This window comes from Mobula hypostoma, unplaced genomic scaffold (genome assembly GCF_963921235.1).
Source record: "Mobula hypostoma unplaced genomic scaffold, sMobHyp1.1 scaffold_116, whole genome shotgun sequence".
Taxonomy (NCBI): Eukaryota; Metazoa; Chordata; class Chondrichthyes; order Myliobatiformes; family Myliobatidae; genus Mobula; species Mobula hypostoma.
The window spans coordinates 180461-252549 of NW_026948192.1; the positions used below are offsets into that span (position 1 = coordinate 180461).

The window sequence follows — 72089 nt, forward strand, 5'->3', positions numbered from 1 at the left end:
AAGGTAGGACAAGATGGTTGTGTAAAATAGGGCTAGAGAGAGAGAAACCATGAAGGTCATTATATTTTCTGAACTGAGCCCATTTTCTCAGAGTACGTCTAATAAGAGGATTAACAATTAGTACAGGCAAATGACGAGGAAGTGCGGATCCAAGAAGTGCAGTAATAGAAAGATCTTTAATGGAATTCAACTCCATTACCATCCACTTTGGACCGTCAGACTGATTATGGAAGAAAGACCAAAAATTAAGACAGCGAATATTGGCTGCTAATAATATAAATGAAAAGTAGGCAGGGTCATGCCACCTTCCTTTTTAGATTTTTGAGGAGAGTTTTATTAAGTCTGGAACGTTTACCCTTCCGTAGATATGACGAAATAATAGAATCTAACGCATCAAAAAAAAGCTTCAGAAATAAAAAAAAAGGTAAAGATTGAAATAAATGCAACAATTTAGGAAGGATATACATTTCAATAACATTAATTCAATCTGTCAGAGACATGGACAAGGATGACCACTGTGTCAGATTCTGTATTGTAGAATGTAGAAGATTGGCAAAATTTTCTGGAAAAAGATTTTTAAAGTTCCTTGTTACTCTAATACCAAGGTAAATGAATTGATTATTAACTACTTTAAAAGGGAGGTCATGAAATACTAATGATTGTGCTTCTCTATTAATTGGAAATAGTTTGTTCTTATGTGTGTAGCCGGCTGGTAAACCTTAGGCTCGCTCAGCTCGCTTTCGTCTGGGGGGAGCAGCCTTCGGCCCCGCCAGACTAGGTAACAAAGTTTGTGTAGATGCTGTGTGATGTACCCCACACGCCAAATAACAGACAGTACACCATATGCGATTAAATGATTACATTTTATACGTATTTCTTGGTGATGGGTTAGTAGAAACAAATACAGTAAAGGCGCCAAGTCAGTAACTCTATCAGTTCTGTGCATAAATAATTCGTTGGAGCTCTTATAGAACAAGGTCTCCCTTTCTTCCAGTCGATATCCTCCCAATTCCGCCTACCCTCGAATGGGACCACCCTTGGTGGTCGACCAAACGCTCCACACGAGTCTGTCCTCGTCTCCTCTCCTCGCCGAAGACTCTGGGCCTCCAACTCCGACTCAGGGTCCGCTCCGTCGCCCAGTTTACAGCATCTCTCTCATCACATCTCCTCTCTCTGTTCCCATCGCGCCTTTTCCCCAAAGCCCGCGAAAACAATAGCATACAGATACACGAGAAAGAATAACATCTATCCCATTTGGTCAGCAAATGAATATAATTCTCGTTATCAGTAATTATAACCCAAATAAGCTGCTCAGCAGTTAACATTACAGAAAAGCCATTTTATTATAACGTAACAAAGAAGCCATTTAATTAGCCTTAGCAGTAACATAAAAGAAGAAACCCCTTACGTGTAAATTAAGTTTATCACTGAAAAATTGACTATATTTATAAAGAAGGTTAACCATTGGTGGTAAGGAAGTGGTCGGGTTTGATATAAAAAGTAACAGATCTTCGGCATAAAGGGAAACTTGATGCTCAACACTTCCCCTCCAAATCCCCATCAATTCAGTGCAACTATGAAACGCAATTGCCAGTGGTCCTAGAGCCAAATCGAAAAAGTAAGGGACTTAAAGGGCATCCTCGACGGGTGCCACGTTAAGGCTGAAAGACTGTGATTGCTGAGTGTTGGTCAAAACAGAAGAGGGTGGGACATGATTATAACAATTTAATCCATGTAATAAAACTTTGACCAAAATCAAATTGAGGGTGAAAATAAGATTTTAAATAAGCGCCGTATATTTAAAAAGGGACGGCGATTAGTTTAGATTATGAGAACACTCAGTCCTCTTTTATTGTCATTTAGAAATGCATACATGCATTAAGAAATGATATAATGTTTCTCTGGAGTGATAAGACCATAAGACAAAGGAGCAGAAGTAGGTCATTCGGCCCATGGAGTCTGCTCCGCCATTTTATATTGAGCTGATCCATTCTCCCATTTAGTCCCACTCCCCCGCCTTTTCACCATAACCTTTGATGCCCTGGCTACTCAGATACTTATCAATCTCTGCCTTAAATACACCCAATGACTTGGCTTCCACTGCCGCCCGTGGCAACAAATTCCATAGATTCACCACCTTCTGGCTTAAAAAAAATTCTTCACATCTCTGTTCGGAATGGGCGGGTTTCGATCCTTAAGTCATGCCCTCTCGTACTAGACTCCCCCATCATGGGAAACAACTTTACCACATCCACTCTGTCCATGCATTTCAACATTCGAAATGTTTCTATCAGGTCTCCCCTCATTCTTCTAAACTCCAAAGAATACAGACCAAGAGCGGACAAACGTTCCTCATATGCTAACCCTCTCATTCCCGGAATCATTCTAGTGAATCTTCTCTGTACGCTCTCCAACGTCAGCACATCATTTCTTAAATAAGGAGACAAAAACTGCCCACAGTACTCCAAGTGAGGTCTCACCAGCGCCTTATAGAGCCTCAACATCACATCCCTGCTCCTATATTCTATTTCTATAGAAATGAATGCCAACATTGCATTCGCCTTCTTCACCACCGACTCAACCTGGAGATTAACCTCAAGGGTATCCTGTACGAGGACTCCCAAGTCCCGTTGCATCTCAGAACTTGAATTCTCTCGCCATTTAAATAACAGTCTGCCAGTTTGTTTCTTCTGCCAAAGTGCAGAACCATACACTTTCCAACATTGTATTTCATTTGCCACTTCTTTGCCCATACTTCCAATCTATTCAAGTCTCTCTGCAGACTCTCTGTTTCCTCAGCACTACTGGCCCCTCCACCTATTTTCGTGTCATCAGCAAACTTAGCTACAAAACCATCTATTCCATAATCCAAATCTTTGATGTACAATGTAAAAAGATGCGGTCCCAACACGTCCCCTGTGGAACACCACTGGTAACCGGCTGCCAACCAAAATAGGATCCATTTATTCCCACTCTCTGTTTCCTGCCAATCAGGCAACGCTCTATCCACGTATGTAACTTTCCCGTAATTCCATGGTCTCTTATCATGTTAAGTAGCCTCATGTGTGGCACCTTGTCAAAGGCCTTCTGAAAATACAAATATACAACATCCACTGCATCCCCCTTGTCTAGCCCAATTGTAATTTCCTCAAAAACTGTGATAGGTGTCTCAGGTTCGATTTCCCTTGAAGGAATCTATGCTGAGTTCTACCTATCTTGTCATATGCCTCCAGGTACTCCCTAACCTCATCCTTGACAATCGACTCCAACAACTTCCCAAACACCGATGTCAAGCTAAAAAGTCTATAATTTCCTTTTTGCTTCCGTGCCCCCTTCTTAAATAGCGGAGTGACATTTGCAATCTTCCAGTCCTCCGGAACCATGCCAGAATCTATCGACTTTTGAAAGATCATCGCTAATGCCTCCGCAATCTCCACAGCTACTTCGTTCAGAACACGCGGGTGCATTCCATCTGATCCGGGAGATTTATCTACCTTTAGACTACTCAGCTTCCTGTGTACTTTCTCTGTCGTAATTGTGACTGCGAACACTTCTCTTCCTTGCCACCCTTGAGTGTCCGGTATACTGCTGATGTCTTCCTCAGTGAAGACTGATGCAAAATTCTCCTTCAGTTCCTCCGCCATATCTTTATCTCTCATTACAATTTCTCCAGCATCATTTTCTATTGGTCCTATATCTACTCTCCCCTGTCTTTTATTCTTTATATACTTGAAAAGGCTTTTGTATCCTCTTAGATATTATTTGCTTGCTTCCTTTCATAGTTAATCTTTTCCCTCTTAATGACCTTCTTGGTTTCCTTTTGTAAGCTTTTAAAAGTTTCCCAATCCTCTGTCTTCCCACAAATTACTGCTTCCTTGTATTCCCTCTCTTTTGCTTTAACTTTGGCTTTAACTTCTCTTGTCAGCCATGATTGCATCCTTTTTCCATTCAAAATTTCTTCTTTTTTTGAATATACCTGTCTTGCACCTTCCTCACTTCTCGCATAAACTCCAGCCACTGCTGCTCTGCCGCCCTTCCCGCCACTGTCCTTTTCCAGTCAACTTTGGCCAGTTCCTCTCTCATGCCACGGTAATTTCCTTTACTCCACTGAAAAACCGACACATCAGATTTCGGCTTCTCTTTTACAAATTTCGCAGTGAACTCAATCATGTTATGATCACTGCCTCCTGAGGGTTTCTTCATCTCAATCTCTCTAATCACCTCCGGTTCATTACACAATACCCAATCCAGTACAGCCTATCCCCTAATGGGCTCAACAACAAGCTGTTCTAAAAAGCCATCTCACGGAATTCTACAAATTCTCTCTCTTGAGATCCAGTGCCGACCTGATTTTCCCAATCCACTCGCATGTTAAAAACCCCACAATTATCATAACACTGCACTTCTGAAAAGCCTTTTCTATTTCCTGTTGTAATTTGTAGTCCACATCACTGCGGCTGTTTGGAGGTCGGTATATAACTGCCATCAGGGTCCTATTACCCCTGCGATTTCTTAGCTCAACCCATAAAGATTCCGCACCTCCCGATCCTACGTCACCTCTTTCCAATGATTTAATATCATTCCTTACCAATAAAGCCTCGCCATCCCCTCTTCCTACCTTCCTATCCTTCCGATACACCGTGTATCCTTGGACGTTCAGCGCCTGGATTGTAGCTGTACAACAAGATCATCCACTTTATTCCTTATGCTGCGTTCATTTAAGTATAATGCCTTAAGACCAGTATTTGGTACTGCAACTTTATTGCACGGCAACTCATCCAAATGGCTACAAAATTGCCCCATCACGTTCCTCTCTTTCCTGACATCTTTACTGTTCACTATCTTAGATTTATTTATGTTTTCCCCTTCTTCTGCTCTATCATTCTGGTTCCCATTCCCCTGCCAAATTAGTTTAAACGCTCCCTAATAGCTCTATTAAACCTTCCCGCCAGGATATTGGTCCCCTTCGGGTTCAGGTGTAACCTGTCCATTTTGAACAGGTCATACTTCCCCCAGAAGAGATCCCAATGATCCAAGAATCTGAAGCCCTGCCCCTTACACCAGTCTTTCAGCCACTCATTCATCTGCCTGATCCTACTATTCTTGCCCTCGCTAGAATGTGTCACAGGTAGCAATCCCGAGATTACTACCCTGAAGGTCCTGCTTCTCAACTTCCTTCCTAACTCCTGGAAGTCTCTCTTCAGGACCTCCTCCATTGTCCTATCTATGTCATTCGTACCAACATCTACCAAGATAACTGGCTGCTCACCCTCCCCCTTCAGAATATTCTGGACCCGATCCGAGACATCCCGAACCCTGGCAACTGTGAGGCAACACACCATGCGGGTATCATGGTGTGTTCACAGAATCTCCTGTCTGTTCCCCTAACTATGGAATCCACTATGACCACCTCATTCCTCTTCTGCCTCCTTCCCTCCGGGGTATTAAACCTGGAGCGCGGCCATCAAAAGCGTATATGGCCTTTAAAGGGGATGGCGGGAGAGTCCACACTTTCAGAAGTTCACACGATCACTGTCAATCCGGATCTGCGTTCCTGCAGACACCACAGTTTCTTCTCCCCGGTCCGACTGAATTGATTCCCCTTCAGCCTGAAACAGATGGACGAATAAAGAGGAAATAACTCGATTACACAACGGTGTCAGTTACTGGGGAGCAAGGTTAATGTTTCAACAACACTCGCAGACAAGTATCACCAGAAATCGCGCGGATCCGCTGATATTTTATTATAGTGAATATTAAGACAAGAATCTTACCTGATCCGCTCCAGACTCGGATGGGTCAGTATTTGGTGGCAGAGAGCGGGGACAGATCCATCTGTGAGCGAGTTTAATGTCACATCCAGCTGCGTCAGTGATCGGTTTGTACTGAGAGCAGACACGAGATCTTCGGCTCCGGAATCTGTGAGAGCGACGTTGTACAGCCTGAAAATACGACACAGTCAGAGTGCAGCACACAGAGTAGAGACAAGAAACGGTACCAATTCCCAGTGTTTATTAATAACACAATTTCTGATCACGTTAATGTTCAGTGTCAGACACCCAGTGATTTAACACAATCTCCCACAGTCTGGTACTCACCACAGTTTCTGTATTTTACACTCCGTGTTCATCAGCGCCGCAGACACAATCTTCACTCCTGAATCTCCCAGATAGTTCTCTCCAAGCCTAGAAATAGTTTTGTTGAAAAATGTTGTTCAAACAGTGGCACTAAGAAAATTACCCACCCTCGGAAATTTCAGGACCCATTAAAATTTCAATAGATCACTGATCGGAGTCGCCATCATTGTTAATGTCCCTCTCTGGCCAGCTTCAGAGCTTTAATGGATGAACAGTAATTTGGTCAGTCGTTATAAACCTATAAACTCCCCTATGCTAAAATATTATCTGTCTACTACGTTCCCTTCATCCTGTCGAATTTCTCTTCCCAATATCCGTTATTTGAGAGCTTCAAAAGGGGCAGGGGTGAAGCATTTGAAAATGTCCCTGGGAGATGCAGAAGAGAACCCGATCAAAGGTACAGGGATAGGAAGAGAGAACCCCACAGGAAGAAGCGGACGGATAAGAGAGATCCCACACGAGCAAGAGGGACGGGAAAGAGAAATCCTCAGATGGACAGGAGATGGATATGATATGGGAGGAAGGGGGGTTGAGGAGGGAGTTTGGACAGGAAGAAGGAGAATGATGAAGAGATCCCATTGGAAGTTTGGGAATGGGAGACAGACACTGCTACAGGAGGGAAATGGGAGGCAGAGATTCCTACAGGAGGGGAATGGAGAATGCAGAAAGAATGTAGATGGATGGGGAAGATAAATACCACATAAGAAAGGGTGAGGTAAGAGAGACCCGACAGGAGGATGGGGAATGAGGAAGGTAGATCTCACATGATGAAACAGGAATGGGAAAATATTTCGTTCAGAGGACGGGGAATAGCGTAAGAGAGATTCCACAGGATGAAAGGTTACGTGGAAGAGAGATCCAGCAAGAGGAATGGTGAATACCAAATAGAGATTCCACAGGAAGAAGTTCATAGGGAAGAGAGATCCCACAAAATAGAGGGGAATAGGGAATAGACACCACAGAGGAGGAATGTAGATAGGAAAATGAAATCCCATAGGAGGAAAGACGAAATGTAAAAAATATTCGCCACGAAAATTCTGAATCGACTTAAAGAGATCCCCAAAGAAGAAAGGCTTATGTGGGAGGGAGATCCCACAAGAGAAATGCAAATGGGGAAGACAGTTCCCACCAAGAGGAAGGCAGATGTACAATTCAGATCCCACATGAGTTTGGGGATAAGGAAAACAGATCTCACAGGAGGATTGGGGATACGGAAGTGAGATCCAACAGAGGATAGGGAACAGGCATCACATTAGGAGGAAGGGGAAGGGGAAAATTGGATGCTGCAGGAAGAATGAAACAGAGATACCGCAGAAACAAGGGGGAATAGGAAACAGATAGTACACAGGATGTTGTAGGATGGAAAAAAAATCCTCCAAGATGAAGAGAGATGGGGAAGAGTGATCCTACAAGAGGAAGGGTATTGGGATGACCGATACCACATGAGGATGAGGATATGTGATGGGGAAGAAAGCTTGCTACTGGAGTAAGGGGGATGTGGAAGACTGATCTGACAGAAGGATAGGGATTAGCAACCGATTTTCCTGGAGAATTAGGGATGGGGAATTGAGATCGCAAAGGAGCACAGAGGATGGTGAGGAGATCATCTAAGGGAATTTTTTTTTTTTTTTGGAAGGAGTAAGGAGGTCACACACGATGCAAGGGAGCTGGGAACAGAGATCCCACATGATGAAGTGGGTATATGGATTTAAAATCTAGCAGGGTGAAGGAACAATACGGAAGAGAGATCCCACATGGGCAACGTCGATGGGGAAGAGAGTTCCCACACGACAAGTGGGATGGCAATAGTGATCACATAGGAGGAAGCGAGGAAGCGGGATGGGGAGAAATGATCATTGAGAAGAAAGGGGCTGGGGAAAACAAATCTCACCTAGTAAGGGGAATTGAGAGGAGAGATCTCCACAAGAGGAAGGTCGATGGGAAGGGAGATATCCACAGTAGTAATGGCTGTGTTAGACTAATTCAACAGTAGGAAGGGAGATGGGAAGAGCGATCCGACTAGTGCAAGGGGGACAGAGAAGGGACATCCGACATGTAGATGGTGAATGAGGAAGAACAATCATATAAGCGGAAGGGGTATAGGAATGAGGAATCCCACACGATGTAGGGGATGGGGAAGATTGATTCTACAGGTTTAACGGGAATGGTTAGAGCAATCTCACATGAGGGGATGGGGAACGGATATCCCACATGAGCGAGGGATAAGGAGGAGAGATCATTGCAGAAGGAAGTGGAATGTGGAAGACAGATTCCACAAGAAGATGTGGACTTCGGATAAGGGATTCTACAGTAGGACGGGAGATATGGGAATAGAGATCTGTACAGGTATAAGGGCACAGGGGGAGCGGGGGAAGGGCAGGGGCAGTATGAAGAGATTGATTTCTTCCCTCTCACTGGGGCAATCTGCTGACCCTCTGCCTGTCATCGGAAAGTGGGTGAGGAGCTCCGATCCACTTGATGCAGTCAGTGTGGATATGGATGTCAGTAAGCGTAGGAAATGATTTTGTCACTATAGGCGATGAGAAACATGGACATTCTTGTGATTTACTACCATTAAAACAATGGCTATTGTTTACTGATGCGATGAAGTTTCCAAAATCCCTTCGCAAGGAACCAGAAATCTCCCCAACTTTACCTTCATCCTAGGGGAATTACTAACCGATCCCCTAGTAATATTTCACAATTCTGCACAATCTGACTCACTGGTTTTACACAATTACCGTTACATTGATGCAACACAATAGAATAGTTTGACATTTCAGAGTGAAAGACAAATCAAGTTACCCCAACTCCAGGCACTTGTGTAGCCCGGGTCCCAGCCTCTGGAGTCCTTCACACTGAATGTAGCAGCGAGAGACGTCGAGGTGTTGTATTGAATCACAGGTATTGATTAGATGAGAGAGGACAGCGCAGTCAATCGGGGTCAGTCGCATTCCACTGAATGAACATTTTTGTACTGCTCCCAGAGCTGCTTGAGCCAACCCATGATTCTGACACTCAAACAGGTAGTGCAATGTGTTCAGGAGGTTCTTTTTACCAGCTTCATTCCACGTGTTTCCACTCTGGCGTACAACTTCCTCCTTCACCCAGTCAATCACCCGGCATGTTGTTTGATGAGGAAATGGACCCAGAAACTCCTCCAGGCCCCGAGCAGTCATTGGGGAGGAGAGACCAGCAACAAAACGGAGAAATACTTCAAACCGTCCATCTGTTGTGTTGTGGGCTTCAGTGAGGAATTTCAGGATATCCCCTGGATGAGGATTCAGGAATTGTACGACTGCAGCTACAAACTCTTGGATGGTGAGGTGTGGGAATGTGTACACCACACACCGAGCAGAATCCTCTCTCTCCAAAAGCTCCATCAGGAACCCGGACAGGAACTGGGAAGGCTGCAGATTGTACTTGATCAAATCTTCATCTGTAAACACGATCTTCTTCTGGCACACTCCTGTGAAGGCCATTTGACCAAGCTTGAGTAACACATCTCTGGGGCTCTCAATCTCACGGCCGTGGTTTTTCAGGATATTGTAAATATAGTAAGAATAGAGGTGGGTGATTGTCTTGGGAACTCGCTGCAGGTCCCTGTCTCTTTTTGTGAAGAAGGGGCCCAGTGCCAGAGCGAGGATCCAGCAATAGGAGGGGTTGTAGCTCATGGTGTATAGGATCTCGTTCTCCTCCACGTGTTTAAGAACAGCTGTTGCTACCGTCTGATTTTCAAAATGCCTGATGAAATATTCCTTCCGTTCTTCACCAACAAATCCCAAGATTTCAGCCCAGATACTGATCTCCGCCTTTTCCAATAAATGTAACGCAGTGGGACGGGTGGTCACCAGCACTGAACACCCTGGGAGCAGCTTGTGCTGGATTAAACTGTACACAATGTCAGAAACTTCACACCACCACTCGGGATCTTGACACTGGTGCTGAGGTTCTGTATCTCTCCGACTGTCAGCAAAATCGATTCTGTGCTTGAATTCATCCAAACCATCGAATAGAAACAGCAATCCCTCTGGATTCTTCCAGACCTCTCTCAGGAAATTCCCAAAGTAGGGATATTGATCCAGAATCAGTTCCCTCAGGTTTATTCTGCAGTTAATGGAGTTTAAATCTCGGAATTTGAAACTGAAGACGAACTGGAACTGTTGGTATATTTTCCCTGTGGCCCAGTCATAAACAATCTTTTGTACCATTGTGGTTTTCCCAATCCCCGGGACTCCAGCCACTGCTGCCGAACTCCCAGATTTGGATTTACTCCGGGAAAAGCTGCTCTGGAACAACTGCTCAGTCCGGATTTTCTCCAGCTCTCCACTGAGATGTTTATCTCGCCACTCCTCGTGGTCTCTGCCTCTCGCCAGCAGCTCATGTTCCACCAGTCTCCGATCTCGGACAGTAGAAATGACCGTGAGCTCAGCGTATCGATCAACCAGCTGGAAAACCTTCACCTTCTCCCTCATCAGGATCGTGTTCACTCTCAGTGTCTCAGTTTGTGCCCGCAGAGTCTCCTTGTGTTTCTGTTGAACATCTGCCATGGGAACAGAAACATAGTCAAATGTTAAATGGCTGAACTGACAAAGATCTTTATAACTGCGTTTCAACATTCACTGCTTGAGATTACCGCACTTAATCCAATGCTTTCATGCTATTAGTAAAAAGACACAAAGTAAAATTCTATTCATACACAAACACGAGGAAATCTGCAGATGTTGGAGTTTCAAGTCAACACACACAAAATGCTGGTGGAACGCAACAGGCCAGGGAGCGTCTATAGGAAGAAGTACAGTCGAAGTTTCGGGCCGAGAAGGACCGAAATGTCGACTGTACCTCATCCGATAGATGCTACCTGGCCAGCTGCGTTCCACCAGCATTTTGTGTGTGTTGATTCTATTCATACACCTGAATTGGGAGCAATGGACGTCCAGAAAGCATCCAGTCCTTATATTCTGGTACCAATAACTTGAAAGTGAACATTCTCTTGATATCCTTTTACAATCCTAACTGCACCACCATGGAAGTTTTCCGTAACTACATTTAACTATATTTTAAACTATTGCTCGCAACATTAACAGATAGTGTTCATGTTGATCTGGTGTGGAAATATTGAGAGCAAGATACTGTGTATTTTGGCAAAGGTAGACACTAGGGAGTCAGAGGTGTCCACTGCTCTTTCATCTAAAAGAGAGTCGAATATTTGTGAAATATTGACGTTGAGCAGCATCTCCAGAGAGTATCTCAGAGAACATTTGGATCGATAGCCCATTGAAATGACAAGCAGGAAAAGTGGTCGTTTTGAGTTGTAGAGATCTGGGTGGTGTTGAAAGATGGAAGCGATCCTCCCGGAATGGGAGAGACCACGAGCGTCTCAGTGATGTATGTTCTGCTTCTGGGAGATTGTGGTGAAGTCTTAGCAGCAGCTGCTGATCATTCTGACAACGGTGGTGTGGGATGATACATTATTGACAACAATAAATCATTAAATTGGTTTATTATTGCTACATGCATTGATGTTCAATGGAAAACATTTTGCCTGCTATCCATGCTATAGATCATTTCATCATGTTGGTAGATAATAAAGTACAACGCCGGTGGATTATTGTCAGGTCAGCTTTAAAAGAAAAAAAAACACTCAGAAAGAGTGTTGTGCAGAAGTCTGAAGCACATGTACAGTGGCATGCAAAAGTTTGGCTGAAGGTTTTGCCATGGCCCTCACAGACCCCAACCTAAACATCATCGAGAATCCAAATGATTGTTAGGGATTGGGACATCTGTATTAATGAACCACCGTAGAATAATTTGTAGTTATCTAACTCTAAAAGTCGACCAGGCTTTAATTTTTAGTAAGGTATGGTGTATTTTATGAGTTCATATTTTTAAATCAATATATAGGTGAATGACGTTTGCACTTCATTGCGTTTGTGTAAGTAATCACATTGAGTTAATCTGCTGCAGGATTCTGTAACGTGTTGGATTGATTCCGGTTTCCCTGGAATTTTATGTATTTATCTTCCTGAATTTGTGGCTCTTTGATGACGTATTTCGGATATTTTAACAGACTGCTGTGTCTGTTATTCATCACACTGTCCAAGGTACTTTAATGAACATTATCAAAGTATGTATCGGTACGTAATACAACCTTGAGATTCGCCTCCTTATAGGCAGCCACAAATCAAAGAAACTCAAAGGAACCCATGAAGAACTCGTTAAAACCATCAGACAAGTCACGCACACAATTAAAAACAAGCAAATCAAATTTGGAACTAAAATCCTTGAAAGAGGGTCCATCTCAGTTCAACGTAAAGCGGAGTCAATGTCGCGGAGCCGTGAGCAGAAGCTTCCGGTCCCTTGTCACAGGACCCAACATCCTGACCTTCACAATCTGACCCGGCGTCAATGTGCTCTGGGGAGTTTACTCCAAGTTCCTAAGTCAGCCTGGCGTGCAGATCGTTGTTTAAACATCAGGCTCTCTTGCTTCGATGCAATCAACCACTTTGATTTGCCTAGCACTCAAATCGATCAAACCCCGGGACTCTCCTCACTCGCGGTGACAGGGCCTGCAGTACTGGATTGCTGGATTGGAAGTCCAAAGCGAAATTATGTAGATGTTCTCAATCTTCGAAGTAAATTCTATCTAAAGCACAATTAGATATGTAGTGCAAAAAGAGAAACAATAATACTGACGTAGCGTTCATGGGCTTAATATCCATTCAAAAACCTGACGGCAGAGCGGAGGAAGCTGTTCCTGGATTGTTGAATGTGTGTCTTCAGGTCCTTGTAGTCTTCCCTGATGGTAGCTATCAGAAGGGGGAATGTGCTAGCTGCTGGGGAATCTTAATGATAGATGCTGCATTTTGAGAGATTGCTTATTGAAGGTGTCCTGGACGCTAGGGAGGCTAATGCGCATGACGGAGCTGACTGTGTTTACAACTTTCTGCGCATTATTTCGATCCTGTTGAGTGCATCCACCCTAATATGTCACAAGACGGTGATACAGCCAGTTTGAATGTTCTCCACGGTACATCTGTAAAAGTTGCGAGTGTCTTTGCTGACATATCAAATCGCTGTAATCTTCCAAGGAAGTATAGTCGCTGACATGCCTTCTTTCTAACTGGATCGTTATGTGGGTCCCCGATGTTGACAACCAGTAATTCCAAATTGTTTACGCATTCCATTTCTCTTCCCTCTACCAGGACAGGCGTGTGTTCCCTCGTCTTACCTTTACTGAAGTCTGCAAGCAGTTCTTGATCTTACTGGCGTTGAATGCACGGTTGCCGTTGCGACAACACTCAAATAGATGGCATTTCTCACATTCTCGTCATTATCTGAAATTCTGCCAACAGTAGTTGTGCCGTCAGCAAATTCATTGATGGCATTTGAGCTAAGCCAAGGAACACAGTCAGGGTGTAAAGAGAGTAGAGCAGTGGGTTAAGCGCACAGCCCTGACGTGCACCAGTGTTTATTAACAGTGAGGCGGAGATATTATTTCTATTTTTCACAGTCTCTGGTCTAACAGCGAGGAAGTTAGGGATCCAGTTGCAGAAGGAGGAAACGAGGCCTGGATGTGGAACTTTTGATCAGACGCATTGGAATGATCCTGTTAAATAGCAGCTCACATAAGAATTAGAATTGTCCAGGAGAGCCAAGGCCGAATGATGAAACAATCAGACCGCATCTGCTGTACAACTATTGTGCCGATAGGCTAATTGCATTGGGTCCAGGTCCATGCTAAGGCAGGGAATGATTCAAGCCATAAGAAAACTCTCAGAGCTCTTCATCACAATAAGAGATGCGAGTGGACAGCAGTCATTAGTGCACCTCATTCGCCACTTCATGGGCAGTGGTATGATCATTGCCATTTTGAAGCAGATGGAAACTTCTGACTGTAGCAATGAGAGATTGATCTGTCGCCAATTGGTTGGCATAGGTTTTCAGAAACTTACGAGGTACACCATCGGATCCTTTCAGCGTTTGAGGATTCACCTTCTTGACAGGCAGCCTGATGTGGACCTTCGAGACGGAGATCACAGGGCCACAGGTGTTTCGTGGATCCTTGTAGTTGTAGTTTAATACTCCCTTTCAAAGCATACCCAAAATACACTGAGCACATCTGGGAGTGATTCAAGACTGCCATTCATTATGTTAGGTTTCACTTTGGAGGAAGTGATGGCCGACAAACCCTGCCCAAGATGACTTGAATCTGATTCTACCTGTACCCTCGATGACGATTCTTCTTCTGATCTTGACATCGATCTCCGTAAGCCGCATGGTCTTGTACACCCCTGGATCACAATATTTGACTGCCTCATATCAAGTCTTCAGCAGGCTACGAATCCCCAGAGTCATCCATGGGTTTTCTTTCTGGTCGGCACAAACTTATTCACACAGGTGTTAATGATCAGTGACAACGGTGGTGTAACCATTCAGACTTGAAACATAGAAACGTAGAAAACCTACAGCACAATACAGGCCCTTCGGCCCATAAAGTTGTGCCGAACATGCCCCTAACTTAGTGTAGCCCCCTGGTAAGCCTCAGGGTAGCTTAACTCGCTTGCGTCTAGGGAAAGCAGCCTTCGGCCCCGCCAAACTGGGTAATCATGCCGTGCGATGTACCTCACCCCGCCAAATAACAGACAGTACACCACTTGCGATTAAATGATTACAATTTATAGATATTACTGGAACTACGTAATTAATAGAGATAAAATATAAATGGAAATTAAAAGGCACAATACTTATCAAAGTTCAACCACTTCTTGCACAACAGTTGCAGCTCAAGTAACGGGGTCGACCTTCCACCATTCGATCCCTTCCGACCAGCTCGACCCGCCGCCTGGGACCAACCACGATGGTCGACCAGACGCTCCACAGCAGTCTGTGTCATGATCTGGTCCGTGAAAACCGTGTTCCGGTTCACGGTCCGGTCCATGGTTCCTTGTTCCGGTGTTTCTGGTTTTCCCCAGTTTCTGTTGTGGGCACATGTTTCTCATTTTGGGGCTGAGACATAAATACCTCTGCAAACCAGGGATTCATTGCTGGACTGTTCTGTTCCCCTCCTTGTCTTTCTTCCCCTCGCCTGACTCTCTACCTGGATACCTCGTCTGCATCACTGTCGAGTTCAGTCGCCAATGCAGAGATAGAACTGTCTGTCGTTCTTCGGTGTTTGTCCCTTCTTGTCCTCGCCTCCGTGGGGAAAGTCATGCTGTTCTGCCATTGGCCTCCGGGGGGATCTGCCTTGTCTGGTTCTTGCCTCTGTGGGGTACGTCAAGCCGTTCTGCTGTTGCTCTGTGGGAGAACTTGTCTTGTCTTGTCTTTGCCTCTGCTTGGTAAGTCCGGCCGTTCTGCAGTTGCCCGAAGGATGGTCCTGTCCCACCTTGGTGTGAAGATGAATTTGAGTCCCGGCTTGTCTAAGTACAAGTACCGGGTCTACATTTATGTACTGTCCTGTCTCATGTCGGTGTCGTGTGGAAGATGAATCCCGGCTTTTCGAAGGATATGTCCCGGCTCCATGGTCATGTACAGTGCCCAGTCTGTCTCCGTGCTCCAGCCTCCGAGTTATCAGCCTCCACAAGCCTCAAAACCAAGATCACAGCCTCAAGCCTCAATACCAAGACCCCAGCTCAAGCCTCAAACATCAAGTCCCCAAGCCTGTCTCCAAGCCTCAAACCTCAAGACCCCAAGCCTGTCTCCAAGCCTCAAGCCTCAAGTCCTCAAGCCTGTCTTCAAGCCTGAAGCCTCAAGACCAGAAGCCTGTCTCCAAGTCTCAAGCCTCAAGGCCCCAAGCCTGTCTCCAAGCCTCAAGCCTCCTCCCCAAGCCTGATCCAAGCATCAAACTTCAAGTCCCCAAGCCTGTCTCCAAGCCTCAGGGTCGTCCCTAAGCCTGATCCAAGCATCAAGCCTCAAGTTCCCAAGCCTATCTCCAAACCTCAAGCCTCAAGACACCAATCCTGTCTCCAAGCCTCAAACCTCAAGACCCCAGCCTCCAGTCCTGCAGTCATGTCATGTCCATGCCTTGTTCTGTGTCCCGAGCCCGAGACAACACCCAGCTTCTGGGTCCTTGTCCAGTCTCTGGCTCGGTGTCCAAGCCCAAAGTCTGTGTTCTTGTCCCTGCTGCTTGTCTGTATCCTGTCACGTCCCTACTCTAGTCAAGTCCTGTTCCTTGTACTTCAGTGTCTGTGTCTCGCATTTTGGGTCTGCCATCATTGCTCCCCTTTGTGACAGAACAGCCAGGCCAGACTTGGACCCAGCGACACAGACACTGTCGTTTTACTCTCGCCTTCCTGATTCTCTCCTGTTCAATGCCCCACAACCGCCCATATCGTCCATAGACTGGGAAAGCCTTTTGGGTCGCCAGGAGGCTCCCATAGAGGTGGGAATGGGTACTGTCATCGTCCGGTCCGTGAAGTCCGTGTTCTGGTTCACGGTACGGACCATGGTTCCTTGTTCCGGAGTTTCTGGTTTTCCCCAATTTCTGTTGTGGGCACATTATTCTCGTTTTGGGGCTGAGACATAAATACCTCTACAAACCAGGGATTCCCTGCTGGACTGTCCTGTTTCCCTCCCTGTCTTTTCCTCCCTCTCCCAAAACTCTGCTTGGATACCTCGCCTGCACCACTGTCGAGTTCAATCGCCAATGCAGAATTGGAACTGTCTGTCATTCTTCGGTGTTTGTCCCTTCTTGTCATCGCCTCCGTGGGAAAAGTTATGCTGTTCTGCCATTGGCCTGCGGGGTATCTACCTTGCCTTGTTCTTGCCTCTGTGGGGTAATCAGGCCGTTATGCCGTTGCCCTGCAGGGGCATCGGCCTTGTCCTCGCATCCGTTCGGTAAGTCAGGCCGTTTAGCTGTTGCCCTGTGGGGGACCAGACGCTCCACACCAGTCTGTCTTTGTCTCCTCTCCTCGCCGAAGACCCTGGCCCTCTAACTCCCGCTGGGGTCCATCCCGTCGGCCAGCTTACAGCATTACGTCTCCTCTCTCTGTCCCCCTTCACCTTCTGCGCCAAAACCCCACGAAACAATAGCTTACAGGCAGACAAGAAGGAATAACATCTATCCCAATTGGTTCATTCTCTCTCTTACCAATAACATAACCCAAACAAGGGGGGGGGGGAAGAGAGGGAGAGGGGAGAGGGGAGAGGGGAGAGGGGAGAGGGGAGAGGGGAGAGGGGAGAGGGGAGAGGGGAGAGGGGAGAGGGGAGAGGGGAGAGGGGAGAGGGGAGAGGGGAGAGGGGAGAGGGGAGAGGGGAGAGGGGAGAGGGGAGAGGGGAGAGGGGAGAGGGGAGAGGGGAGAGGGGAGAGGGGAGAGGGGAGAGGGGAGAGGGGAGAGGGGAGAGGGGAGAGGGGAGAGGGGAGAGGGGAGAGGGGAGAGGGGAGAGGGGAGAGGGGAGAGGGGAGAGGGGAGAGGGGAGAGGGGAGAGGGGAGAGGGGAGAGGGGAGAGGGGAGAGGGGAGAGGGGAGAGGGGAGAGGGGAGAGGGGAGAGGGGAGAGGGGAGAGGGGAGAGGGGAGAGGGGAGAGGGGAGAGGGGAGAGGGGAGAGGGGAGAGGGGAGAGGGGAGAGGGGAGAGGGGAGAGGGGAGAGGGGAGAGGGGAGAGGGGAGAGGGGAGAGGGGAGAGAGAGAGAGAGAGAGAGAGAGAGAGAGAGAGAGAGAGATAGATCTCCTTACATCGCAGTCATTATTACAGAAAAGCCATTTTAATATTAACATAAAGAAGCCATTTTTATTAGCCTAAGCAGTAACATAAAAGAAGAAACCTCTTACATTAGAAATTACTGGACTTACCCATAGCCCTCTATTTTTCTAAGCTCCATGTTCCTATCCAAAAATCTCTTTGAAGGACCGATCGTATCCGCCTCCACCACCTTTGCCGGTAGCCCATTCCACGCACTCATCACTCTCTGAATAAAAAAAAACTTACACCTGACATCTTCTCTGCACCTACTCCCGAGCACCTTAAACATGTGTGCTCTTGTGGCAACCATTTCAGCCCTGAGAAAAAGCCTCTGACTATCCAGACGATGAATGCCTCTCATCACGTTATACACCTCTATCAGGTCACCTCTCGTCTTCCGTCGCTCCAAGGAGAAAAGGCGGAGTTCTCTCAAACTATTTTCATAAGGCATACTCCCCAATGCAGGCAACATCCTTGTAAATCTCCTCTGCACCCTTTCAATGGCTTCCACATATCCTTCCTGTAGTGAAGCGACCAGAACTGAGGACAGTATTTCAGCTCGGGTCTGACCAGGGTCCTTTATAGCTGCAACATTACCCCTTGGCTCCTAAATTCAATTCCACAATTGATGAAGGCCAATACACTGTATGCCTACTTAACCACAGAGTCAACCTGCGCAGCTGCTTTGAGCGACCTATGGACTCGGAACGCAAGATCCCTCTGATCCTCCACACTGCCAAGAGTCTTACCATTAGTACAATATTCTCCCATCATATTTGACCTACCAAAATGAACCACTTTACACTTATCTGGCTTGATCTCCATCTGCCATTTCTCAGCCCAGTTTTGCATCCTATCAATGTCCTGCTGTAACCTCTGACAGCCCTTCACACTATCCACAACACCTCCAGCTTTGTGTCATCAGTACACTTGCTAATGCATCCCTCCACTTCCTCATCCAGGTCGTTTGTGAAAATCGCGAAGATGAAGGATCCCAGTACGGATCCCTGAGAAACACCACTGGTCAACGACCTCCATACAGAAAATGACCCGTCTACAACTACTCTTTGCCTTCTGTGGGCAAACCAGTTCTTGATCCACAAAACAATGTCCCCTTGGATCCCATGCCTCCTTATATTCTCAGTAAGCCTTGCATGGGGTACATTAGCAAATGCCTTGCTGAAATCTATATACACTACATCTACTGTTCTTCCTTCATCAATGTGTTTAGTCACATCCTCAAAATAATTCAATAAGGCTTGTAAGGCAGGGCCTGCCCTTGACAAAACCAAACTAACTATTTCGAATCATATTATACCTCTCCAAATGTTCATAAATTCTGCCTCTCAGGATCTTCTCCATCAACTTACCAACCACTGAGGTAAGACTCACTAGTCTATAAATTCCTGGGCTATCTCCACTCCATTTCTAGAATAAAGAAACAACATCCGCAACCTTTCAGTCCTCCGGAACCTCTCCTGTCCCCATTGATGATGCAAAAATCATCGCCAGAGGCTCTGCAATCTCCTCCCTCACTTTCCACAGTAACCTGGGGTACAATCTCATCCGGTCCCGGTGACTTATCCAACTCGATGCTTTCCAAAAGCTCCAGCACATCCTCTTTCTTAATATCTACATGCTCAAGCTTTTCAGTCTGCTGCAAATCATCACTGCAGTCACCAAGATCCTTTTATAGTGAATACTGAAGTCAAGTATTCATTAAGTACCTCTACTATTTCCTCCGGTTCCATACATACTTTCCCACTGTCACACTTGATAGGTCCTATTCTTTCACGTCTTATCATCTTGCTCTTTACATACTTGTAGAATGCCTTGGGGTTTACCTTAATCCTGCCCGCTAAGGCCTTCTCGTTGCCCCTTCTGGTTCTACTAATTTCCTTCTTAAGCTCTTTTCCATTAGCCTTTCTAGATCTCTAACATTACCGAGCACTCTGAACCTTTTGTAAGCTTTTCTTTTCTTCTTGACTTGATTTATTACAGCCTTTGTGCACCACGGTTCCTGTACCCTACCATAACTTCCCAGTCTCACTGGAACCTAGGTATGCAGAAGTCCACACAAATATCCTCTGAACATTCGCCACATTTCTTCCGTACTTTCCCCTGAGAATATCTGTTTCCTATATAAGCTTCTAATTTCCTGCCTGATAGACTCATAATTCATTTTACTCTAATTAAACACTTTTCTAACTTGTCTGTTGCTATCTCTCTCCAATGCTATTGTAACTGAGATAGAATGATGACCACTAACTCCAAGATAGTGAGATGAATCTCTTTGCACAGTCCAGTCCACCGACTCAAAGCATTCCTGCAAGCGCCTCCCTTCTCCATACCTTGCTGATCTATCTCTTGGTGCTGGGGGCTTCAGTCTCTAGAAGTAGAACAGACAGGTGATCATAATTTCCGAAGTGTGGGTGCAGACCGGCATGGCAAGCACAATTGATGGTGGTGTAACTGTGGTCCAGTATATTGGCTTCGCAGGTTTCACAAGTGACATGGTGCTGATAATTGTTTAGTGACATTTGAAGCCGGCCTGTTTAAAATCTTCGAAAATGTCGGGGAAGGAGTCAGGCTGCGCTGATTCATGCCTGTTGATTATGTCGTTCAGCTCAAATGGATCCTGTTGGCCATTCTCCTGAGGCGGAATGTCCACCACTAACAAGATGATGGCTGAAAACTCCCACGGCAGATAAAAAGGACAATGCTTGAGATGAGATGTTCCAGGTCAGGATAGCATGACTTGGGTAGAACCGCCACATTTGAACTCCACAGGGAGTTATTTAGGAAGCATACTTCACCTCATCTGCCTTTCAATAATGTCTCAGCGGTCCTATCATGTGAAACAAATGAGCTATGTCGCTGTGATCGGGACTGCGGAAGGTATCCAGGTCTCCGTGAAACAATAAAAAAAACAGAAGGTACCCGAGTATCTCTGAGTTTGTTCTGAGATCTCGATTTTATATCCGAGAGACTACCTTTGCCAGTACAGACAGTGGTGGAAGTCAGAATCCTCGTCTCCTCATGAAGAATGTTTAATCCATCGCACGATCCTTTGCATTTACAACTAGACACTACTGTCCGCGATTCATCGGCATTGAGTGGTAAAAGAGTTTTTTTTTTATAAGCACTTTAAAATAAAGTTGATTCCATTATTGTGCATCAAATTTGCTTGCATATCTTAACTTCTAAATTCGCTCCAGGTACTGTTTAATGTTCTGTATTTACCTCATCCGAAGGTGAGGTTTGTATCTTTCAAAAATAGGTCGCTTAATTAAATTAATTGCTTTAGATTTGCTGATCAAGGAGAACATAATTTCAAATCACTCATATGTAGGAGGTGTGTCAAGGTATAATTCGGTTGGGTGATTTGCTGATTTGATACCCCATTTTTGTCTGATTTTGTAAATTAGAGCGTGGGTTTAAAGCTAGTCTAAACAATATAGCATTAGAGAGTCGCCTGAAGAAATGCCTACCTGACGAAGGGTCTCGGCCCGAAACGTCGATTGTACCTCTTCCTAGTGATGCTGCCTGGCCTGCTGCGTTCACCAGCAACTTTGATGTGTGTTGCTGAAATGCCTCATTTGTTTTGATAATAGTGTCTTTATGGTAGGTAATCGATATGTTATAGCTTCATTAGATGCTGTAGGAATCTCATGATTTTTGAATATATATATGATCTTCTATTCACCATGAGTGTAAGACAAAATCAAATATTATTTGGTGGTGGAAAATTTCAGATTTTCCTCCAGGCTTGATTTAGGACTACAGATTCTACGACCAGTTGGTATTAAATCTTTTCATGCCCTTACGTCAACCTTTCTGCTCCTGGTAAGTATATTGTGAATGATGATTAATTGCAAGATGCTTGATGTTACAATTCTCTATATAGTTTATAAATTAGTACATAGAACATTGAGCGGTGCAACACAGAACAGGCACAATACTGTGACAAAGGAGATCAAAAGCAGATGAAAAAACACCCAAGCATTCATCCCTCCTAACTACACAATCTTTAATTCTCTCTATCTCCCACATATTCATGTGGCTATCTGAATGTTTCTATCGTGTTTACCTCGAACATCACACCATACAGCCACTATTCTCTGGTTAAAAAAATACCCCTCACATCCCCGTTGAACCCACCCGCTGAGCTTCAATACATTCCCTCTAGTATTAGACCCTTCAACCTAATTCACTCTATTCATGCCTCTCATAATCAAATAGAATTCTATCAGCTATCCCGCCGAACTCCACACTGTTCTAGAGAAAACAACGCATGTTTATTCAGACTCTCATGAGCACATGCCCTCTAAACCAGGCAAACCGGTCGTGCATGCTTTGCAAAGCCTGGACATCCTTCTTGTAACGGGGGACCTGAACTGTATGCAATGCTCCAGATATGGCCAAACCAGAATTTCATAAAGTTGCAACATAATTTAGACTTTTGAACTCAGTACCTCGACTAATAAATAACAATCATTCCATAAGCCTTCTTAACCAACCTATCGATCTGTGTACTTTCAAGGAAATATGAATTTAGATCATAATATCTTTCTGCTTAGCAATACCATTAAGGAACTTGTCATGCTTTATGTCATGCTGCATTTTCTTCCGATCTCCTACATTATCTACAACTTCACCATTCTTCTTATCTTCAGTAAACTTACTAACCAATCCTTATACATTTTCACCCAGGTCATTTATATAGGTTACCTATAGCTATGTTCCCAGCAAAGATCCTGCAGAACATCGCTAACTATGCACAAGTCAGTTTTGAATCTTATTCTTTTGGACTAACCTCTCATGAGGGACTTTGTGAAACGGGTTACTAAATGCGATGTAGTCCACATCCACTACCCTGCTCACATCAAATGCTCATCACCTTTTCAAAATACTTAATCCGCTTGGTAAGGCATGGCCTGCCCTGCCCAAAGCCATGCCTTCTTTCCCTAATTAAGCCATGAGTTTCCAGGGAATTCGCTGCAGCTGACATGAACTCACCATTCTGAAGCTCCCAGGATTAGTTCTTAATTATTTTGTAGTTGTATTTATTTATTTTGTATTTCTTGACATACAGCATGGACTAGGCCTTTACGAACTTCAGAGCTCCGCCACCCAGCAATCTCCCACGGAGTACTTTACTATAACCAATTGACCTATCTGGTATGGCTTTGGAACGTGAGAGGAAACCGGAGCATCAAGATGAAAACCCATGGTCACAGGGAGAAAGCACAATCTCCTGACAGACAGTGGCAGAGACTAACCACAACTCTACCGTGCGGCCACTTGCTCCATTTTTAAATGCAAGTATAATATTAGCCACACACCAGACTTATGGGACCATTCGTGTGCCGAGAGAGGATACAAAGGTGCTTGTCAGTTTCTCAGCAACCATATCCTTGAATCCTTCAATACTCTCTGATAAATCCCATCATGCCCTGGAGACATATCCACCCTACTACTCAGAGGATGGACGACGCTTCCTCTTCCTTGATGTAAATTCCCTAAAACTTTATTATACCCAGCGCTGAACATTTGTTCTTCCATGTCCTTTTCCTATATAAATAGAAAAACAAACTACTTATTAAGTATCTGACTCACATTCTCCGCAACAATGCAAATGTTTTTCCCTTATCCTTATGGTTCTATTTTCTCCCTAGTTATCTTCTTGTTCTTAAAGCCCTTCCCAGCTTTCCTAATTCTCTTTAGTTCTTTACTGATTTCTTTACATTCATGTGCTTCGTCTGATCCTAACTTCCGAAGCTTTACATACTTTTCCTTTTCTTTCTTGGCTGAATTCGTCACCTCGACGGACCATAAATTTCTCTTTTCATTGCATTCCTGCCTTTCCTTTTAACAGAAAGATGGCGTTCTAATATGACTTTCTAATATATCTTTAAGCACACACCAAATGTCTGAAGTGCAACTGACAGAACATAAAGATGCTCCGAATTAACTCTTCTTTTACCTAATGCACTCATATTTTGCCGAATTCAAATTTAAAACTCTCCAGCAATGATCCATAACCGTCATTACCTATAGTTATCCTGAAAGTGGAGAAGTTGTGGTCATTTATGAAAGAGAGCATGCACTGACATTTCAGAGGGTTCAAAGGAGAACTCTGAAAATGATTCCAGTATTGAAAGGCTTCTCATGTGAGGAGTGTTTGAAGATTCTGGGCATCTACTCGCAGCAATTCAGAAGGATGGGGTGGGGTGGGGGCGTCAAATGTTTAAAGAGCTCGATACCTCACACCTACGGTGGGGTGGGGTGTATCCAAGACTAGAGGACACAGCCTCAGAATTGAGGGACGTTTACTTAGACTATATCGCTTTCGTCAGGGAGTGGTGAATCTGTGCAATTAATTTCCTCAGACAGCTGTGGATTCCAACTCATCGGGTATATTTAAAGCAGAAGCTGATGTATTCTTGATTAGTAATGGCATGAAAGGTTAAGGAGTGGAAGACACGAGACTAGAGTTGGGAGGGAAATGGATCAGCCAAGATGAAATTGCGGAGCTGAATCAATCGGCTAAATGACCCAATTCTACTCCTATATCTTATGATGTTATATCGGCCCGTTGGAAAATGATGCTGGAGAGGTAGAACTGGGGGGACAAAATGGGTGGACGAAATCAATAAGTATCTTCCTGCGATCTTCACTGAGGAAGGTACCAGCAATATGCCAGAATGTCAGGAGTGTCGGGTGCAGAAGCGAGTGCAGTACTGTTACAGAGGACGACTAAAGATTAGAAGGTAGAAAGGTTGCCTGGACTGGATCATGCAGTGATTCAGAAGACTTTCTGGAGTCCGTGGTGATTCTCTGTGCGTTAGCACCAGGATTGAATACTTCAGCAGAACCAAAAGCGAATAGTTGAAAAAAATACACTGTAGCATGTTCAGGCTGGAGCAAGAGATTCTCTGAATTGTAAGTTTAATCCAGAAGTCAGCGAATGATTCATGGTTAATTTTGATTCCGGGTTCTGTCAAACCACAGACAAACATTTGAGATGTGGTTTGAACTGTGCATTACGTCACTTACCTATCAGTTGAGTGGGTAAATCAGTTAATCCTCGCTCGATGTCCATGTATTTCTGTGGATCAGGACCTGGTAAATTTTAAAATAAAACACTTTCATGTAACTGATCCACTATAAATAAAGCTGTTTATTTCAATGCGAATTTGTGCTCAGTGTCTGGCTTTAACTTACCGAGCTCTTGTATTTCCTTCAGTATTTTGTTCACCTTCGGTAACTCAGCCCTCATTTGCACAAAGGATTCCCACAGCACCTTCCGGGTCCGCGAGCCTTTCCCCATCACCAAACTGAGGAAGAGGGTGGAACTATCTGTCCGGTTTCCCTTCTCTGTTAGTTCAGTGATTTTCTATAAAAGTGAATCAATTAAATTATTGTAGAGCAGAGAGAAAGACATGGTGAATGTTGAGGGCAATCTGTTTTCATTGTCCCGTTAGCTTCAGAGCACGTGCAGTCATTGGGCGGCCGCCTAATCCTCTCAGTAAAATTCTGACTTCTGTCATTGACAGAGAAACAGCAACTGAGGGAACTTTAAATCAATATTAAAGGCTTTACTGACAATCAACAGTGTGATTACTTCCCTCGATCGGCCAACTTCCTACATTACGCCAGACATGAGACACCTGTATAAAATAGGAGTGCAATATGAAAATACAAATTAAGAAAAAGCAAGATATGGAAGTTCTTAGCTGTTCATACATTATTTACGGAGAAACGGTTAATGTTTGGAATCTTTCACCAGTGAAAATCTCAATATTTGCCATGTTTAGGACATGTTTGAGCTGCTTCTCACAAATTTTACTGTCAAACAAGCCAGCAGTAAGTAACGGCTCTAATGAAAGGAGCATCAAGCAGGTAGATATAACAATCAAGCGTTCGGATCAACTTGCATTGATCTAATCAGAAACAATGAACAATTCAGGAATTTATATTTGATATGTTGGATATGCTTTCTTTTAGTACAACAACTGCGAATGTAAAGCCCTATACCACATTTCTAACAATGGGTTTAGAGAATTGTAGGTTATCACACAAAAAAAAACAACGTGCTCAAGAAAAACTGGAACAACGTCAAAGAACTCATGTGATTACACATCAGACCAGCCTCATAAAGTGAACTCGAACTGAATGGTGGTGGTTGCGAATTATGTACATTTGCACCACTCAAATTTCCCTGAACAGCACCACCCACCTCACCCTTAATTCGCTAAAACAGGCATCTCAAGCCTGTCTGAAGCTCGGACGAGCCGCCTGGTTTGGGTCCCATGTTCCATGGTGGAGGGATAGCAGAGGTCTCTGTATCGTCCAGAGGTGTTGGCATGCTCATGTTCATGTCGTGATGGCAAGGGTATGGTAGTGGAATTCTCCAAATGTTGTTGGGTTGCTTTAAGCCCATCTACCGAAATGCATTCAGGTTTATCCCTCTTATCCATGATAATAGTCTTTTTATTCTCTTCCGAAATGTGGAACGGACTGACATAAGGGAGCCTACGGGAATGTTACTGTGAATCATGGCAGATGAAAACAAATGAAGCGGAACGTGGGTCAAATCAAACCCAAGAGTGCTGTAGGTCATGATGGGGGGTAAGAATAGGTGAAAGGAATTGAGGAAGGGAGAATGCCGTTGAGAGGCTGTTTCTTCATTTGTTGTGTCAGGAAAAATATTCACCTGACACTCGTATCGGTTGGCGGTATACCAACTCAGCCACGGACAACGGAAGATCCTCGTTTGGAGCTAATCTGAGCCCCAACAGGACCCATGCGAGATGAACATACCAACACTCATTGGTCAGGGTGGCCCTCAGCGCATGAAACCGCTCCCGTTGGTCATGGGTCTGCTGGTGATATTCCGTGGTGTGAAGTAGCCTGATGCCCAGGTCCTGGGCTATCGCAGCCCTGAGGTCCGATATAAATTGAGGACCACAGTCAGAGGAAATATCAGGTGGGGTGCCAGCCGGAGCAATCCGGGTGTTGATGTATGCCCGAGCCACATCTGCAGCCGGCGTCGATGCCAGAAGGATGATCTCTGACAACCTGGTGATATGGTCCTTACAACGTGGTAAGGAATTACGTGAAAATGCCGTGAGGGGTCAAGAAGACCAGCAAAGCCCACATTAACAAGGTCTAACTCTTTCTCATGGGACCACAACGGTGCCAATGGCACTGCACATGACGGGTAATTTTTGTCTATTGTCACTCCATACAGATTGCACTCCGATCACGCACGCCATTTCTGAGGCCATGCCACACAAACTTTAGTGCAACCAGTTTCTCTGAGGCCTTCTGAAGCTGATGTGAGAATCCATGTATGGATTAAAAAAACAGGATGGAGCGGGATCTACCGGTTGAGACACCAGCTTCCCTGAACTTAACATCAGCCAACCGCAGGCCCGTGATTCTTGTTCAGTAAGCCCGGACCTCTGGATCAGTAATTTACTTAGGTACCATGCCGACATCATCAGCACCTATCTATATAGCTTCACTGGCTGGCCGTGAGATGCACTCAGCCACTGCATTATTCTCCCCGCCCCGCTTGATATATCAGTTGTGAGTTCTGATATGTCGGCCGGCTGGCATTGCTGCAGACCAAGGGTCTGATACTTTGGTCATCGCATTACGAGGGGACGTTGGTCAACAAGACCTGTGAAATGAGAACCCTCCAGAAGAAAATGACAATGGTGGACAGCGAGATAGAGATGCTCATGCTGAAATGTACTGTACTTCCGTTCTGTGGTTGGGGAGAGGGGGAGGGATTGAACTGCCTAGTGAAGAAGGTTGCCACACGCCCCCGACCGTGGGGACCGATCGTGCACAGCAAACATGTGATAGTTGAACCGTCAGCAGTAATCGCTGTAGGTGCGTTAAGGAGCAGTTCAGGCAGGAGGGCCATGGTGAGAAGTTTATTTGGTATCATCTGATGCTCTGATCATGCCCGCTGAAATGGAGAGAGAGCAATGATGCAAAGAGCTGAGGAAATGAATTGGTGAAAGGGACTGAAAACCAAGACAGAAAGCAAAGGGGGAGCATCACCTGTGGGAGGCAATGGGCGAGAAAGGAGTAATGTGAGAGAGGAACAAGGGGATGGGAAATAGTGAAGGGAGTGGGTAGTATTTTTTGGAAATTTAAGAAATCGATGTTCATGCCATCAGATCGGAGGCTACCCAAATGGAATATAAGGTGTTGTTCCAATCTAAGTGTGGCCTTTTTTTTTTTTTTTTTTGGCGCTCGGAAGTTTCAGAGGATTATGTGCCGGATGCCGAGGCCAGTGGGGGGTAGCTGTGAACAAGAGGAGACCTATCCCTGGTAGGGTGGCGGTAGGATGGGTCAAGCCAGACGTCAGTGAAATCGAAGAGATGCAATTGAGGGCAACGTTGATGGTGGAGGAAGGGAAAAAGGAGGCAACTCCTTCGTTCTAAAACTCTTGTAGAGTTATTAGTAGTATGAGACGTTGGAAAATCCGTATTAGCCCCTACTTTCGAAGGGAGAAATTTCGCAATTTCTACAGAGGTACAATGGCTGAGAGTCAGTGGTCAATGAGTCAACCCAAATTGGCATTCACCAAGATTAATAATCAACTCGTGTTGGCTTAAAGGCTCAGAAAGTGTACCAAGATGAGATACGAGCTCATAGAACATAGAACATAAAACATAGAATAGTACAGCACAGTAAGACCCTTCGGCCCACAATGTTGTGCTGACCTTCAAATCCAGCCTCCCATATAATCCCCCACCTTAAATTCTTCCATATACCTGTCTAGTAGTCTCTTAAAATTCACCAGTGTATCTGCCTCCACCAGTGACTCGCGACTCTGAAACTTTATCCCTCGACTTATGAAAGCTAACACCCCATAAGCTTTCTTAACTACCCTATCTACCTTGGAGGCAACTTTCAAGGACCTGTGGACATGTACCCCCAGATCCCTCTGCTCCTCCACACTACCAAGTATCCTGTCACTTCCTTTTTATTCTGCCTTGGAGTTTGTCCTTCCAAAGTGTACCACCTCACACTTCTCCGGGTTGAACTCCATCTGCCACTTCTCAGCCCACTCCTGCATGCTATCAATGTCTCTCTGCAGTCTTCGACAATCTTCTACACTATCTACAACACCACCAAAATTTGTATTCTCTGCAAACTTGCAAACCCACACTTCTACTTCCACATGCAGGACGCTTAATAAAAATCACGAAATGTAGAGGTCCCAGAACTGATCCTTGTGGGACACCACTAGTCACAATCCTCCAATCTGAATGTACTACCTCCACCACGACCCTCTGCCTTCTGCAGGCGAGCCAATTCTGAATGCACCTGGCCAAACCTCCCTGGATCCCATAACTTCTGACTTTCTGAATAAGCCTAACGTTGTCAAATGACTTATTAGAATCCATATAGATCACATCCACTGCACTACCCTCAACTATATGCCTGGTCACCTGCTCAAAGAACTCTATCAGGCTTGTTAGACACTATCTGCCCCACAATGTCATGCTGACCGTCTCTGATCAGACCATGATTCTCTAAATGTCCATAGATCTTATCTCTAAGGATCTTTTCCAACAGCGTTCCCACCACAGGCGTAAGGCTCATCGGACTATAAGTACCCGGACTACCCCTACTACCTTTTTTGAACAAGGGGAAAACATTCGCCTCCCTCCAATCCTCTGGTACCATTCCCGTGGACAGCGAGGACATAAAGATCCTAGTCAGAGGCTCAGCAATCTCTTTCTTCTCCTCGTGGAGAAGCCTGGGGAATATTCTATCAAGCCCCAGGGACATATCCGTCCTAATATATTTTAAGAACTGCAGCACCTTCTCTCCCTTAATATCAACATGCTCCAGAACATCAACCTTACTCATATTGTCCTCACCGTCATCAAGTTCCCTCTCTTTGGTGAATACAGAAGAGAAGTATTCATTGAGGACCTCGCTCACTTCCACCGTCTCCAGGCACATCTTGCGAACTTCATCTCCAATTGGTCCTATCTTCACTCCTGTCAACTTTTGTTCTCCACATAATTGAAGAATGCCCTGACATTTTCCTTTACACTACTCGCCAAGGCCTTCTCATGCCCCCTTCTTGCTCTTCTCAACCCCTTCTTAAGCTCCTTTCTTGCTTTCCTATATTCCTCAACAGACCCATCTGATCCTTGCTTCCTAAACCTCATGTATGCTGCCTTCTTCCACCTGACTAGATTTTCCACCTCACTTGTCACCCATGGTTCCTTCACCCTACTATTCTTCATCTTCCTCACTGGGACAAATTTATCCCTAACATCCCGCAAGAGATCCCTAAACATCGACCACATGTCTATAGTACATTTCCCCTTTAAAAACATCATTTCAATTCACACCCGCAAGTTCTAATCTAACAGCCTCATAATTTACCTTTCCCCCAATTAAGTATGTTCCTGTCCTCTCTGATTTTATCCTTTTCCATGATAATACAAAATGCCAGGGAGATGTGGTCACTGTCCCCCAGATGCTCACCCACTAAGAGAGATCTGTGATCTGACCCTGTCGTTACCTAATACTAGATCTAGTATGGCATTCCCCCAGTCGGCCTGTCCACGTACTGTGTCAGGAATCCATCCTGGACACTCTTAACAAACTCTGCCCCATCTAAACCCTTGGAACTAATCAGGTGCCAATCAATATTAGGGAAGTTAAAGTCACCCATGGTAAAAACCCTGTTATTTTTGCACCTTTCCAAAATCTGCCTCCCAATCTGCTCCTCGGTGTCTCTGCTGCTACCAGGAAGCCTATAGAATACTCCCAATAGAGTAACTGTTCCCTTCCTGTTCCTGACTTCCACCCATATTGACTCAAAAGAGGATCCTGCTACATTACCCACTCTTTCTGTAGATGTAATAGTATCCCTGACCAGTAATGCCAGCCCTCCTCCCCTTTCTCCACCCTCTCTATACCTTTTAAAGCACTGAAATCCAGGAATATTGAGAATCCATTCCTGCCCTGGTGCCAGCCAAGTCTCTGTAATGGCCACTACATCATAATTCCATATATGTATCCAAGCTATCAGTTCATCACCTTTGTTCCTGATGCTTCCTGCATTGAAGTACACGCACCTTAGCCCTTCTACCTTACTACCTTTACACCCTTTATTCTGCTTCTCTTTCCTCAAAGCCTCTCTGTATGTTAGATCTGGCTTTACACCATGCACTTCTTTCACTGCTCTATCGCTTCTGGTCCCATCCCCCTTGCAAATTAGTTTAAACCCTCCCGAACCTAGCAAACCAACCTGCAAGGATATTGCTCCCCCTCGAGTTCAGGTGCAACGCATCCAATCTGTACAGGTCCCACCTTCCCCAGAGGAGATCCCAATGATCCAAAAATCTAAAACCCTGCCCCCTACACCAACTCCTCTGCCACGTATTCAACCGCCATCTCCTCCAATTCTTACCATCATGATCACATAGCACTGGCAGCAAACCTGAAAACGCAACCCTTGAGGTCCTGTTCTTCAGCCTTCCATCTAGTTCCCGAAACTCAAACTTCAGGACCTCATCCCTCTTCCTGCCTATGTCGTTGGTGCCAACATGTATCACGACTTCTGGTTGCTTTCCCTCTCGTACCAGGATGTCGTGCACCTGGTCAGAGGTATCCCAGACCCTGGCACCGGGGAGGCAACAAACCATGCGGGTGTCCTTCTCACGTCCACAAATTCTCCCGTCTGCTCCCCTGACTATAGAGTCTCCAATGACCACAGCCATCCTCTTTTCCACCCCACCCTCCTGCACCACAGTGTCAGACTCAGTGCCAGAGGCTCTGCCATCGTGGTTCACACCTGGTGAGCGGTCCCCGCGAACAATATCCAGGACGGTAAAATTATTATTCGCATTGGGATGCATTGGTGATGACCATGTCATCCAGGTAAACATAAAGAAAGTCTATACCTTTTAAAACCATCCACCTTTGGAAAGTCTCTGCTGCATTTTGCAGACCAAATAGCATGCACTGGAAGTCAAAGAGTGAAAAAGTGGTTATCGCAGCCTTTGTTCCTCAAAGCACATGGGAACTAAATGGTAACCACTAAAGACAACTTCTGAGAAAAAAAAACAAACAATACTTTCCGGCTAAAGTCCACGTAGATGACATCCACTGCCTTGCCTTCATCCACTTCGTGGCAACGTCCTAAAAAAAACTTGATAAGATCACACACAAAGCTATTCTGTCAATCCTTAATCTGAGCAGGTCTATCCAAATACCAATATATCTGGTCCCTCAGAATACATTCAACAATTTTCCCACAACTGATGTCAGAATTACCAGAATTGGTTTATGTTTAGAACTTTCTTTTAAGCAGTGGAACGATCCTCTGCTACCTCTCCTGTCACTTAGGATGTTTCAAATATCTCAGCTGAGGCCCATGCAATTTCTGGCTTCCTGTAGGGTGTGAGGGAACACCTGGTCAGGCTCTAGAGATTTAGCCAGCCTGATTTGCCTTTGGGTCACAATCACCTCCTTTACTGTAATCAGTGAAGGGTCCATGCAGTTGATGCCGTGTCGCTCGACTGTGTCTGTCTCCGAAGTAATACAGATGAAAATTATTCATTTACGATCTGCTCCATCCCTTTTGGCTCCACACACAAATTACCCTTGGATTCCTTTTGCGCTGAATATATATGTAGATTCCCATCAGACCATAAGACAAAGGAGCAGAAGTCGGCCACTCGGCCCATCGAGTCTGATCCACCATTTTATCATGAGCTGATCCATTCTCCCATTTAGTTCCACTCCTCCGCCTTCTCACCATGACCTTCGATGCCTTGGCTACTCAGATACCTATCAATCTCTGCCTTAAGTACACCCAATGACTTGGCCTCCACTGCTGCCCATGGCAACATATTCCATAGATTCACCACCCTCTGGCAAAAAAAAAATCTCATCTATGCTCATAATGGGGGCCCTTCAATGCTTAAGTCATGCCCTCTTGTACTAGACTCACATCTCATCGGAATCAACTTTGCCACATCCACTCTGTCCATGCCTTTTAACATTCGAAATGTTTCTATGAGGCCTCCCCTCATTCTTCTAAACTCCAAGGAATACAGTCCAAGAACGGACAAACGTTCCTCATATGTTAACCCTCTCATTCCCGGAATCATTCTAGTGAATCTTCTCTGTACCCTCTCCAACGTCAGCACATCCTTTCTTAAATAAGGAGACCAAAACTGCCCACAGTACTCCAAGTGAGGTCTCACCAGCGCCTTATAGAGCCTCAACATCACATCCCTGCTCCGATACTCTATTCCTCTAGAAATGAATGCCAACATTGCATTCGCCTTCTTCACCAGCGACTCAACCTGGAGGTCAACCTTAAGGGTATCCTGTACGAGGACTCCCAAGTCCCGTTGTGTCTCAGAACTTTGAATTCTCTCTCCTTTTAAATAACAGTCTGCCCATTTATTTCTTCTGCCAAAGTGCATAAACATACACTTTCCAACACTGTATTTCATTTGCCACTTCTTTGCCCATTCTTCCAATCTATCCAAGTGTCTCTCCAGACTCTGTTTCCTCAGCACTACCGGCCCCTATCTTGGTATCATCAGCAAACTTAGCCACAAAGCCATCTATTCCATAATCCAAATCGCTGATTTATAATGTAAAAAGAAGCTGCCCCAACATGGACACCTATAGAACACCCCTGGTAAACGGCAGCCAACCAGAATAGGATCCCTTTATTCCCACTCTCTGTTTCCTGCCAACCAGCCAACGCTCTATCCACGTATGTAACTTTCCCGTAATTCCATGGGCTCTTATCATGTTAAGTAGCCTCATGTGTGGCATCTTGTCAAAGGCCTTCTGAAAATCTATATATACAACATCCACTGCATCTCCCTTGTCTAGCCTAACTGTAATTTCCTCAAAAAATTGTAATAGGTGTGTCAGGCAGGATTCCCCTTTCAGGAATCCATGCTGAGTTCTGCCTATCTTGTCATATGCCTCCAGGTATTCCGTAACATCATCTTTGACAATCGACTCCAACAACTTCCCAACCACCGATGTCAAGCTAACAGGTCTATAATTTCCTTTTTTCTTCCTTGCCCCTTTCGTAAATAGCTGAGTGACATTTGCAATCTTCCAGTCCTCCGGAGCCATGCCAGAATCTATCTACTTTTGAAAGATCATCGCTAATGCGTCCGCATTCTCCACAGCTACTTCCTTCAAAACACAAGGGTGCATTCCATCTGGTCCGGGAGATTTATCTACCCTTAGACTATTCAGCTTCCTGAGTACTTCCTCTGTCGTAATTGTGACTGCACGCACACTTCTCTGCCCTGCCACCCTTGAGTGTCCAGTATACTGGTAATGCCTTCCTCGGTGAAGACTGATGCAAAGTACTCGTTCAGTTCCTCCGCCATCTCCTTATCTCCCATTACAATTTCTCCAGCATCGTTTTCTATCGGTCCTATATCTATTGTCACCTGTCTTTTACTCATTATGTACTTGAAAAAGGTTTTGGTATCCTCTTTGATATTATTTGCTAGCTTCTTTTCATAGTTCATCTTTTCCCTCTTGATGACCTTCTTGGTTTCCTTTGGTAAGGTTTTAAAAACTTCCCAATCCTCTGTCTTCCCGCTAATTTTTGCTTCTTTGTATGCCCTCTCCTTTGCTTTAACTTTGGCTTTGACTTCTCTTGTCAACCACGGTTGCATCCTTTTTCCACTCGAAAATTTCTTCTTTTTTGGAATATACCTGTCTTGCACATTCCTTATTTGTTGCATAAACTCCAGACTCTGCTGCTCTGCTGTCCTTCCCACCAGTGTCCCTTTCCAGTCAAGTTTGGCCAGTTCCTCTCTCATGCCACTGTAATTTCCTTTATTCCACTGAAATACCGACACATCAGATTTCGGCTTCTCTTTTTCAAATTTCACAGTGAACTTAATCATGTTATGATCACTGTTTCCTAAGGGTTCCTTCACCTCAATCTCTCTAATCCCCTCCGGTTCATTACCCAATACCCAATTCAGTACAGCCGATCCCCTAGTGGGCTCAACAACAAGCTGTTCTAAAATGCCATCTGGCAGACATTCTACAAATTCTCTCTCTTCAGATCCAGTGCCGACCTAATTTTCCCAATCCACTTGAATGTTAAAATTCCTTTGCAATCTCCATAACATTGTCTGCTGGAACAACTTCATAACTGTTTAGTCTTCCTGATTTCTTTATCAAGTGTTCTCTTACATGTCTTTGTACTGCACAGACACCTCAGTTGTTCCGACTTGCTTATACCTGTTATGCACCTCCTATTCTCTCTTAATCAGGGCCTCAATATCTCTTGAAAACCAAGGTTCGTCGCACTTATCTTTCTCTTTTATTCTGACAGGCACATACAAGCTTTGTGCACTTGAAATTTCATTCTTGATGGCCACCCACTTTCCAACTACACCTTTGTCAGAAAACCACCTGCTCCAATCTACATTTGCTAGATCATCTCTGATCATCAAAATTGTAATTTCCCCAATATAGAATCAAATACTGCGGACCAGACTCATCTTTTTGCACATTTGTTTTGAAACTAATGGCATTGTATGCAAAGTGTTCCCCTACACAAACTTTGTCACCTGCCCTCTCTCATTCCTTATCTCGTGCAATCTTGCTGTTCTTCAATATACTGATGAAATAAACTTAAGCAACACACTTGACAAACTGTATCCCATCTATTCATTTTACAGTATGTAATTCCCATTCAAAATGTACAAAGTTAAAATCAACTACTATAACGGTTTTGTGCATTTTGCAGCAGTCTGTGATCTCTCTACATATATGTTCCACTAAATTCCTCAGAATGTTGGATGTTCTGTATTATGGACTCATTAACATGCTCATATCTTTCCTATTTCTCAGTTTCACCCATAACACCTTACTCATCAAGTTCTCCATTCTGTCCTGACGGAATACTGCCGTGAAATTGTCCCTGACTAATAACACCACTCCTCTTCCTTTAATCCCTCCTCTTCTGTTACGTCTAAACAACAGAACTCCAGAATACTGAGCTGCCAGTCCTGCCCCTCCTGCACCCAAGTCTCACTAATAGGTACAATGTCATAATTCCAGGTGTTGTTCCATGCCCTTTGCTCATCCACCTTTCCTGCATTACTTCTTGCATTGAAATATATGCAACTCAGGGAAGGAGTCAAACTATAACAAACCTATTGATACCGGACATTGTCTGAGGTATGCCCCCACAACCTCTCCACTGGGTGTTCGGACACTCTGCTCCCATCCCCCAGCAAGACTAGATTAAACCCCACCATACAGCATAACTTTCCGACTGAGAAATTATTCACCCTCCAGTCCAGGTGCAAATCGTTCCTTCTGTTCAGGTCCCACTTTCTGTTGAAGCGAACCCAATCATCGAGAAATCTTATGCTTTCCCTCCAACACCAACACCTCGGCCACAAATTGAACTGTATAATCTTCCTACAGTAGTTCTGGCCTCAGCAGCATATTCAATGGCTAGCAAACATGAGATCACAAACCTGGAGGGGTTCAGTTCAACTCCCTGAATTGTCTATGCAGAATATCATCACTCCTCATATCCATGTCATTCATATCTACATGGACCATGGCCTCCCATCCAAGGATGCTGAGGACTTGATGGCGATGTCCCCGACCTTGGCACCCAGGTGACAACATACCATCTACCATTATTCAGGCCACAGAAACCCCTATCACCACAATGCTACTTCTCCCACTTTCCCTTCCGATTCAGAGAAGTCGACTCAGTGCCAGAGACCCTACCGCTGTGAGTTCCCTCTGTTGAGTCATCCTACCCCAACAGTGACGAAAGTAGTACACCCGGTCTTGAGCGGGGTGGCCACCGGGTTACTTCACCTCTTTCCCCTTCCTGTCACCCAGTTACCCATGTCGATTTCAACAGTTAAGAAAAGTTTGGATCGATACATGAATGTAATGGGTATAGAGGGCAATGGTACGTGTACAGGTCAATAGAATTAGTCAGTTTAAATGGTTCGCCACAGACTAGATAGGCTGAAAGGCCTGTTCCTGTAAATTTCTTTTCTATGACTTATTGAGTGGTCAGCCACTCAGTTATTTGGGAACTCAGATGGAGACGAGAGCAGGCGTAGTTAGTAGGTTTCCCTCCTTCAGTGACTGCAATGAAGCCAGACGGCCAACTTACAATCTGACTGCTTAATATTTATCCTGGATTAATGAATTTACATGAATTTGACCAACGGTCCCGATAAGATGTGATGTTAATTTTACACCGAACACCTGTTCAACAGTTGAGAGACGTAGCCACTGCTCTTATATCACACTGATAAATACAGCAGGTGTGAGAGGAAAAGGTGACACTGAACCTGCAGTCCCCACTGCTCCCCACCTCAACAGCTGAAACCAGATCTGCTGGAGACGTCAGAGATTAAAGTAAAGTCTCCATTGTCATGTAAAATGTCTAGAATGTCCAGGAGATCAATTTTGATCACTATTCCCTCTGGTACCATCAGTTCTGGGACAATCAACAATCCTCACCTCATTTTCTTGTTCACTGAAATGTCCCTCCTTTGTCAGCATCCCACTAAGTCTTTCAACCCTTTCTTCAATCGCTTGTTTCAGTCTGTCCCTGTAGAACTTTGTCAGTTGGTACAGTCGATAGTCATCCCACTGTGCCAGGAGATCAGAGATCATAGACTGCGGCTCTGTGAATATACAAAGTACACACCATGTCAAATATCCCTCGTCTCCACTGCTCTCACACCACTCAACAAGCCAATCATGTCTTGAACCTCAGTCACACAAATTGGATCTTGACCCCATCTCCAACACTGGCCTTAAAACCTACCCAACATGTGGAAATGTACCAGTAATCTTGAAATCGTTATGAACGTGTAACTTTGGTGAAATATAGTGTGACAAAATGGAGTCTACGAAATCCCCAGGTGCTGTGCTGGTTTGGATGGGAAAACTAACAAGTGTGTGTTTTTTTTTTATGGGAGCTAGCTTTTGTTTTTAGATGACAGGCAATTTGCTTTATGGTTGGAGGGGATGTTTTGACTACAGAGGTAAACAGGCTTCTAAAGAACAAATTTGAAAACAAGATAACGATGAAGAAAAATACGAACTTTAATGTTATGGAATGGAGGAACTTCATTACTGTTCTCTGTAAAAAAAAAAAAAAAAGTGCCTTGGTTGAAAGGCATGGACAAAACTACTTTTTTCCCAGATGAAACCTGGCTGGAACTATAACTTCCCTTGCAAGTAAAATAATAAATATGCCGACAATTTGATCCACTGAATTTGTTGGTGTTTGTTACTGTGGACTAGAAGACCTCGCTGAATGGCACAAGACAAATGCTCCAGCATTACTTTACCACAAGGACCATATTTACCAGAAATCAGTCCTTCTATCCATCACCCCACCGACTCACGCAGTTCAATTTAGGATGGACAATAAATGGTGGGGCTGTCAATGCTACTCACTTCCCAGGATGCTCTCTCCATCCGGGTGGCTACATTTCCCTTAATTCACATCCTGAAAATACGCTACTTCTGGACAGTTGTACTTCCTCTAGTTCACACCCTGGAAATCCGAGGAGCAAGTAATACATATCCAGGAGTGGGATAACGGGTGCCCCATATACCTCTCTGGCCAGCCCTACAACAAAGCCGCTTTCTGTGAACCCCTCACTCTCATATTTCACTCACCCACTCCTTGTTTGAGACTTGACGATTCTGTGTTTAATGAACTTCCGAGCTGACGAGCAGTCACCTCACTTGTACTGATTGCAGGGTTTGGATCAGTGTCTCTGGTGACAGTGTCTCCGGGCTGACTTTGCTTCCCCTCCTCTGCGGACGGACCGTAGTCCATTGGGACATTCGTCTCAGTCTGACCCGGCTTTGGTACCTTGCCGCCCGTGCGCGGATCATCTTCCCTTGACGAGCTGTCTGGCAAAAATCTCTTGAGTACTTTCCCGACCGGATTTAATTTCCCACCTGAAATAAAAGACGAATTGCAGGTTACACTGGAGTGAATTAGAGCTGAGCAGAACAAGAATTCACAATGGATGGCTGCAGTGGAGGCGAGACCCTATCTGACCAGATTTGGAGTGGGACTGTGCTGGTGAATGTGAACCGCATTTCTTCCCAGTGACCATCTTGATAAGCCGGTGACTGGACATATCCACTCTTAGAAAGAGAACAGGATAGACACAGCAATACTGATCACTGGCTGCGCAGTAGTTGATGACCAGGGGATCTTAATAGCGCAACTGCAGGTGATACCGGGAAATATCACTGGGAATATCTTACCCAGGCAAGAATCCCCCTGGGTCACACAACTCCCGGTCCTCTTTGTCACACATGGACCAGACATGAGATTACATCCTGCCAATTCTGCTAGATCGTACACTCTCTATCCGCTGTGTCACACTCTGTCCGATCCTCTGGATCACACACTGACCATGACCTTGGCACACACTGTCCAGTCCCCTGGGCTACAGACAGACCATTCCCATGAGACACACTGATCGATCCCCTGGGTCATAGACCGACCATTACCTTGAGACACACACTATCCGGTCCCCTGGCTTACAGACTGACAGTTTCCTTGAGACACACACTGTCCTGTCCCCTGTGTCACACAGTGAACACTACCTTGAGCACACACTGTCCGGTCCCCTCGGTCACAGACTAACCATTGCGTTGAAACACACTCTGTAAGGTCTCCTGGGTCACAGACTGACCATTACCTTGAGACACACCCTGTCCGGTCCACTGGGTCACTGTCAAGTCGGATTTCTTTTTCTTCTTTGATCATGTGCTGCTTCTCAACTTGAAAGAGATTGAATGCGTCTACCCGAAGGTCTTTTAACTGGATTCCACTCAATGACCAAACAACTTTTCCTTTTTCCTCCTTTTTTTTCGCAAGTGCAGCAGTTTGATATTTCCATTAGTTCCATCAACCATTAGTCATTGGCCATTAGTCATTAGACATTAGACATTAGACACTAGTCATTAGACATTAGTCAAGTTATTAGCTGAAAAAAACTGGCTACCTCTCCGGACTTTGTAGACTGATTCCGACCTGCATAATCTCTTCTCCCTAATAGATCGTTATGTTTTCAAACCGGGCGACCCTTCCCGAAGGTTCCCGAGATCTTCTTAAACCTCGCACCATTTCCCAGGAGCGCCTGCGTGCGATGATCCCCGTGACGTGAAGCTAGCGCTAACCCAATACGCAGTGACAGCAGTGCACTTTTCCATGAAACAGTCTCTCAACTACTTTAAAGTTCCGTATTTTACCACAGATCCAAACGCTGTTCCCGGACTACCGCTGTGATGCTGCAGTGTCCCCCAGTGTTCCCCCAGTGTCCCGGGCAGAAGCAACACTCAGCAGTGGGTTCCATCCGGTCTATCAGTGGATTCTTGCTATTACTTTTCATTTTATTTTCTTTTGCTCTAAGTCCCAATACTTTCTTGAAACTCCAGTTTCACTTGACACCTCCCGCTCGATCTTCCCATGTAAACACTGGGGACATCGACAGCATCAAAGGCAAACTTGGTGATCCCAGTTCAGTGTTCTTACGATTTATTGTTGACTTGACTTTTCATCTGTTCCTCAGCAGATAGTAAGACAACCAGCCGCCTGACGTCCCCGTGAAGGATAGTGGCTTGGATCCTGTCTTTTTTTCCCCATCAGTGATTGGACGCCTTCTTGTTACTTTCAGAGCTTTTGTCACAGAAACACTGTAGCTTGGGAAGATCCTGATCTTGACGACCCTCACGATGCTTTTGTTGTCTGGATTAATATTGACGACTCTGCCAAGCTTGAAATGTCTTCTCAGTGCATTTTGGTCGCTTAACCAGACGATATGCCCAACAGTGACATTTTTCTGTGCAGTACGCCACTTACTCCTGACATACAAATTAGGACCAGTGAGTTGGCTCCAGCACCTCCAGAACTTGGTCACCATTGACTGTATTGCTCGGAGTCTTTTGTAGGGGTAGCTGGAAAAGTCAAAGGTTTTGAAATCCCCGCTTTCAGATGCTCGACCGTGTGGAAGAGTGTTGGGTGTGACATACTGAATACAGTCTTCCCGGCTGTGTACCCTGGCGTAAATTGGGTGCTCATTGGCTGCAATGTGAAGAGTTGTCTGGAACTCGCTGTAACTGAGCCCAGACTGCTGCCCAAGGCTCTGGAGTGTTCTGTTTACAATGCTTCAGAGGCTTCTGCAGCACCATTCCTGTGTGGAGAATCAGGCGGATGGGTTTTCCACATCCACTCTGTTCCATTTTTTTTTTTTTTTTGCCGCAGTCTCCTGCAGGGCTGCTTCGTTCAGGCCGTCCAAGTGCCTGTACAGCTGCTCCAAGACTGGTTTAGCTCCAATGGAATTATTTCCTGGATGTGACAAGATCTTTCTTGGATGTCTCCTGATTGCTGTGAACCTTAGATAGACCATCAGGAACCGTTCGATTGATAGGATGTTTACCAGATCTGTGTCGATGGCTCTGCTGGCCATGCAGCAAAAGACCACTCCCCAGACTTTGAGACACATGCTGTCCGGTCACCTGGATCACAGACTAACCATTACCTTGAGACCGACACTGTTTTGTCCCCTGGGTCACAGACTGAGCATTACACTGAGATGCACACTGCTCTGTCCCCATCACACTGAGACATCCGCTCTCCGGTCCCCATTTTTAAAAATGACCATTACCTTGAGAAACACACTGTCCTGTCCCCTGCGTCACAAACTGACCGTGACCTTGAGAAACACAATGTCTGCTCCCTTGGGTCACAGAGTTACGAATAGCTTGAGACACACACAGTCCGGCCCCTTGCGTCAAAGACTGACCATTACCTTGAGACACATATCATCCGGTCCCCTGGTTCTCAGACTGATCATTTCCTTGAGTCACACCCTGTCCGGTACCGTGGGCGACACACTGACCATTACCTTGAGACGCACAGAGTGCGGTCCTCTGGGTCACAGACTAACAACCATCTTGAGACACGCACTGTCCGTTCCACTGGCTCACAGACTGACTATTACATCGAGGCACAGCCTGTCCGCTCCCTGGGTCACAGACTGCTCATTACCTTGAAACAGACACTGTCCGGTCCTCTGCATCACAAACTGACCAACTGCTTCTTTCCTGCTGTGATAAGACTTCTGAACAGATCCCGACCCGGATCTGGGCCGTACCCTCCAAATATCCGGACATACCTCTCGGTTTTTTTTTTGCACTACCTTACTTTCCATTTTTCTATTTTATATTTATGATTTATAATTTCAATTTTTAATATTTACTATCGATTTGTAATCGTGGGAGCGGGAAGCGCAGAATCAATTATCGCGGTGGTGATTGTACGTTCTAGTATCAATTGTTGGCGGCAATAAAGTATAAAGTATACCTTGAGATACACACTGTCCGGTCAACTGAGGCACAGACTGACCATTACCTTGAGACAGACACTGTTTTGTCCTCTGGGTCACACACTTATGAATAACTCTAGACCCACACTCTCCGATCCCTTGGGTCAAAGACTGACCATTACCTTGAGACACACCCTGTCCGGTCCTCTGGTCACAGACTGACAACTATCTTGAGACACACACTGTCCTGTCCACTGGTAAACAGACTGACCATTACCTTCAGGCACACATTGTCCTGTCCCCGGGTCACAGAGTGACCATTACCTTGAGAAACCCACTGCCCGCTCGCTGGGTCACGGAAGGTTGATTACCTTGAGACACAGACTGTCGGGCTCCCTGTGTCACAGACTAACCATCACCTTGAGTTACACAGTGTCCAGTTACCTGGGTCACAGACTAACCATTATCTTGAGACACACACTCTTTTTTCCCCCCTGGGGTACAGGCTGACTATTAACTTGAGACACAAACTCTCCAGTCTGCAGGGTCACAGACTGACTATTTCCTTGAGACACACACAGTTCAGTTCCCCTGGGGCACAGACTGAGAATTACCTTGAGACACAAACTGTCTGATCCCCTGGGTCACAAACTGAACCTTGCCTTGAGACACACACTGTCTAATCGTCTGGTTCACTGAATGAACATTACATTGAAGCACACACTATCCGGTCCACTGTGTCACAGAATGACCATTACTTTGAGACACACACTGTTTTGTCCCGTGTTACGGACTGATCATTACCCTGAGACACACACTGTCCAGTCCCATGGTTCACACACTGACCATTACCTTGGGAAGCATACTGTCCAAACTCTGGGTCACAGACTGATAATTAACTTGAGCCACACACTGTTTTGTCCCCTGGGTCACAGAATGTGCATTACCTTGAAGCACAACCTGTCCGCTCCCTGGATCACAGACTGATGATTACTTTGAAACACACACTGTCCGGTTCCCTGCTTCACAGACTGACCATTATTTTGAGACTTGCACTGTTCGGTCACTTGAGTCACAGTCTGACCATTACCTTGAGACACCCACTGTCCACTCCCCTGGGTCACACACTTACGAATAACTTGAGACAAAAACTCTCTGGTCCCTCGGGTCAAAGACTGAACATTACTTTGAGACACACCCTGTCCGGTCCCCTGCATGACACACTGACCATTACCTTGAGACAAAATGTGTCCGGTCCTCTGGATCACAGATTGACTCACAGACATTGAGAAACTCACTCTCTGCTCCCCAGGTCACGGACAGATGATTACCTTGAGACACACACTGTCCGATTCCCTGGGTCACCGTCTGACCATTACCTTGAAACACACACTGTTTTGTCCCGTGGGTCACGGACTGATCATTACCTTGAGACACACACTGACCAGTCCCCTGGGTCACAGACTGAACGTTACCTTAAGACACACACTCTCAATCCCCTGGGTCAAAGACTGACCATAACCTTGAGACACACACTGTCCAGTCCCCTGGGTCACAACTGAACATTACCTTGCGACACACACTGTCCGGTCCTCAGCAACACAGACTGACCATTACATCGAGACGCACTTTCCGGTCCCCTAGGTCACAGGCTGACCATTACCATGAGACACACTGTCCTGTCTCCTGGGTCACAGACCAACCATTACCTTGAGATCTGTGTTGTCCAGTCTCCTGGTTCCCATCTTATCCCCCGCATGATGATCGTCATGTAAAAAACTTTACAAGGCATTGGCAAATTCACGCTTAGAGAGCTTTGAGTGCAGTTTCAGTTGCTAATCTTTTGGATGGAGGTGATTTCGCTGGAAAGTGTGCCGTGGAACATGACCACTACGGTACTGGAGTAAGGTGTTGTTTTTTTTGTGTTTATGGTTCGGCTAGGACAGTTTGTCCTGAAGCTCAAGAGCTTGAAGGGTGGCCTTACGCACGTATATGAACATAAGATAATCCGGGGCAATAGATAGGGTAGATAGTCACAGTCTTTTCTGCAGGGTAGGGGTGTCGAAGACTTCAGCGCAGAGATTTAAAAGTGACCAAAGGGGCATTTTTCACGTGGTGAGTGATGGGTATAAATTACGTGCATCCAGAGGTGTCTGCGAACACAAATAAAATTACAAAGTTGAGAGCATGTGGGCAGGAAAAAAAACTGTACAGAAGCTGTTTACAAGGTAAATTTGGGATATAAAGGCTGCAGGAAAATGGAGCAAGCTCAAACGTTACATCAGCATGAATTAGTTGGGCAGGAGGACCCGTTTCCAGCTTGTTACATATTTATATTCCACCTGAAATGACAGATTTAAGCAGAATAACAATGCCTACTGGTGACAGAGACATTTGGCCATTGGTTATACCGGGTATCCCAGCAGAGATCCTGGGAATTTAAATTCAGGTAGAAGATCTTCTCAAGAGGGCAATATTTAGAAACTCATGTTCACCATTTCTCCACAGCCGGGCCATTCATTGGGGTTTTAAAACTCTGACGTAGACCAGAAATGTATTTACAATGAGCTGCCTCCTGACCCTCAGCCATTTCCAACACTAGCAATTTTCTCCGCTCTGCTACAGAAAACAGATTTCGCAAACAACCCTCTTCTCCTTTGCGCAACAGCCAAGAAAAAACAGGGGGAATTGATAGCTTTCCTTCCAAACCCTGAAATGCTGTGTTATCACACAAAATCTTAAATCCCTGAAATGTTCCTATCATCTGGCGTGGAGTTTCACAAATGAAAGCTGGCGATGTCTTACACATCAGGGCCTGTGTGGAGGTGAAATGGACCGGGACCATAAATATTTACATAAACTACAAGACCGCTGTTGCATTCCCGTCTGTGTTTCACTCACAACCACCTGATTCAGGAGTCCCTGGTGCTTTCACTCAGGTGAAGTTTTGCATGTTGAGCGGAGTGATTCGACCATTACCCGTGACAGGTCCCTGCGCTGGAACTGTTTGGTTGATTAATTACTCAAGGCCGCTTTACCAGTTGGATGGATGACACTGCTTGATGAAACTGTTCTATGCCCTGTTAAAATCTGTGTCAGTTTTTTTTTCCTCTGAACTACTATGTACAAACACGGCAAAAGTTTAATTCAAAGATTCCTGTGATCATACCTGAGTCCATTCTGGTTGTGACTGAAGATGGTTGATTGTCGTCGTCTTGTTTTCACATTAGTCCCGGTGCTGGAAAGCTTCACCTGCTGGTGATGCCCTGAATTACACAACAAGCAGACAGTTAGTCAGAGAGATTAGGATCACTCTGCAAATATTACAGTATTCCCATCCCCTGTATCAGAGAAGTAGTTTCTTTTGGGAACAAACATTCCCTGTTAACAACAACTTCCACACTACGTCTGTATGTCTGACCAGTGATACCTGGCGCATCTACTAAAAGAGTCACAGAGCAATAGACTCCAAATTCAGAGCGTTCAGCCCAAAAAAACAATGCCAACCACAGCGCCCACCGAGATGGTCACAATTTCCTGTGATGGGCCCATTTCCCTTCTGGCCTTTTCAATCCAACTTCACATTTGTTTTTGTTTAATTATGCGACCGTGCCTGCCTCGTCCACTTCCTCAGGCTGTTTCCTCCACATAATCCCAACATCTGCATGAATCCGTTGCTGCTCGGATTGGTTTTGCTAACTCTTTGCCACCTCCTGTCCATTAGATCCCTTATATGCTATGATAATCTTCTCTGTGAACAGCAACGACTAATTTTGTGCATTCTGCGAACTTACCAGTCAAGTAAGCCTCGTGCAATCGCATCCAAATCATTGCTATACAATAACGAATATCAAAGGGCTCAACTTGTAGCCTCCAGGTACACCATTAATTACTCGCCTCCATTGCGAGAAGGAACCTTCAACCACCACTGTTTTCTTGCTACATTGAAACTAATTTTGAATACATCCAACTTACTCTCTACGGACAGCATGGGACCTAATCATCGAGACCGAGCTGCCATGTGACACCTTGTCAAAGGCTTTGCTGAAGTCCAATGTACAACATCCATGGGAAAATAGCTTTGAATTTCCACCTCTTCATAATGTCGCGTTCACAGGTTCTGACAGTGTAATTCGTAGAAAAGTACTTGATGTGGCCAAGGTAGGTAAATATAAATTATTGTTTACCATTTGCTAGTGAGGACTGAATGAAGCGCAGTGTTGGGACATTTTGCTTTAAAAAAAGCTCTTTTCTCTGCAGAGGCCTGCACGACGATATACTCGAGGGTAAGTATATACGGTTAATGGCAAGGCACTGAGGAGTGCCGTGGAACAGAGGGATCTGGGAATACAGATACAAAATTCCCTAAAAGTGGTGTCACAGGTAGATAGGGTCGTAAAGAGAGCTTTTGGTACATTGGCCTTTATTAATCAAAGTACTAAGTATAAGAGCTGGAATGTTATGATGAGGTTGTATAAGGTACTGGTGAGGCCAAATCTGGAGTATTGTGTTCAGTTTTGGTCACCAAATTACAGGAAGGATATAAATAAGGTTGAAAGAGTGCAGAGAAGGTTTACAGGGATGTTGCCAGGACTTGAGAAACTCAGTTACAGAGAAAGGTTGAATAGGTTAGGACTTTATTCCCTGGAGCATAGAAGAATGAGAGGAGATTTGATAGAGGTATATAAAATTATGATGGGTATAGATAGAGTGAATGCAAGCAGGCTTTTTCCACTGAGGCAAGGGGAGAAAAAAAAAACAGAGGACATGGGTTAAGGGTGAGGGGGGAAAAGTTTAAAGGGAACATGGGGGGGGGTAGTTTCTTCACACAGAGTGGTGGGAGTATGGAATGAGCTGCCAGACGAGGTGGTAAATGCGGGTTCTTTTTTAACATTTAAGAATAAATTGGACAGATACATGGATGGGAGGTGTATGGAGGGATATGGTCCGTGTGCAGGTCAGTGGGGCTAGGCAGAAAATGGTTCGGCACAGCCAAGAAGGGCCAAAAGGTCTGTTTCTGTGCTGTAGTTTCTATGGTTCTGTGGAATGAAGACATGGGCAATTGTGAGAAGAGCTCAGTAGGCCTGGCAGCATCTGTGGAGGGAAATAAAGAGTCGACGTATCCAGCCGAAACACTTCATCAGTACTGGAAAGGAAGAGGGAAGGGCCAGATGATTGATTGATTAGGGATGCGTGGGTTGCGGTTCTGTGAGACTCGGATCTGTGTGTCCGCGCACATTCCTCACACAGAAGTGACCTTTCTGCTGAAATTTAATCCAATTTATCCGACAATTCACTTTCATTAGGGAATAAGCAAAATCGCTTTAACCCTTTCTCCTGCAGGGAAAGCGATGAAACTATAACCTGGTATAAGAGACACCACTTACAACTGATGCTGTAACCGGATGGTATTCGGTACGGTGCCGGGTAACCACAGTCGGACTTCCTAGATGAGTGCCAATGGATCTTGACCAGTGTGCTTAACCTGCACGGCCAGTTCAGTCTGAGATGAGACATAAATTGACATTTTCCGGCACCAATGGAAGCTAAATAACCCGCACATCACCTGCAAACAGTTGTCTGGCATATGACGAGCACACAAGGTTTCCCAAATGGTCTCAGTGTGAGCCCGGGAGCGCTAGAGTAACGAGCTCCGCGAGCGCGCGCGTGTCAGGCGGTGGGCGGGCGGGGCGGGGCGGTGAGCTCGTGCACGAGAGCCCCAGGGATTCCGCAGCGGGATTAACAGGGAACTGGGAGCGTGTCTCTCGGTCCGATACCGAGCCGTCCAGCACTCCGAGTTACTCATAAATCCGACCCTCTAACGCAGCTGGGGCACGTAAATAACGCACAAAGCTGGACGTAAGTAATTAATGTTTGCTTTCAGTTCAAATACATAAACAAAATCCTATCTCCCTTCGCATGTAGTCATTATACCAGCTTACATTAATTAAATTGTCAGAACGTTTCTGGTCAATGGACCAACACGAACAATTGGACCACACGGTCCTTCGAAACTGCTGCTGCAGATACCGAGATCATTGCTGAACTGATCCAAAAGTTCATTACGCATTCCCCGTGTCCATCCCTGTAATACTTCAAACCAGCTGTTCATCAAGAATCTCGGCCTTCAACAGAATCAAAGACTTTGCTTCCACTGGCGATTGCCGAGAAGAGTTCAAATTGCTCACAATCGACACAGGAACAACAATTGTGTTCGTCTGAATAAGAAACTCTGAAAACGGAACAGGTGTTTGCTGTACAGCTCCCGCACCCTTGCTTTAAACAGGAGGCCATTGTTCTAGAGCTGATAGTAATCTTTAACTAACCTGTGGAAATGTAAATCATGCAACCAGGCAACATTTGGAACACAGAAGGTACCACAGCCGGAAGAGGCTTAAAAAAAAATCCCCGTGATCGCTGATCCAATGCACAGACAACTGGTTGCTTGGAAATAAAGATCCGAAATGCATACCAGAAGCTGAATTATTCTCACTTTAATTTCCGAAGAATATTCTGAGAGTGCGGATACGGTGTATCGTTTCCTACAAATAACCCCGCCCACCGCCCCACACGGATCTCTCGTAACCATGGCAACACACATAACACTGGAGGAACTCAGCAAGTCAGGCAGCCCTATGGATGGGTGTGAACAGTCAACGTTACGGACCAAGTCCCTTCATCAGGACTGGAATGGAAAGGGGAAGCGAGCAAATGATTGACTGATTTGGAAGGTGCGGCTTGTTATTCTGTAGACTCGGTGCTCGGGGTCAGAGTGCAAGCAGCTGCCTGTCCTGTCCGTGCACATTCCTCAGAACAGGGAGCGGCCGTTCCGCTGAAATCAAATCCAAACCGGTTCGGCAAAACACTGCCATTCCAATGTGAAGAAAGTTTAACCCTTTCTGCTACAGGTTAGAGAAACAGAACCAGTGAGGTGATATAAAATACATTAGCTGGCGTCTCGAAAGGTCGACTGCTCTCTTTTCCATAGATGCTGCCTGGCCTGCAGTGTTCTTCTAGCATGTTCTGTGTATTGCTCGTATTTCCAGCATCTGCTGATTTTCTCTTGTTTGAGAGAGATCGGTGACGGGTCACAGCCCCGTGGGATATTTCATATGTCACTACCAGGGTGAAAGATACCTTCTGCTGGCACTTAGTAGAAACCACCCTGTAGAGTATTTCAGATTGATGGCAAAAACCTCGTTTCTCTTAATCGATTTGGTCAATAATTGATTCGTTAACATGAACATGTCAGGATCCCTTCTCCCACTAAATTCATTTCCGAACCCGACTAAAGCCGAGTTTCGCTGTAAACGCTGAATACTTGTACAGAATCATACACAACTCTTACCTCTGATATTGTAACCGGATGGCGTTCAGTGTTGTCCCGGGAAATCACAGTCTGACTTCCCGAGTGACCGACAACGTTCCTGCACCGGTGTGCTCACCCTGTACGGAGAGTTGAGTCTGAGCTGCCGCTCCCGAGGCCACTCGGCTGTGATGTGTCCGTCACTCATTACAGATGGACGGGGCCGGGTGAGCCGGGGTAGAGCGTGACTGCTGCAGTCCGGGTCACACTAACTCTCACCGGCCCGGGACGGGTCTGACAGCGGGAGGAGGCGGGAGTGGAATCAATGTAGCAACCTAAAGATGAAAACAAACAGGCTGCGTTCACCTTTCTGCCCGGATTTCCGTGTAGATCTCTCCTTTTTCTTTAATCGCAACCAGTGGGGCGGAGTTTCTCTGTTATAACACAGCGAGTCCCAGGCTGCCGATTTGATCCAGCCCAGGTTCTGGGAGGGCCTAAGCTCCACCCCTCTGTAAACGGGACTGTCCGGCGTAGGTATAGTTTCAGCTCAAGCGTCCTTCCCCTGTTCAAGTTAGGGAGCTGTCTTCTGCTGAAACTAAACCAAACAAGTTCGACTATATATTCCCACTCAACCGAAAAAAAAACTGGGAGAAATTATTGCATTTCCATCCGGACAACTACTGTCACAACAAAACCCCCTCGCCCACGGTTAACAGCTGGTTTAATTTCGCAAGCAGGGGATGTTGATCCACACCCCGGCGGAAGTACCTGTTGACTTTATTTCTCTTAAAAGTCATTTATTCCAAATGGCTAGAAGTTTTATTGAGGGAGAGAGCGATGCTCTCACTGAAAATTGTCGCACACGTTGAAATGGCAGACAGGGAGGGCATGACGCACTGATTGAAATGAGCACGGGTGGAGGGGGGAGGTGTGCGGTGATTAAAATAGGAGCCTCACCCCCCTCTATCCCCTGACCTAATTCTCACGATCACCATCCCTCTACCCCATCTACCTTATCTATACCTGTCATGATTTTGTAGACCTCCATCAAATCTCCCTCAAATCTTCTGCGTTCCAAAGAACAAAGTCGTAACCTATTCAAGCTTTCCTCGGGTACACCAATCACGGCAACATCCTTGTAAAGTTTCGTTGTACGCTGTCAACCTTATTACATCTTTCCTGAAGGTAGGTGACGTAAACTGCAAACAATACTCCAAATTAGGCCTCATAACCGTCTTAGATCATGCAATCTGCTGTACTGAATACTTTAATTTATGAAGGCCAATGTGCCAAAGATTTCTTTACTATCTTATCTAGTTGTGCCGCCACTTTCAATGAATTGTGGACCTGTATTCCCAGATGCCTTTGTTCTACCGTACTCCTCAGTTCCTTACCTTTCACTGTGTCAGACCTAACCTGGTTGATGCTACTGAAGTGCAACAGCTCGCAGGCCTGCATTAAATTCCACCTGCCGTTATCAGCCCATTTTCCCACCTGATGCAGATCCCGCTGCAAGCTCTGATAGTCTTCCTCCCTGTCAAATACATCCCAAACCTTGGTGTCATCCGCAAATTTGCTGATCCGGTTAATCTAATTATCATCGAGATCATTGATATCCATGACAAACAACAACGGATATCAGCACCGATCCCTGCGGCATTCCACCAGTCACAGGTCACCAGTCAGAGAGGCAACAGTCTGCTACCACTATTTGCCTTCCTCCTCTATGCGAATGTCTACTCCCATTTACTACCTCACCTTGAATGCCAAGAGAATGAAATTCATTAGTCAACATCCTATGCGGGACCTTGTCAAATGCCTTGCCAAAGTCCAAGTAGAAAATATCCAGTGCCTTGTTTCCATCAGTTTTTCTGTTAACATTCCTTGTAACTTCTTCGAAAAACTCAGTAAGATTTTCTAGAACACACAAAGTCATGTTGGATATCCCTCCTCGGTCCTGTTTATTTAAATACTCCTATATCTGGTCCTTTCAATGTCTTCACATGAGTGATGTCAGGCGCACTGGCCTATAATTTCCTGGTTTAATTCTGGAGCCTTTTTTAGGAAACACAGTCCTCTTTTATTATCATTTAGTAATGCATGCATTAAGAAACGATACAATATTCCTCCGGTGTGATATCACAGAAACACAGGACAGACCAAGACTGAAAAACTGACATAAAACACATAATTATAACATATAGTTACAACAGTGCAAGCAATACCATAACTTGATGAAGAACAGGCCGTGTGCACAATATAAAAAAAGTTCAAAGTCTCTCAAAAGTCCCACATCTCACGCAGACAGGAGAAGGAAGAAAACTCTTCCTGCCATGCCCGACCACAGTCCAACTCTGAGTCGTCCGAAAACTTCGAGCTCTGACCAGCCCTTCGACACCGAGTACCGAGCACCATCACCGCTGAACGCTTCGACCCCATCCCCGGTCGCCAGAAGCAGGCAAACCCGGGGATTTTGGGGCATTCCCTCCGGAGATTCTCGATCACACAGTAGCAGCGGCAGCGAACCAGGCATTTCAGAAGTTACTCCAGATGTTCCTCCGTGCTCTCACGGCTGTCTCCATCATATCAGAATTGTGCACGGCATTCTACTTCACAAATACGATATAATTTCACTGGAGAGCTGCACGTGCTGAGTCGCGCCGCCACCTTCTCCTCCCTCCTTCGGTTACGTCCTGGACTGAACTTCCCAGTCACTGGTGATTTATACACTCAAAGTTGCCTAATTTTACTTACTCATCCGTAATCTGTATAACATCCATGGCCTCACGTCTCCTTTGCCTCACTTCTGTAGATTATTTTCCTGAGTGAACACAGAAGCAAACATCCACTTAAGAATTCCTCTAACTTTTTTGGTTCCATGCGTACATTGCCACTCTGATAATCCAGACTATCCATTGTGCCCCCTGCAATCCTCTTGTTTTTAAAGTATCAGTATAATGCCTCACCTCGTCTGCTAGGACAACCTTGTGCCACCCTACAGCCTTCCGGGTTTCGTTCCCCAATGTTATCTTGAATTTCCTCGACTCCGTAAGTACCTCATTTTTTTTCCTACCTGCCTACACCTGTAATGCTTCTTTTTTTTTTCTCTTTTATCTGTACCATGGCCTCAATACCACGGAGCAGAGCTATCGTTGTCCACACTTCCTTTGAATCTGATGACATTGTGACCACCAGATGCGAAGAGTTTCCCTACACAGACTTCTGTTACGTGTGTCCTGTCTCAGTCCCTAATGGGAGATCAAGTATCACACTTGAGTCTTTGGGACTTCAATGTACTGATTAACGAAACTTTCCTGAAGACACTTGTCAAACACATGAGTACATTTACTCAATATACAGTATGAGAGTTCCAGTCCATATATGGAAGGTTAAAATCAAATTACAACAAATTATGTTTCTTGCAATATTCTGTGACGTCTACTAATTCGTTCCTCTAAATCCCACAGATTCTTGGGTGTTCTATAAGACAGACCCATTAACATGTTCAAACAATTTTTATTTCTCCGGTCTACACATAAAGCCTCACTAGATGAGTTCTCCCACCTGTCTTACCATGACAGTTTCCGGATTGTGAAGCCACCCCTACCACTTTAATCCCTCACACTCTGTCGTGTCTGAAACAATGGAACCCCAGAATATCGAGCTGCTAATCCTCTGCAAACCAGTCCCAATAATGGTCACAATATCATAATCCCATGTGTTGATCCATGACCTGAGCCCATTTGCCTTTCCTTCAATACTTGTTGCATTGATATATATGCAGCTCAGAACATTAATCACAACATGGTTAACCTTTGATTCCTGACTTTGTCTGAGGTCTTAACAACATCTGTTTGAGAAAGTTAGATAGCAATCACTCACCGTAAAGCAACCGGTGTGGGATATGGAGACTGGGAATGGTGCGCGATAATATCCAAACACAGACAATTGTTTGTGGAAAAATCCTCGTGTGGGATTGGAGACCGGGAAACGTGCGTGGTAACCCCCCCCCCACCCCCTGTGGAATACCAAGACCGGGGACCACAATCTCATGGTGGATTTGTTCAATGACTTGTGATCAGCCATGACGAACATCCTTGCCATTGTGGATAAATAAATATTTAATCTAATAATTCTGGCCTCCCTCACTCGTCCTTGTCTCCTCACCACCGCTCTTCACCCTGCTCTCTTCTCCCTGCCTCTCCCAACTCGCCCCTCTCTACTCGCCACCTATCAACCTTGCCGTTCTTTCTCATCATCACCCCAGTGATCACCGTCATACCCCTCCTCACCCCACACCTTCACTCCTTCTGCTTCAAGTCCATCTCCCTCATTGCTCTGTCATTGATGTCATTCTCAATTGCCCGTCTTTCCTCGCCGCCCAACTCCATCACACAACCTCCTCAATGTACAACCAACTGCCCCTCCCCCTCACCGCCCATCTCACTCATCCCTCCCTCCTTGCCAACCTAGTCACACCCTCCTTACTCGCTGTCCCTCTCACTCACCCATTCCTCCTCCACGCCTCCTGCACACCCCTCCTTCGACATCCCACGCACTCTATTAATAAAGACACCATTTATTCCACCTTCTCCCCCCACTCTCGCAAACTCTTTTTCCTACTCCCTGTCACTCCCTCACTCTCCCCACCATTTACTCCTTCCGTGCTCTCGCTCCTCTCTCTCTGCCTCTTTTCTTCATCCGCTCTCCTATTCCACTCACCTCTCTCTATGCCTCCCATTACACTCTCATCATCCATCCATCCCTTTCACTCCCTTTCTCAGCCTCTCAGTCACTCTCCCCACACTTTTCCCTCTCTCTCTGGCCCTTCTTTCACTCTCTGTACTTCTCCCCCTCTCCGTCCCTCTTCCCCTGCTTTCCTTCCCCACGTCTCACTCTCAGTCCACCTCTCTTGCCCTTTCCTTTCATTCCCCATCTCTCACTCCCACTCTCTCGACTTCCCCCACACCATTTCAGCTTCCCCCTCTCCACCTTCCACACACTCACCCTGCCCTTCCCCTTACCCTGCTCTCCCCATCACTCTCCTCCTGAGCCTCACAGTCTCCCTCTTGCACTCACCCTTACATCAACATCAGTTAAACATTTAATGGGATCTGTGACTGTGAACGCTGCAGGTTCTATACTCAAGGGTAATGTTCTTTAATTTAGAGAATGTCACAGCTGGGAATGGCACGGACTGGTTTATTTGAAGGAATCTTGGGAAAGAAAAGCAACTGCAGATGATGAGAGTTGAGGTAAAAATAAAATTTTGTAAACTCACAGCAACCAGGTTAGCAACTGTAACTTGTAACTTTACGAGTTCGAGACTGTAGGTCATGTTCTTTATATCACATTAAAGGTTCTATCACTCTACCCTGCAGCAGAAATGGTTACATACAACATTAAAGTAACGTTGTTCACACCCGACTGAGAGTGATTTGTCAAACCGGTTCCATTTCATTTCAGCAGTTGTGAGGAACGTGTGTGTGGCAGTTTGCAATGACGTCAAAACGCTGTTGGACTATTCTTGGGGAATTACTGTGTGAATCATTCAACTTTTGATATTCTTCAAAAGTTCCTGTTAAAAGAAAGGGCGGGGATGAAAAGACACAAAAACATTAGATAGTCAGCAGGTGGTAAATTTGGTTAAGAAGGTAAAGGAAACGTATATAAAGCTTCAGAATTAGGATCAAACGAAACACATGAGGGGTATAAAGACACCAGAAAATAACTAAAAAAGGGAATTATGAAAGCAAGAGGAGTCATGAAAAATTCTTGGCAAGTTGGATTAAGGTGAATCCTCAGGTATTCTATACATTCATCAAGAGCAGGGGAATAACTAGGAAGAGAAACCTAATGCATTCTCTTCAGTAACCATCTCGAGCATTCACAAAACTGCATGTTATATTATACCAAAGAACACCTCACAAATAACTTCTTTGGAATGGATCTCTACTTTAGAAGATGACCTGAAGCATCATTGAGCCTATTTTAAAACACAGAGAGCAAAGTGACTTTATCTCATGAAACCGAGGATGTAAAACAGTTCCACATAATGGCAGCCTCCATCACCAAGCAGGTGGCAGGAGCAAAGACAATTGATCTGTCTGCTTCCACTGTCCTTGACCCATGCGACTTCTACATTTTCTTCCAGACTTTAAATCCACCATCATTAAAAAATTGACAATAATGAGTTAAATTGTTCCCAATTATCACCATCATTCTGCATTGATATATAACTACAGTGCCACAGCGTGTCCAAATATGTCTGTAGATCCAGAGTCAACTGCTGAGATATTTATCAAATTAACATTATACTGTCACGTGTCCCGTGACGGGGATAAAGAAACCAGCAGAGATGGAAACCACTTTGGAGTCTAGTATTGCTGTAAACTAATAATATTTATTAGTAACTACGCAATGCAGTAAATATCAATGTAAATAAATCAAACAGGCTAGCAATGATTATATATATAAGTAAGTAAATCAGTAAGTGTGGAAATAGATATGAAAAACCAAGATTCTTTAAGTCTAGGGGTAAAAAGATACAGGAGAGGGGGAGAGGGGGAGAGGGAGAGGGAGAGGGAGAGGGAGAGAGAGAGGGAGAGAGAGAGAGAGAGAGAGAGAGAGAGTGAGTTGAGTCTTCTGGTGAGCTGTTGTCATCAATTTTCTCGTCGTCCTCCAAAATCCTTCACAAGTCACCGACTGTAACTTTAACCAGGGGACCGGTTTTCCTGTGTTGGAGCTATCACCCCAGCAAGGGTGGACACATAGACAACTCCCCACCAGTCAACCCCTTCTCCTTCACTGGAATAGCAATTTGGATCGATCTGCCTGATTGATCCTCCAAAACCCACTTTCTCTGCGGGTACAACAATGCTCATTCAGTGTCCAGATCATGTGTCCTGAGGTCTGTATCATCTGACCTCCTATTTATTTCACCAGGCTGAGCATCACCTGTCATTCAAAGAGTCCCTCCTTCCTTTGTCTGCAAAGAAATACAAGCAGGCAACAAGTCCTTGAAAGTAACAGCAACAACCTGCCTTCGGTCACCATAGCAAATTTCAAGCTGCTCGGTGCTGTCTCCAAACCCAACTCAGTAGAAATCCAAAGTCACTTCCAATGCCTTAAAGTGACAGTCCAACCATTAATCTTCGTCTCTCTCTCTTTTCAAAAGCAACATATCGGTGGTAAATAACTCTCTCTCTCTCTCTCTCTCTTCAAAAGTACAGTTAATAGGGGCACTCCTGGATCCCCTCACAATACAGACAGGCTGCAACAGGGACAGGAGTAAACAGTCCAGATGCACCAACCTCAAAACGTAGCCAAACATGTTCTCGCCCGGTTTAACCTCGCCCCTGAGATAACGTATGTGATTACCAGTGTCCCATTCTGCTCCCCATCTTGGGACACTGATGGCATTCGTAGAGACCCTCACTGAGACTAATCCTGGGGCATCGTGGGAAAATGTTTGTGTTTCCATCAATTTTGGGAGAGAGAGGATGTGGTGACTGCAGTCGTCACAGAGAGTTACAAGGGATTTCAGCCACCCAGAACAACAGGAGTTGTATTCTATGAATGTCTCGGAGATGGGGTTGTTTTCGCTGCAGTTGGAAGTTTCCACATCCCTTAAGAGGCTAACAGTTATACCAGTGCCCAGGAAGAGCATTGTGCATTGCATTAAAGACTATCGTCCACAGCAATCACAACTACTGTGATGAAATGCTTAGGGAGGTTTGTGATGTGTAGAATTAGCTCTGCCTATTGCGATTTTTCTGTATCCACAATACGGCACAATGCAAACTCATTGGCTCATCACGAAGCTTTGGATTACTTTAACAATACGAATACTTACATCAGAAAGCTGTTTCTCAACTAGAGCTCAGCATGTAACACAATTATTCCTATAGTTCTGGTCAAAATTCTCAAACCCCTGGGACTTTCTGCCTCCCTCTGCAACTGCATCCTTGATTTCCTCACCGGAAAACCACAATCTGTGTGGATTAGAAATAACGCCTGCACATCGCTGACAATCAATACTGGTGCACATCAAGGATATGTAGTTTGCCCACTGCTCTACTCTTTCTGCATCCATGGAGGTGCAGCTCGGCACTGCTCCAATGCCAGTGACAAATTTGCTAATGACACCGCTATTGTTGACAGATTTTCAGATGGCGAGAAGGCAAACAGGAGCGAGATATATCACCTAGATGAGTGGTGCTGCAGCAACAACCTTGCACTCAACGTCGGGAAGACCAACGCACTAATTGTGCACTTCTGAATGGGTAAGATGAGGGCACACACTCACCAATCATCACTGAACAGTCAGCAGCGGAAAAAGTGAGCAACTTCATGTTCCTGTGTGTCGACATCTCTGAGGATCTATCCAGTGCCCAACATACCGATGCAGTTACAAAGAATGCATGTCAGAGACTATATTTCATTCGGAGTTTGACGAGAATTGGGATGTGACCAAAGACTCACAGATTTCTACAGTTGTGCCATAAAAATTGTTCTAACTGGCTGCACATTACTTGATATGGTGGGGTGGGGTAAGTGGAGAAGCTGCTGCACAGGATCGAAATATGCCCAGGAATGTTGTCAATTCAGTCAGCTCCATCATGGGCAGTAGTCTCCGTAGCATCCAGGACATCGTCATGGAGCAATGTCTCAAAACAGTGGCGTCAATAATTAGGAATCTGCTTCACCAAGGAGATGCCCTCTTCTTATTGGTAAAACCGGGAAGGTGGTACAGAAGATTGAGGGCATACACTCAACGAATCAGGAACCGCTTCCTTCCCTCTGCCATCTGATTTTTGAATTGACATGGAACCCATGACCCTACTCACTGAAATCATTTTTGCAATATTTATTTAATTTAACTTTTAGTAAGATACTTACTGTAATACAGCTTTTTTTCTATTATTATATATTGCATTGTACTGCTGCCGCAATGCCAACAATGTTCACGACCTATGCCTGCGATATGACATCTAGATCTGATGACTCTCGGGGATTAATTCCAATTAGGTCCATCAGGCTGAAGGTCCAGTTCCTGCGTTCTTCTCCATTCCCCAATAACAAACTGTGCAGATAGAAGGACAAAGATGACATTCCCCATCCTTGGGACACAATCACAGCCTCCGTGGGGCAGTAATGCCACTGCTCAGTTCGTTGGAGATGGGAAACCATCTTTCTCATTTCACTTTCCACAGAGCTGGACTCTGGGCCTTGCCGATTTGGGGCTGTGTTCATAGGGATATCCGAGGCTTTTTGAAGCAGACTCACTCCAATGCCCTGAGAGGACGCTTACAGTGTGGAAGGTGCTACAGCAGCCCCGGTGACATCAGATCTTAGACTCCAGACACTGGGCATTGGGCAACAGCACAACTACGCAATTTCGTATTTCATAACTTCTCCGCCATTCCATAACTTTCATGGTTAATTTCTCCCCAGAGCAGTGAAAGTATAATGTGCAGGAATGTCGTTGGTCAGTTATCACACTGAAACAACGTGACACTTACTGCTCTGGGAGAAAGAACAGTTAATTTACTGAATTAAAAATATATAGTTTAGTACAATATAGCAAGACATTTGGCAAAGTCCCACATGGGAGACTTTAGTCAAGAAGGTTCAGGGGTTTGGCATTTTGGCATTCAGGATGAGGTGGTAAATTGGCTTCGACATTGGTTTCGCGGGAGAAGCCAGTAAGCAGTGGAAGATGGTTTGACTCCCTGACTGGAGACCAGTGACTCGTGGGGTGCAGCGAGGTTCGGTGCTGGGTTCATTGTTGCTTATCATCTCTGTCAACGATCTGGATGATTTACTGCAATGTTTGGTTTTGGCTCAACAGTAGGTTATTTGCCTTGGTCTGTACTCATTAAATTAGATTACAGTAACTCTGTAGTCAGAGCTTTTCTTGTGAACATACCAGGCAGAAATTGGCCACTCAGCCCATCGAGCCTCCTGCCTTACACAGTGAAATAATGGCTGTCATTCCACAATCCCACCTGCCGCTTTCTGTAACTGATCACAACTTCCACCCCCCTCCCCGCCACACACACACACACACACACACACACACACACACACTGTTTGCTGTGTATTGAGGCCTTGAACAAAATCAACATCTTTACGTCTAAAAGATGTTGAGGAAATCACCTTGAAAGACCAACAATAAACACAGTCACGAAGAGAAAAACGACATGCATTCATCTGAAATGACAAGGTTTGGAAACAGAAGCCGTGTTGGCTAAACAGCTTATCGCATGCTTGCTTTGAAATCATAACCCTTGATTCGAGAAGTTTTTAACCTTGACATAAATTGTGGAAAATCTCAACCGTGCAGACAGGAAACTACAAGAACACAAATACCACGACCACCAGAAGAGACAAAATAGAGCGAATAACTTCTTGCAATACACACAAAATGCTGGAGGAACTCAGAAGGCCAGGCAGCATCTAAGAAAGGAGTCCTGCCGAAGGATTTCAGCCCAAAACATCGACTGTTCACTCTTTTCCTAGATGCTGCCTGGCCTGCTGAGTTCCTTCAATATTTTGTGTGTGTTTCTTGGATTTCCGGCATCTGCAACATTTTCTCGTTTCTGAAAACTTTCTTGATCACTGATCCAAAACATAGGCAACGTGTCGACTGGAAATAAATATCAGAAGCTGAATTATTCTCACCTTAATTCATCAAGAATGCTCAGTCTTTGTGTGGGTATATTTTCAAGTCGTTTTCTTCTATCTTCATACCAGATAATCAGGCGAGGGTCATTTAGTAGTTATGGGTCAGGAGCTGGGATGGCTGTTCTGTGAGACTCACAGTGTGATTTTCTGTGTGTAAGCTGCTGCCTGTTTGCAGAGCAGATTCCGACTCGCAGACATTCCTCAGAGCAGGGAGCGGCTTCTCTGCTGAAACCAAACCAACCAGTTCCACATTTCACGCTCACCTTCAACCGTGAACAAAGCTAATTTAATACTGTATTTAAATACTTCTGTTACAGGGGAAAAAATCAATAGAAATATAAAGATATAGAAAGGAAAGTTCACCAGTGTCTGCAGTCTGAACGTCTACTTGTTAAAATTGCTATCAGATTTTGACAGTTTCCAGAGTTGTATTTTACCTTAAATACCCATCATTTGTACAAGTATCTCTATATATACAAATAGCTTTCACAATGTTGCGTCCAGATATAATAATATGGTCTGACACCAGTAGTGAAGTGGTTATTGGTGAACTCACAGTCTCCTGGGAAAACACGTCGATAAAGCCCATGAGCGCAAGTTAACCAAGTATGCAGAATTAAGATCAGAGTGCAGAGACAGAGGGTGGAAGGTCTCATGCTATCCATTCGAAGTAGGCTGCCGTGGGTTTATTGCGTTCACTCTCCAGAAGTGGCTGCGTGACCTTGGCTTCATTAGAAGAGAGATCAAGGCAACCAGCAGGGCTGTAGCTGAGGCAGCAGAGAAAGGATCAGCATGGGTGTGGACCAAATATGTCCAGAGGGGCAGATTGTCAGACAGTGTATCCATCTTTTGCAAACCCTTCATTAGTTGCATAGACACCTGAAGAGCAGACTATCTGTTGGATGGAAATGACCAACAACTCTGATAGAGGCAGATGCCAAGTTTTTAAGCTCACCAGTGGCAGGTGGTGCTTTAGCACTGCTGGCCCACCACCTCGAGGGAGTCTTGATCATAAGTGGGCCGAAACTCCTGAAGACAGGTGGCAGATCAACTGAAGATCCCACTGGTGATAGCACATAGAAACATAGAAAATAGGTGCAGGAGTAGGCCATTCGGCCCTTCGAGCCTGCACCGCCATTTATTATGATCATGGCTGATCATCCAACTCAGAACCCAGCCTTCCCTCCATACCCCCTGACCCCTGTAGCCACAAGGGCCATATCTAACTTCCTTTTAAACATAGCTAATGAACTGGCCTCAACAGTTTGCTGTGGCAGAGAATTCCACAGATTCACCACTCTCTGTGTGAAGAAGTTTTTCCTAACCTCGGTCCTAAAAGGCTTCCCCTCTATCCTCAAACTGTGACCCCTCATTCTAGACCTCCCCAACATCGGGAACAATCTTCCTGCATCTAGCCTGTCCAATCCCTTTAGGATCTTATACACCCAGGTCTCGTTGCACCTCCCCTTTTCCTAATCGGCCACCATTCAGATAATAATCTGTTTTCCTATTTTTGCCACCAAAGTGGATAACTTCACATTTATCCACATTAAATTGCATCTGCCATGAGTTTGCCCACTCACCCAACCTATCCAAGTCACCCTGCATCCTCTTAGCATCCTCCTCACTGCTAACACTGCCACCCAGCTTCGTGTCATCCGCAAACTTGGAGATGCCGCATTTAATTCCCTCATCCAAGTCATTAATATATATTGTAAACAACTGGGGTCCCAGCACTGAGCCTTGCGGTACCCCACTAGTCACCGCCTGCCAAGTTTGCACACTAATCTCCTATGTGGGACGTTGTCAAAAGCCTTTTGAAAATCCAAATATACCACATCCACTGGTTCTCCCCTATCCACTCTACTAGTTACATCCTCAAAAAATTCTATGAGATTCGTCAGACATGATTTTCCTTTCACAAATCCATGCTGACTTTGTCCGATCATTTCACCGCTTTCCAAATGTGCTGTTATCACATCCTTGATAACTGACTCCAGCAGTTTCCCCACCACCGACGTTAGGCTAACCGGCCTATAATTCCCCGGTTTCTCTCTCCCTCCTTTTTTAAAAAGTGGGGTTACATTAGCCACCCTCCAATCCTCAGGAACTAGTCCAGAATCTAACGAGTTTTGAAAAATTATCACTAATGCATCCACTATTTCTTGGGCACAGGACAGTTAACATCTTAGTCCACGTGTATTTTGTAACTATATATATATATATATATATATGCGTGTGTGTGTGTGCGCGTGTGTGTGTGTGATTTAATAAAATAAGTCAATCAGGGGACGGGTAGGGGAAACAGATCCTTGGGAAGAGAGAACTTGCACAGGAGAAGGAGAAGGTGGAGAGAGAGGTGGATACCGAGTGTGAGAGCATTTGGACTGAGAGGGGAGTGTAGGAGAGGGGGAGCGGGAGAGGAGTTTGATCTGCATTCACTCTACCGTATTAGTTAGTTTCTGATGCACTGATCATACCAATGTCAGGTATACAGTACCCGAAAATACAGTAACATTTAGTCAGTGCGATAGAGAATGCACTTGGCTTCATCGGACAAGGCACTGAGTACTGGAGTTCAGAGGTTACATCACAGTTACACGAGAGGCTGGTGTTGCCACACTTGCAGTACTGTGTTTGGTTTTGGTCGTCCTGCAGTATAAATAATGATATGAGCTGGAAAGAGGGCAGAGAGAGATTTAAAAATACTTTTTTCTCAACAACTTTCAATTCCCTAGCCCTGACCATCACATTTTCACCCTGGATGTCCAGTACCTGTACACGTCTATTCCCCTATCAAGAAGATATCTGCTTCTTTCTCCACGAAAGTACCAACCAGCCTCCTCCGTCTGGCAGAACTGGTCCTCACCCTCAACCATGTCTCCTCTGCCTGCTCCCATTGTCCCCACAGTCGAGGGGTAGCCAATGACGCCTGCATGGCCCTCAGCTCTACATGCTTTTTGTTGGCTATGTAGAACAGTCCATATTCCAAGCCTTTTCTGATAATGCTCCCCAATTCTTCTTTCAGGACATTGACACAAGAACAAAGGAGCTGGTTGTGGACTGCACGATGAATGGAGATAGGCTAATCCCTATTGACATCAATGGATCTGGAGTCGAGTGAACAGCTTTGAGTTCCTCTGCATACACATCAACGAGGATCTCACATGGTCTGTACTTACTGGCTTTGTGGTGAAAAAGGCACAACAGCACCTCTTTCACCTCAGACGGTTGAAGAAGTTTGGTATGGGCGCCCAAATCCTAAGAGCTTTCTACAGGAGCACGACTGAGAGCATCATGACTGGCTGCATCACCGCCTGGAATGGGAACTGTACTTCCCTCAAACGCAGGACTCTGCAGAGAGTGGTGTGGACAGCCCAGCCCATCTATAGATGTGAACTTCCCACTATTCAGGACATTTACAAAGACAGGTGTGTAAAAAGAGCCTGAAGGATCATTGGGGACCTGAGTCACCTCAGCCACAAGCTGTTCCAGCTGCTACCACCTGGGAAACATTACTGCAGCATAAAAACTACGCCCAACAGGCTCCAGGACAGCTTCGTCCACCAGGCCATCAGACTGATTAATTCATTCAGACACAACTGTATTCCTATATTATTACACATACTATTTATTATAAATTACTATAAATTACCCATTGCACACTGAGACAGAGACGTAACTTAAGGATTTTTACTCCTCATGTACATGAAGAATGTAAGAAATAAAGTCATTTCAATTGTATTGACTGCATTGGCGCTACTTTATATATCCATGATGAGGTCATCAATTTCATCAATGTTGCCTCCAGCTTCGGTCCATCTTTAGATTAACATTGTCCTCTCTCTCATTTTTCAATCTTTGGAGAGAAACTCTCTACTGGTATATTTTATAAATTTACCACGGCTATCTTGACAATAACCCTTCCTGTCCTGTCTCCTATAAAATGCTATTACATTTTTTTTCGTTCCTTCCTCTCCGCTGGATCTAAGCAACAATCACAACACACTGGAGGAACTCAGCAGGTGGGGCAGCATCCGTGAAACGATGAGTCAACGTTTCGGGCCGGAATCCTTCATCAGGACTGTCGAGGGAAGGGTCAGAGGCCCTATAAAGAAGGTGGGGGAGGGATGGAAGGAGAAGGCTGGTAGGTATCAGGTGAAAAAACAGTAAGGGGAAAGACAAAGGGGTGGGGGAGGGGAGGCAGGGCGGTGATAAGCAGGGAAGGTGAAGAAGGAATAGGGGAAAACACAATGGGGAGTAGAAGGAGGCGGAACCATGAGGGCGGTGATAGGCAGCTGGGGAAGGGGCAGAATGAAATAGGGATAGAGCAACGGAGGGGAGTTAGAGAATTCTATGTTTATACCAAGGGGCTGGAGACTACCTAGACGGTACGTGAGGTTTTGCTCCTCCAACCTGAGCTTAGCCTCATTATGGCAGTAGAGGAGGCCATGTATGGACATATCTGAATGGAAATGGGAAGCAGAGTTGAAGTGGTTGGCTACCAGGCAGATTATTTTGTGTTATCTCCGCTGGATCTGTTCCTAGGGTGAGGCTTTTCACCGATTACAGAGGAACAGTTGTTTCTGCCTGAGGCAGATCAGGATGGAATAATCCACAGGGCCTGACAAGGTGTTCCCTTAGACCCTGACGGAGGCAACTGCAAAAATTTACAGGGCCCCAGCAGAGATATTTACATCATCCTAAGCGACAGGTGAGCAACCATCGCGATGGAGAATAGCCTATGTTGTTCGGTAGTTTAAACAAATAACGAAGGAAAAGGCCGGTAAGCCTGACATCAGGAGTGGGAAAGTAATTGGATGGCACTGAGAGACCGGATATATACGTATTTCGACATGAGTACGAGGCCATGTCCAATCAATCTTACAGAGTTTTTCGAAAAGGGTGTCAGGAAAGTTGATAAAGGCAAGGCAGTCAATGTTATTCACCTGGGCATTGCAAGACATTTGACAAGGTCCCGCATAGGCCAAGGGGACACCTTGTCAGGCCCTGGGGATTCATCCACCCTAACCTGCCTGATGACCGCAAACACCTCCTCCTCTGTAAACTACGTAGCATCTATGACTTCACTTCTGCTTTGCCTCAGTTTTTAGATTTTGTGTCCCGCTCCCATGATTCCCCGTATTCCATTGGTGTCCATACATAGATTACTATTCTGAACTCCAGGAGGACCAATTTCTTTCCTTACAATCCCTGTATCCTTATCATATCTGTAGTATCTCTTAGGATTCTCCTTCATACTGCCTGCTGGGACAACCTCATGCCTTACTTTAGCTCTCATGTTCTTTTTTTTAAATGTTCTTTTGTATTCCTTACATTCCAAAAGTACCTCATTCGTTCCACCCATCCCATATCTGAGATGCACCTTATTTTTCAGTTTCTTAAGCAGTACCAGCTTCAATATATCTTGAGAACCAAGGTTCTCTAAACCTGCTGTAATTACCTTTAATTCTGACAAAAAACATACAGGCTTTGTACTCTCAATATTTCACTTTTGAAGACCTCCCACTTACCACGTGCACCCTAGCCAGAAAACAGTCAGTCCAAATCCACACTTGCCAGATCGTTTGTAATACCATTAAAATTGTCCTATCTCTGGTTCAGAGTCTGCACCCATGAAACCTTATTTACTTTGAAATTCATTGTATTATGATCACTCGATGCAAAGCATTGCCCTACAGAAAGTTATTACACCCTCCCTGTCTCATTCCCTCCAGGAGATCGAGTATAACACACTCCCTCAATGGAATTTCTCTGTACTGATTAAGGAAGCTTTCCTGAACACATCTGACAAACATATCCAGACATTTTACATTTTGAAAGTCCCAGTCTATTTGTATAAAGTTTAAATCACCTACCATAGTAAATTATGTTTCTTGCAGCAGTCTGCAATTACCTCTACAAATTTGTCCTTTAAATCTCTGGGATTATCAGGTGATTTGTACTATAGCTCCAATGATGTAGAATGCAATTTTTATTCTTCATTTCCACCTAGATAGCCTCACTGGACGAATTCTCCTGTGTGTCCTGACTGAGCACAATAGTGACAATTTCCCTGACAAGTAACACCACCTCTCCCCTTTAATTCTCAAGAGAGAGAATTTGTAGAATGTCTGCGAGATGGCTTTTTAGAACAGCTTGTTGTTGAGCCCACTAGGGGATCGGCTGTACTGGATTGGGTATTGTGTAATGAACCGGAGCTGATTGGAGAGATTGAGGTGAAGGAACCCTTAGGAGGTAGTGAGCATAACATGATTGAGTTCACTGTGAAATTAGAAAAAGAGAAGCCGAAATCTGATGTGTCGGTATTTCAATGGAGTAAAGGAAATTACAGTGGCATGAGAGAGGAACTGGCCAAAGTTGACTGGAAAGAGACACTGGCGGGAAAGACGGCAGAGCAGCTTTCATATTGTCTCCAACAGCAAAACTGAACAAACGTTATCATTTCTTTTGTTAAATGATATATCACTCAGTTCAATTGGCTGTCACATTTCCAGCAGGATAAATGGAATAACACCACCATTTGGAAATCCCCACCAAGTTCCTCACCATCCTGACTTGGAAACATATCGCCGTTCCTTCATTGTCGCTCGGTCAAAATCATGTAATTCCCTCCTGAACAGCACCTTAGGCATAGCTACGCATCAGGGTCTGCAGTGGTTCAAGAAGGCAGCGCATCACCTCCTTCTCAAGGGCAACTAGGAGTGGGTAATAAATGATGGCAGAGCTGGGGACGGCCACATCCCGTAAAAGAATAAAGAAATGATGCTTTTAATATAAAATTAAAATTAAAGTGCTGGAATCTCGCTACATCAGATTGGATGTGTGGAAAAGAAACTCTGGGAGACCCAGTATCAGAACTGGGACTGTCCAAGATGCTGTCTGACCTGCTGAACGCTTAATTGCTCAATTTGGCCCATATCGCACCCTTACTCATACCTATAGTGGGAGAGGAACTACATCCAGTGCTCTGAAAAGGTAGTAAAAATGATGATCAGGCATTAATAGTGGTCTTTCAAGAAGCAAAATCGGAAAGCTTTTAAATTCATAGCAGCTGGACCTTCTAGGTATTCGCTTCTCAAGATTTGCTCTGAATTGTTAAGCACTTGAACTATATTGCCGCACAATGTTTTTGTTGCGTTATTCATGACTATTTCTTGGATACCAGAGAGGCTCTCGGTTTAACATCTCGTCTATAACAGGAAGCACGATAATGTACCATATTCAATCGTGATAAATAGGCATAAAATCTAACGTGGTTCTGTCTCCAGTATTCCCACTAATTACTATGTTCGCAGCTGCGTAGTTTAACCATTGGTCCGAGCCGGAAATTTTCACACGGCCTGAAAAAAGCGCGGCATCGTAGATGCGTCCTGTCTTGTAAAATGCATCTATGAATATATAGGATGAATACTGACAAGAAAAACTAAAACATACTATTGATTTTAATTATTAATTGAAGGATATGATAAAATGCAGTACAAGTTTCGTAAACGTTTTTCTGGCAGTGTTTAATTCCAGCTGCGCTGAAACATAGGCTCCATTCGCCGAAGCATTTTAGACGCGCAGTTTAGAGGGAACAGTGACAGCGTCTCTCTCTCCAGGTTACCACCACCTTATAACAGTGTTTTGTTCACTGCTTTGCCAGCGACAACCTGCTTTTGCAAACATGCAAATCGTCAATAATCAGGCCCAGATCTCATCCGTGTTCATATCTGAGATTGGTGAAGGTCTGTCTAAATGGGAAATGCACTAAATGGCCTCTTTGTTAGGTCCAACTGCGTACCTGCTCATTAATGTGAATCTGTTAATCATGCGCCTTCAATTCAAAGCATAAAGACATGCAGAAATGTTCAACTGATTCAGTTGTTGTTCAGGCCAAACATCTGAGTAAGAAATAAATGTGATGTAAGCGACGGTGACCGTGGAATGATCGCTGATATCAGAGATGGAGGTATGAGTGTTACGGAAACTGATCAACTACTTGGATTTTCACGTATAAACCTCTCGGTTTACGGAGAATGATCCAGAAACAAACCAAAGGAAAATCCAGTGAGCGGCAGTTCTAAAGGCTTTGTTAATGAGAGAGCTCAATAGGATTGGCCAGACTGATTAAATCCGGCAGGAAGGCGGCAAGAACTCAAGTAACCATGTGCTCCAACAGTGGCGTGCAAGAGAGCGGTACTGAATGCATAACATTAGATTTGGGCAGAGTACAGCCGCAGTAAACCCCGATAAATACGCATACAGTCGTAAAGAGGTAAATTCGATAGTCCAAGAGATTTATACAGTCAATTAGGAGTGACATTCTTGAAGTGAAGAATTCCTCGAAGACTTAAAGTTACTGCTGATCCCAACAGGAACCGGCCTTCTCCGCAGGATTCACGACGATGGAAATAAAACGGTTTAAATGAACTGACCTTTTCCTCTGTAGAATAGACAATGGTCAACCTTTCCCGCTTTATCAGAGGTTATCTCATGCATGTCACTGTTTCTTGAACGAAGATTCAATAAAGATCGATCCTCTCCAAAACCACCGAATGATATCAGCTGTACTCGACTCCTTCAGGTTCCCGTACCATAGTAAGGTCGTGACTCTCCAATACTACTGAAAAGATACACTCACAAATCTGGCAGCGATTGGCGAAACTGCCAGCACAACACTTCCGTACCTCACAATAGAAAGTAAAACTCTGTTTTAAAACGAAACTGTGTCATAAGGCGAATACGCAGCATAACGGAGTATCTGACTGATAATTTAAACTGAAACTAACTGCGTCACCAGGGGTCTCCCTTTTATACCCCTGGTGAACATGTCAACACATGACCTCACATCGGCGGGAAAATTACATCATGTGACCTCCACAAGAACATTACATCATGCTCATCATCTACTCAATTACATCATGGTCATAAGACAGTCACAAGATATCTATGAGGTATGTAACACCAAGAAATCTGATCTCCTTGCGCGACTGCATTATTACTGCTTTGAAATTGTGCATCAGTTCGACGAATGAGCTTCCTGGATATAATTTTTACGTTTGCACAATTTTGCTTCGTGCTTCTCAGATTTTCTGTCATTTTAACTCACCAACAGTTGTACCAATCTATCGGCTTGCTGAGGTTTCTGGGAACAAGGAAATACTTGGATCTTCTTTCAATCGCTGCTCAAGATAAGTGAGTGCTCTAATGTAAACACATACTACATTCCCTCTGGCAAGGTAAACCAATTCCTATTATTCAGTCTAATTTCCTTCAACTCAGAGAATTTACCCATGAACGTAATCTCAATACATCGTCTGTAACAGCATACACGGTTTCGTTAATGAGGACTACACAGCATTTTCATAGCTATTGCTATTACTGGCAATACCCCATTTGATTCAGACCTCGTCATTGACATTCTGTTGCTGAGGATGAGGTCATGCTGTGTCACAGCATGAAATATTTCTAAATACTGACCTTGGGAATTGTTTATGCGATTTCTATTCTCCCCATCACCACGGGAATCAATAGAAATGGGATTTTTTTTTTTTTTGCAAAATTTGGAAACGTTAATTCAGGACATTCTATTTCATATGTCACTATCAGAAGTAACTCGTTTCCGCAAAAATCACATGTTCCATTAGACTAAAGTACCATAAGATGCAGGGGCAGAGTTAAGCCATTTGCCTCATCGAGTGTGCTCTGCCATTGCATCGTGGCTGATCCAATTTTCCTCTCAACCCAAATTCGCTATCTGCTCCAGGTATCCATGCGTGTGTCTCTTTGGGATTGTTATATCCTGTGCCATCCGAACTTCTTGCAGAAATTGCAGCTATTGTTGTTCTGCCGTTATCCCTGCCAGTGATTTTTTCCAATCAATTCTAGCCAACGCTTCTCTTATGCCTCTGTTATTCCTTTTACCCCACTGTAATACTGAGACATTTGATACATTTGTATTTAACTTCTCCTGCTGAAATTTCAGCGTGAATTCCGTCATATTCTGCTCAATTGCCACGAATCATTTCTTTTTTTTAACCTTAAGCTCTCTAATGAATTCTGGTTCATTGCACAACACTCAATGCAGAACAGCTGAACGTCCAGTGGGTTCAAACACGAACTGCTCTAAAAAGCCATCTCGTAGGCACTCTATAAAATTCCCTTCCTGGAATCCAGCACCAACCTGCATAATGAAGTCCCCAGTGACTGTCGTAACATTGCACTTTTGGCTAGCATTTTTCATTTTCTATTGTAATTTTCGGTCTACAACCTTACTACACCACTACAAATCCCATCAGGATGGTATTAACCCTGACAGTTCCTTAGTTCTATCCACAATGATTCAACACCTTCCGACACTTTATCACCTCCACTGACTTAATGTCATTTTTTATTTACAGTAGATAAAGACCACCCCCTCTGCCTTACTGCTTGTCTTTCGATACAACTTGCATCTGGTCATTGAGCTCCCAGCTATAATCTTTTAGCCATGATTCAGTGATGCCTATAATATCATGCCTGCCAAACTGCAAATATACAGTAGGTTCATCTACCGTGATGCGTATACTCGGCGCATTTAAATACAACACCTCCAGTCCCTTATTCACCCTTTTTCATATTGTCCGCCGTTGCAACTCATCTGGCCGACTGCAATTTTTTCCTATCAACAGCGTGTCCTCAGTACACATGCATCTTGTTCTTAAGCCAGCTATCACACCTTCAGCGCCATTGCCCGTCTTTCCTATGTGCAGCTCAAGGCACTACTCACACCATGCCCCACACTTTGATTCATAAGCTTGTCTAACATCTGCCTCCACTAACTGTTCTTGCACTCCGATTCCCAGCCCCCCGCAACTCTAGTTTAAACCCCACGGTGAAGCATTAATCAGCCTTCCATCATATTCAGTATCTATAAAATTTTATCAAAAATGTTCAACTATTCTGAAGTCAAGTAATAGTGCTTTCACAATTGTACTTATTAAAACACGTTAATGTAGCCCAGTTACAGCCTGTGCCGAGTTGCTGCGACTATGGTAAGGCTGCGAAAACAATCCCGGTAACACGCTCATTAACCCGCTGTATAACCGGATACCCTGTATTGAAGCACACGAAGACTCATTGAAACAGATAGTACTGATTCAGAATTGCTAGTTCATTGCACAAACAGAATAATTACATTTCTTACAACAACTTGATTTGCTCCACAGAGGAATCACGACCAGCATCGTGGTTCGATTTGGCTGGTGCAATCGATTTGATTTATTGTTCATCTTGGGGTCAATGTAAAAACACCACCGACTGTTGAGAGCAAAGATCGCTGTAAGGAGGGCGCAATGAACTCTAATGAAAAGCTCTTTTGAACAATGCGCTCATTGCATTCAGCTACACTGATTTCAGGTTCGATGGCAAATTTCCCCAGTTGTATTATTAGAGCAATAGGTCATTTGAGGAGTAATTCTGTGAGATTACATTCTTCCAGAGATAACTGCCGATCAAAGTAGACAGCAAGTTAAGAAACCTTTTTCTTTCAGTTTATTTGAAATACAGAAACCACATGAAATAAGTATTCCAGTTTAAGAAGAACTACCTAAGATTTGGAACAGTTTACTGGTAAATCATAAGGCAAAAGAACAGACGAAAACATAACTTATAACAAGTTTCATGAATCAGCCTGCGGTGACTATTGCCGCCCACAGTGTGGATGCGAGGCTGGTTCGGGGGGTGAGCCGTGCCGAGGCATTGCGAGGCAAATCTCTTCCGTCCGCCCAGTATAAAGACAGAGTTGGTATCGCTACCGGAGCTGGAATGAGTGATTTGGACAGGAATTGATACGGAAGAGTTTCAATTCCAGTCCACTTAAACCG

The 72089-nt window shown here is 44.9% G+C and overlaps 1 protein-coding gene across 1 annotated transcript; it reads right to left on the minus strand.

Annotated features, from left to right (window-relative positions):
• Positions 1-850: 850 nt before the first annotated feature.
• On the minus strand, positions 851-49921 carry LOC134341750 (NACHT, LRR and PYD domains-containing protein 3-like). The gene is made up of 11 exons (XM_063039660.1): positions 49573-49921; positions 47612-47727; positions 45394-45490; positions 38554-38841; positions 37381-37547; positions 25045-25216; positions 24877-24942; positions 8943-10680; positions 6099-6185; positions 5775-5942; positions 851-5609 (listed from the first exon to the last, which is right to left on the minus strand). The coding sequence occupies exons 3-11, from the start codon at positions 45401-45403 to the stop codon at positions 5522-5524; spliced, it is 2784 nt and encodes a 927-aa protein (XP_062895730.1). The 5' UTR covers positions 45404-45490; positions 47612-47727; positions 49573-49921; the 3' UTR covers positions 851-5521.
• Positions 49922-72089: the final 22168 nt, after the last annotated feature.

Bases quoted from the DNA above. Each gene is read 5' to 3' on its own strand.
- LOC134341750 (XM_063039660.1), bottom strand. The intron at 25,217-37,380 runs GTGAGGATTGTT...TCACTTTTATAG, and splicing joins TCAGTGAACAAGAAAATGAG to AAAATCACTGAACTAACAGA. The intron at 24,943-25,044 runs GTAAGTTAAAGC...AAAATTTACCAG, and splicing joins GAAGGAAATACAAGAGCTCG to GTCCTGATCCACAGAAATAC.